The 71816-nt window shown below is 42.5% G+C and overlaps 3 protein-coding genes across 14 annotated transcripts in view; 2 read left to right on the forward strand and 1 right to left on the reverse strand.

The window, feature by feature from the left end:
- The first annotated feature begins 2984 nt into the window (after window positions 1-2984).
- atp2b1a (ATPase plasma membrane Ca2+ transporting 1a) lies at window positions 2985-48643 on the forward strand. Of its 11 annotated transcripts, none has more exons than XM_042078145.1 (23): window positions 3035-3130; window positions 7734-7765; window positions 10308-10878; window positions 18661-18858; window positions 19062-19319; window positions 19640-19765; window positions 21349-21507; window positions 24606-24644; window positions 28367-28522; window positions 28630-28844; window positions 29148-29390; window positions 30058-30299; window positions 30674-30911; window positions 38917-39096; window positions 39407-39494; window positions 39604-39710; window positions 39889-40080; window positions 41974-42187; window positions 42480-42691; window positions 42784-42891; window positions 44391-44579; window positions 45318-45404; window positions 47824-48643. In XM_042078145.1, the coding sequence occupies exons 3-23, from the start codon at window positions 10683-10685 to the stop codon at window positions 48226-48228; spliced, it is 3852 nt and encodes a 1283-aa protein (XP_041934079.1). In that variant the 5' UTR covers window positions 3035-3130; window positions 7734-7765; window positions 10308-10682; the 3' UTR covers window positions 48229-48643. The 11 variants fall into 11 exon arrangements, with proteins under 11 accessions (XP_041934077.1, XP_041934078.1, XP_041934079.1 ...); XM_042078147.1 differs by having other exon boundaries at window positions 3081-3130; window positions 10311-10878; XM_042078148.1 differs by lacking the exon at window positions 3035-3130 and adding an exon at window positions 3577-3686.
- Window positions 48644-60534: 11891 nt separating this feature from the next.
- mest lies at window positions 60535-69032 on the forward strand. Of its 2 annotated transcripts, none has more exons than XM_042078567.1 (12): window positions 60535-60737; window positions 61065-61296; window positions 61388-61467; window positions 61630-61707; window positions 62402-62538; window positions 63546-63604; window positions 64360-64400; window positions 65809-65879; window positions 66273-66374; window positions 66852-66928; window positions 68043-68106; window positions 68460-69032. In XM_042078567.1, the coding sequence occupies exons 1-12, from the start codon at window positions 60717-60719 to the stop codon at window positions 68575-68577; spliced, it is 1080 nt and encodes a 359-aa protein (XP_041934501.1). In that variant the 5' UTR covers window positions 60535-60716; the 3' UTR covers window positions 68578-69032. The 2 variants fall into 2 exon arrangements, with proteins under 2 accessions (XP_041934501.1, XP_041934502.1); XM_042078568.1 differs by having other exon boundaries at window positions 60536-60737; window positions 61101-61296.
- A 109-nt stretch (window positions 69033-69141) lies between these two features.
- Window positions 69142-71816, reverse strand: part of copg2 (COPI coat complex subunit gamma 2) — an 11194-nt gene continuing 8519 nt past the window's right edge. Inside the window, exons 18-23 of the mRNA XM_042078566.1 lie at window positions 71649-71717; window positions 71037-71348; window positions 70681-70778; window positions 70371-70509; window positions 69930-70028; window positions 69142-69714 (exon numbers count right to left, since the gene is read on the reverse strand). Coding sequence (XP_041934500.1) covers window positions 69584-69714; window positions 69930-70028; window positions 70371-70509; window positions 70681-70778; window positions 71037-71348; window positions 71649-71717 — 848 coding nt within the window. The 3' untranslated portion in view covers window positions 69142-69583. The remainder of the gene's footprint in view (window positions 69715-69929; window positions 70029-70370; window positions 70510-70680; window positions 70779-71036; window positions 71349-71648; window positions 71718-71816) is intronic.

Here is a 71816-nt window from a genome sequence, read left to right on the forward strand (position 1 = left end):
CCACACAAGTGTGTTTGTGTGGGAATGTTTTGTTGTCCTTAGTTGCCTTATTAGTAGCCAGTCTTACTACATGTTGTGGTTCAAGGCCAAAAGCTGCAAGAGAATGTCCTCTTATAATTTAAGACTGTTCAGTTGATCTGGTCAGAGTTCCACCATATGTTCGACCAGAGCTCTTTTAGACTTTTTCATCCAGAGCCTTTTCATTGTTTATTATCTGTCATTTCCCATCACCATTCAATCTCATTACAATGTTCAATCTCATCATTGTCTTTAAAGCACACCAGTGAATGAGGGAGTCAATGTGTCTCCACAACATTTAAAGACATTTGCAAATATCTCATAAACAAAGGAACTAATTGTTGTTGCTGCTTCCCAAAAGCTCAGTGGTATTTACCACTATTTTGAGCTGTGAAATGAGGGCCTATTGCCATGCATTACATGCAGCAACACTTGACATTTAGCTATTTTTCTGTTAAATGCAATAAGCTCAAGGGACTAAAGGTCAAATCACACAGAAAACAGTGTCTGCACAGGGAGACTTTAGGATTTGCATCCATATTGTGTCTATAAAACATGTTGGAGTTACGTAGCCAAACTACATTTGTTACATAATGTCAAAATATGCAATTAGTCGGCATCTGTCCATAATTCTGTTTTAGATTTCAGTATCTCTCCATGTCAGTAACAGACATGAGAAATTACTTTATGCAGAAACCCAGAGAAATGGTGGCTAGATTAGAGAGAATGATATATCACAGTGAATATTTGACTTGATTTGTCCCACCTAATGAACAATGCATGACTTTACTCCAGCCAATTCTTCCAAACAGCTCAATAAAAGACTCCGAGAGGGGATGCAGTGAATGAGTTCATATGCGAGAGATGCACATGGGTATAACCTGGCCTGGATTGAACCATAGGAAAGCTGTTGCATAGCAGCCGACTTTGTCGTTGCTACACCCAACAGTGGAAATGGCTCTTGAGAGAACAGAGCTAGGGCTTTGTGCATGCATGTGTGAGTATGTGTACTTATCAGTGTGTGTGTGTGTGTGTGTGTGTGTGTGTGGTATAGAATGGAGAAATGGAGGCCAACCGTGTGACCACCGAGGGCAGAGGACCCCAGTAAAAAAAAGAAAAAAATAGGATGTATGTTGTGCATTCTTACTTTGGAAGCCAGCAAGGAAACCTGTTTGTCAATCTGTTGTGGCAAAACAAAACCTACAAAATTAGTTGATGTCCAATTCAGCACACTGACTAAGGAGAGCTAACAGGCGCAACACATTTTTACTCTTATTAAAGACTCTTTACAGAGAAAAATATGTGTTTCATTAAGCCTTGTTTTCCTCTACCTTAACTTAACATTACCCAACCAGTGAACACAAATGCATGTAAGAAGGTTAAAGGTTTGTGTTCACAAGCCAAGAGGGGCCAACACACTGAAGTCATGGCTGTTTAAAGATGTCCATTGTGTCAATGATAAAACCCATTTTGTGAAGACGGCCAGTCAATTGCTCTCTGCAAGAAATGTTCTGTTTATCATCAACTTCTACCTCTCTAAGGATCTGCTCAATGAGGGCAGGTTAACCAGATATTAACCAGCAAGGGGGTTGAGAAGGTGTGGTTGCAAACAGTGGTTTACATTTCTGTGGTATATCACCACCTCATCAAACAGCTGAAGAGAGACCCATCCTGAAAATGGTTAGGAAGTGGATTACCACTAAAGTGTTGAACAACAAAGCCATTTAAGAAGCTGATCACTGCTTTTTAAGATGCCATGGTTCAAGTTCACCAACAAAATCTTGAATTGATTGATGAAACAGGACATGCCTTCACTAAGATTCGTACACACCACAGACTCCTTATATTCACCTTCAGTAGCCATATTTATTTAACATTGGCTTTTCTGCCATTTAAGATGATGTCTCTTTTGTATAACCTAAAAAAACATGACAACTGTAGCAATTTGACTTGCATTAAAACAGTAATATTCATATGCCTACACTTTGCTACAGAGTGTCTAGCCTAATGGAGACAGCACAATTATGAGAGAGCCTTGCTGAAGCTGTGTCCAGCAGCGCAATAAATGCATAGATCAATATAAGCCAGATGACAGAGCAGGGAAAACACAGATCAATGACGACCAGATGTCATCACACACACACACACACACACACAGAGAGAGGGAGAGAGGGAGAGAGAGAGAGTAGCCTATAACACTTTACAGAATGGCCATATTCTGGTGTGATATCGTATTTAAAATATGAAATATGAGATCTAGTTGCTTAAGCCGCATAATACAAATAAATCACATGCATACATTTCAAACCATTACAGTATTTTCAGGATAAAATGTTCTTCATGTAGCCTTCTTGTCACAGTAAATGCAAAAAAAAAACAGCCGCATGCTCTGTGCTGTTGGTGTTTGCTCCACATTGCAGATAGTGAAGTTTTTTTTCCATAGGCTAAGTGACGGAATATGTACATTGCTTTGAATAACATTGCTTCAAATAGGCTATTATTATCTTGCAAAAGCGTACCTCTGGCTGTTCCACTTGGTCTGCAGAGAGAAGAGCTCAGACCGAAGACCTGAATAGAGAGAATAAAAAACGCGACGTCATGGAAAGAGTGACGTCAGGTTTAATTAGCCGCCGGGGAAGACTTGTTCCGGACTGTGGGTGGAGTTTGACGGTAGCAAACCACGTTGAAACAACTACACATTAATCATTAATAAAATATGTATTAAAGTATTGTCATGCAAACTGAGGCTTCCCATTAACTTAACCGAGATTATTTTAAAAAATATAATCAATGCTTGACTCGCAGAGATAGAACAAGAAAATCTCCATACAGGCGATTGATTTGTGAGTTCAGCCAATCATGAGCCAAACTGAAGACAGACAGATGCTCCCCTCCAATCTTCGCAGATTTTCCCACCTACTACACAGCGTCCCTTGGGACATGTGATTCACGTCAGGGGGACGGACTCCAGCCTCGTAACGTGAATCACATGTCGTTTTGTAGGGGGCGGGATTTCTGTGCAGATTGGTGGAGGGAGTCTGTCTTTGCAGAGCGAGAGAGGTAGGGAGACGAACGAGAGTGAGGGGGTTTCAGGGCACCATTCGAGAGCGGAGTGAGTATTGTTCTTCAACATTTTTTGCCTGAATATTTTTTGCATTTGCCATGTTGAAACTCCAGTGTCTCTGTGCTTAACCACCACCTTGCGTAAAGCACCATCTCATTCTGATATCAAATTATTTTGTGTTCACCACATCGGACGTCAGCAACCCTACGTTAACGTTAGCCAACTTGGCTAACGTTAGTTAATTGCCGCTAGTTCGTATTTCTTTGGCAGCTAAGACGGGCAGGCAAGAAGGTGTGCCTTCCTTTCATATCCAGCTGTAGTGAATGGATTATCATTTCAAGGTAAAACCATCCACAGAATTGTGTTCACTCACTACGACGAGCTGCATTGGACATTAACATTAGAGTTTGGTGCACAATGGAAAGTTGCTGGTTGGCTTATGAATATTTTCAAATGTGTTCCACTGCACGCGTTTCAGTTCTGGAAGAGCTTCTTTAGCCTATCTGACTGGAGGTTGGCGTTGCTCGTGGAAGGGGAGAAGAAAGTCTGTGGAAGACATATCAACTAGTTAGCAAACGCTAAAACCTGCGTTATAGAACAAAATGTGAGTATACATGTCTTGTCAGGAGACTCCGAACACCGTAAGATCGAAGAAGTAATATAGCACCAAACGAAATGTAAAATAATGCCATTGAAAATTAAACATTAGCGATAACGTTAGCTCGAGACGCTAGGCAACCTCAACGTTACGTTTTTCTTGAGCCAGCATGCCATTAACGTTAACGTTAACCAACTGTCTGGAGATAGATATGACTGGACCTCTGTCCACACATTTCAAATATAATTTCACCTTAATCTTGAATTGTATGTATGATAGTAAACATAACCTGTGGTTGTCAAACTTAAACGATTGGCAATAGCTTAACGTCATTATTTTTCAATAGCAACAGTTCTGAATTAACGTTACATTAACGTTACCGTTAGCAAGAGTGACCGTAGAACAAGTTACGGTAAAATTACTAAGTTAACGTTAATCGACGCAGACAAGTGTGTAACGTTATCCTGTCAACTGATTGCTTCGTTGGGCGTTGTAAGAAAATGTTCTTGCTAAGATAATGTCAGTCAGCAATGAATGTAAGTGAGAAGTGGACGTTAACATGTTTATGTAATGACAGCTTCTTTACAAGCTCCTGACTGTCTTGAAACACCTCAATTCTGATTCATCACTTTTTGTACAGTCAACGTTATTGTTATTTTTAAAAGTTTAACCCCATCGGCATATCGTGACGTTATATCCAGGTGGTGGTAACGTTAACTTTTGTTAGCTTGTCAGTCAATCCATACTTAACGTTAACTTATCAGTTCAACCCAAGCCAACATTATCAATCAGGCTAGCTGCTAAACAAAAAACGTTTTGTTGCTTCCTGTTGTATCCATTTAATAATCCATAGTAATCAGTTCGTAACGTTATTACGTTATTTGTCCGCCGACTTGTTGGGTAAGTTAACTTGATGTCAATCTTGGATAACGGTCTTGTAAATGCGAATCAAACTAACGCTAGCGTTAGATAACTTAAGGTTAACGTTGGTGAGAACGTTATTGTGATTTCACGTCAACGTTACTCACCACTGCAGTATTTCAGGTCACTAATCTGACTATGGGGAAGACTTAACACTTGATCTGTTGGTGTCTATCTAATGAACTCTTCAGGACAATCCATTCACAGAAAGACACAATTTCTGCCCGCCGATTTAACGTTACTTACCATTATATGCACATAATGAAACCATAACGCTGTAACGATATGGCTGAATGGTATAATTTAATAAATGGGAACCAATTGTCATAGTTGGCTAAAAGACTGTCCAGTCACTAGTTCATCGATGTACATTTGACTGTTTTCTGAAGGCGTTGAACATGTAACGTTAGTCCAGCACATCCCTTAAGCACTAATCGGAGTAGTCAATAGCCAGAGTTTTCCCGAATAACGTTTCTGTGTCAGATAACCAAATAATCCGTATTTACCTGTAAGTAACTGTAAAAAAAGACATATTTTAATTTTTACCTAATTAACAGCGATGCGGTTCTTGACTCCATGAATTTATACAAAGTGTGCAATCAGTCCATTAAAGCTTGGTGCAGTCATTTTAGTGTCTGAGTGTCAGACAACTATCAGCTTCTACCGATAGTATACAGACAGAAGCATGCAGCCCCTTGTTGGAATAAGTTGTGACATTTTAGTGTCTGTGTATGGGTTATGAGGTTGCATTGTGCTTCACTAGGTAGATGCTTGAGAGAAAATGTAATGTATAAGTAAATTCAGACGTAGGTTTAATGATTTACTTTATCCATGAAATCAAGTAACCTTTGACTGTGAAATACATTTCTGAGGCCTTTGGACTACTGTTGGAACTCTACCAGTTTAGAGGAGGCTTTTTTTCTGCTTTGCTATACATTATGGAGAATAGTCTTGATGTGTGGTGTCCTGCAATTATGATTTTTGCTTTCCTAATGTTCAGATATCGAATGCTATTATTTATTTTGGTTGCTGGTTATTTATTTTCAGTATGCAATAGTGGGCTCTTACTGTGTAAGAGTGGAAGGCATAACATGCAGCCCAGTAAGTTCCTCAAAGGCATAATACGGAAAATTTGTAACTGAGCCTCCATGCAGTTGTACTGATTTATGTAAGAGGTAGCAGAGTTTTTGTCACATTAATCTGAGGTGACATTCAACCCCATATTGGCTATCATGGTAAGCTAAATATAGTCTGCTGTACTATCAAGTACATTGTAATATGGTCATTTACTGCATATAGAGTGTTTTTCCATCTCATTCAATTTATATTAAGGTTTAAGAAAAAGTTAGGTCTATTAAAACCTAAATCAGATGTTGCCTTCAGCTAGGCATTGTTTATGCTATTGTTTTTATTTATCTGAAGAGAAGTAGGCTAGATCACTTTAAAATAAAGTAACAGAAAGAAGATATTCTTTTGCAGACTGAAGCTGGACTATATACATAATGGACCAGCCTTTGCAAATTGTCATGGCACAGATTTGTGGGACTTATCTGCAGTTCTATTTGACTCAATTACATATCCACATACCACATATGGAGTTACATTTATAAGACTCTTACACACTGAGCTATGTCTAGTTTTGTATTATGATTCTCTTTGTTGTTGATAGTGCTAGATGCACTCCTTTTCTGAGACGAAATAGACACTAATGTCGCTTGGAACAGTGTGCGATGAATTGTAAATGATCATCGGTGGGAGGTCATGCATTAACTGCACAAAGAGAATAGAGGGGGCAAAAGACAAACTTGGCCTCCCATGACAAAAGATCCCCAAGGTCCTCATCTTCAAAGACCCCTCTTCAAAGATAAGGTTATTCTTTGGAATTTGACTTGGCACATGAAATCATTGGACTTACCAGTGGGACTCACACAAACACATCTCTATAGGATTAATTTCCATTTACTTTTCTCTCTTCATCCCCTGAAGTCAAGAGGTTATTTTTGCTTCTAATTTTGCGGAACTAGTATATGACTATGTAGCAAAGTGAAAAGCTATTCTCCTTTTTTAAGCCCTTGTCCCGGATTGAAGTACTCTAGAGAGGCAAGTGGTACGACGTGTGTGAGCCGACGTGTGGTGTTGAGAGTTGGCAGGCTAGCTAGGGTAGAAGTGCCCGGCCACCAGTGTGAAGTGAGGGTCTGAGAGCACTGAGCTGTGCATAGCAGTGTTTGGCTGCTTTGTATCCTTCACAATTACATGCCCTGACCCACTTCATCCGTACCCGGCAGAGGGGAGGGGGAGAGGAGAAGAGGAGGGGGCAGACTGGGGGCCGCTAAAAATATACCCAACCCCTGGCAGGCCGCTCCTGAGTGGAGGGATCCCTGGAATTGCTGTCCTTGACTATCCACAACAGGATTGGCACATACAGTAAAGGGGAGGGGGTTTTACCCAGCAAGATGACAGTGCCAATGCATACGAATAATGAAACTAAGTTGACGTTCAGGGCATAAAAAAACATCACTTGTATGGATAATGGAGTATTTTTTCAGCCAGTGATTTATGTTGTTTAGACTTGTCCCAAAGAACAGGCTCACTTTAATTTACTGGCTAAATTCTGTTGATATCATAGGTCTTTGTTTTGAGAGCCTGAACTAGAGTTCTATGCAGTTTTTCAACCTCTACACCAGGCCTGTTTCCTGTTGCTTGCTCCTGCATGGAAAGGGTTAAATCGCCTCCTGTCGTTAGTCAAGCAGACCATGCCAGCTGTTAGTCCAGAGATCCAATCACAATGATTTTCCACTGTTGTGACATGTGACCTGCGCTGCAACCCGAAACTGTCACTGCGCAGCAAATGTTGGCACTTCCCTCATCTTGGCATTGCGGCTGCTGTGCCGGGGAGTGGGGGGGTCTGGGATGCATGGACTGGCTAATGGAGTCGGCTGAGCCCCTTTTGTCTTGCAGCCAGCTAGCCAGCTAGCTTCCTTCAATGCTCCTTGCACACCACCTTTGCAATTTTGACTTTAAATCCCATGTATTTGTTCAATAGGAAAATAATATAAAGACCCCTTAAAATATTCCTGTTTATTTAAGGTTTTACTATCTTTTTTTGCCTGTTCTTTTTGTTGTTGTTTCCAGACCGAGGCCATAGAATGAGTCACAGTGGAAAGGTTTGTAAGGGTTTTATACACGAGTTTCACTTCTGTCTGTTTGTGTGTTGAAGTCAAGGACATGTCTTTGTAAGTGTAGGAACTGTGTATTCTATGGTGGTTGGAGAGACATTGTGAACGGTTAAATTGTAAGCCTGAAACATAATTTATATATTTATACAATTTATATATTTATACATTTGATTTGACTGGAGCTTGACAGTTCTAGGTTTCAAAACAAAATGAAATTAAGTTTTGTGTATTCTTCATTTACTGTCTGTGGGTAAAAGACACTACCCAGCTGGTGGTGTCATGTTAACATTTCCAGTGCAAGAACTGTGTCCTGTCTGCACTGGGTCAGTCCTGGAGGGAGCCATTATGCTGTCAAACACACACACACACACAAACGCACACACACAGAGTGACACACACACACACACATAGAGTGACACGCACATCTGTGTGACTTATCCACACAAAATCATCTGAAACAGTCGTCTCATTCATTCCCCTTTCCCTAACTGTACCCTTACACAAGTCCTCAGTGACACACTCCACTTTCCGTCTCCATATTCATGGTCAATCGACGTGACATGTCTTATATGAAGAATCCACTAGAGCCTGCGTCATTTGAAATGAATGGGTCTGTGCATGCTACATACAATGGACTTTGATGCAGCCATTTTCGTTATGAGGACTAATGCAAATGTGGCACTGGATCTCACAGTGTAAAAGGTTAAAATAGATGGCTGTCCTAAGGGCCTAAGGCAATGAATGAGTTGCCTTCCAGAGAAGTGGTCCTGTTGACCATGTTGATGAAAGCTGCAAGTTTAGTTTTTCCTCAATGGAAGTGGCTACACCAAAGGCGAGAGTGGTATGCATATTTGAAAAAAAAATTGATCAGGCTTCCAAAACTATTTTTACGCTCCAGCTACGCAAACAAAACACTTCAGTTGTGTGCCTGGTGTTGCCCAGCTGTTAGGGTCTCTGTCTTTTGCTATTGCTCTGAACAAGTTCAATTGAAGAGGATGTAACGTCAGCTTAACGTTAGCTAGCTGGCATCTTTGTACTAAAAATTGAGTGATTTCAAATGCATCATTTCAAACTGAGCTCAAGAAATGATCACCAATCATGCTTCCAAATGGAAGGCATCGCCTGAATGGTTGATGTTCCTGTAAAAAAGGGTTGGATGGAAACCCATTTAGTGACTTCTATAAGTTATAGAAAGATTATTTTCTACCAGAGATACTGAGATACTGCGATGTATGCCGGGCCTTGACTTCTAACTTAAAGGAGAAATCAATCGGTTTTACCTAGCTCGAGTTGCTACAGCCAGCAGCTACATTTACATGACCATAGAGTATAGCGCTGTAGCTGCGTTGCTGCATTAGCTGCTGGCTGTAGGAACTCGAGCTAGGTAAAACCGATAGTACTTGATGACCTTGAGAAGCGGAGATCTATGTGAAAACTCGCCGGATTTCTCCTTTAAGTTAGAAGTCAAGGCCTGGAATACATAGCAATATCCCAGTATCTCTGGTAGAACAGAATCTTTCTATATAGGTTAAGGTTGCGGACAAGAAACTAGAAGGGAGTAACCGATTACAAACCTAAACCAAGCCAAGTTCCAAACTGATGTGGTCTTGTGTAGTTTTTATTGATTTACCCTCATGAGCCTCATGAGCATGTTTATTAAAAAAAATAATACATGTGTGTTTTTCCCATCATTTCCCCTTCCCTTTTAAAATCCAGCCATGTTCGAGAGTGTGGATAGAATAGTGCACAATGTGCCTCTTAGGACCTGTTGTGGAGTGGACGGCTGCCCTTTCTCCACCTGTTAGCTGCTCTCTCTCGCTTGACAGTTCCAACGCCCACCCATTTGTATGGTAGTATAGTCCACCCTCTTTTCTCTAGAGTCTAGACCTGGAGAATCTTTCTGGTCCTTTTTTGCAGTTGTCTGGCTTGGTTTTGTTGTTAGCCCCCCCCCCCCCACCAGTCCATTACTGTAAGCGAGTCAGCATTTCATATGGTAGCTGTGCTAGCTTGAGAGAGCATGGAGACCTCAGTTCAGAGTGCCAGGCTGGCTCTGTGGCTCCTCTCAGGGCATGCCTCACATGCATAAGAGTCAAGATGGCAGAGTGGTTCCCACGCTACTCCTCAAATAAGCCTAGGCCCCCTCACTGCCCCAGCCCCCCTCACTCACAAACACTAGATAGGGGGTAGCATATCATATTGAACCCCCGCCAGTGACCTGGGGGTTCCTTTCATTCTATTTTAAGAAAGTAGTGTCAAGCTCTCTTGTTTTATTTGTTTTTGAAGACATAAACGTAGGTTTTCCTCTTTTTTTCTTTGGCTACGTTTTCTTTCAACAGGTATTTTCTCCCTTGCAAGTATTAGTGAGAACCAGAGCATGATGTATTATGTACTGTCACACTGAATAACCCTCTCACCTCTCTCTCTCTCTCTCTCTCTCTCTCTCTCTCTCTCTCTCTCTCTCTCTCTCTCTCTCTCTCTCTCTCTCTCTCTCTCTCTCTCTCTCTCTCTCTCTCTCTCTCTCTCTCTCTAGCAGGTCTCTGAGGGCTTTGTTCTCTGGATCTGTGACTCGCTGCTGGATAGGCATGAGCAACTAGGCATGCGGCGCTCCAAGGGAAATGGCTTCTGAACTGCCCACGTCTCGGTGCCCGCTGCATGGCCTCCTCCTGTGAACAGGGACTGCACAAACATTTATGGGATCTACTTACCTCCCCTCACTAAGGATTTAAAACTCCCCTCCCTTTTTTTCCCCTTGGCCCCCCTCCCCCATTTTTTTAATTTTCCTGTCCCTGCCCCTTCTTGTCCAGTCCTTTTGATCTCTGTACTGTCCCACGCGGAAGAAGGACACGGGGACGACTTTTCCCAGCCACGTACGCTTGAAGCGGGGCGGCCAGCCTAGGAAGGCCTGATGGCGAACAACTCGTACAGTGGGGTGAAGAGCCCCCGAGCGCAGGCTAACCACGATGGTGGGGACTTTGGAGTCACGCTCAAGGACCTGCGCTCGCTCATGGAACTGCGGGGGACTGAGGGTCTTACCAAAATCCAGGAAAACTACGGCGACGTTAACGGACTCTGCACCAGATTGAAATCATCACCTATAGAGGGTAGATATTCCTATGTCATGTTGTGTCCTGGCAGACCTTTGAAACATATCTGTACGAGGTACAGGGTTGTCTAAAGAGAGGTTATACCGAGAGTCTATGCTGGCATTTGCACTGTCCTGTAGGATCGCCAGAAGCAGAAGTGGTTAGCTGCTCGGGTCCATATCACTGCTTACATGACTAGCCACACTTCCAGAGCTGAGGATGCAGTTTAGAGTGGTTACTCACACTTGCTATCCACACACTTGCCATTAGGGGTGTAAAGATTAACCGATACGTATCGGTATCGGTTTTTAACGTGTAAGATAAATAAAACTGAAATATACCGGTCGCTATATCGATTTACTTGTTACGAATCGGTTCACAACCTTTTCTGCTCCCTCAGACTCTCATTTACGCAATTTGCAAGCAGTGCGTTCATCCCACTTCCTGTTTTGAAGCTACACGTGGCACGGATTTGTGGGTAATGCAGTTCGTTTTTGGCTACATTCATTGCTCAAAGTTGTCAAAGGACCTCATTACCCATACATCTACTGCAACTTAAGCACGTGACAACTCGCACTCGGTCGTTTGTTTGACAATTTTTACTCTTTTTGTTTTTCAATGTCCAGCGCGAAATTAAACACTTACTATAGCATAAGCATTCCTAAACAGCAATGATGGTCTGTAGAGTAGCCTTACGTTTGATGAAGGGATTTCCTTAATGTTAAAGAATAATTTGGCCCTTGCTGCTAAAACGATGCACAAATTATTATTATTTTGTTGATATTCACTCAGACTTTTTTATGTTGTATTTGGCTGCTGTGTTTGACTGAAATGTAGACTATTCTTTTTTCATTTCAATACAGTATATGATACAAACCTCAGTTTAGATAATCATATTCACACATTTTTTTTGCCTAATTGATAATATAAAATTAATGTGCACCTTGAGCAAATGATAAAAAATCTTTCAGAATGCTTTTCATTCTTGAACTGCACCAAATTGCATCGAATCGAATCGTACTAAATCGTTTTTTATGAACATGTATCTTTTCTTGTATCGAATCGTGCCCATGTATCTAGATGCGAATCGTATTGTCTTTTACATGAGATTCACACCCCTACTTTCCATCCAACATTCGGTTCTATGGATGCCTGTGTAGGGTAGGGGTGTGATGATACACTCAGCCCACGATATTGGGTTCACGAGAACGAGACTATATTTTAACGCTTTTTAAAAAAAAAAAAAAAAAAAACTTAAATGATGAAATGACTGGAACAATAGCCTATATGGACTGAAAGTCACAGAATGCAAAATGATTCAGGTGTACGGTATTTGAAGTTTTAACTAGTGACATTTCTTTCCAAGTACGAGTATTTACATTTGTTTACTTGCTGATGGGCCTACTGATATTTCTACAAAAATAATGTTTAGACTAGCATAAAAATGCAATGAATTGGAACACTTTTTTACTAAAATTAAATAATAATGAGTAAATAATAATAAAATAATGAGTATCAAATAAAATATGTAATAGCAACTAAAATTAAATAATAATGAGTATCAAATAAAATATGTAATAGCAGGCTATTTCAAACCATGTCTCTCTCTCTCTCGTTATCTCTCCCTAGTCAGTAAAATCAGACAAGTTGCCATAAGACTGTGAGTAGACCCTTGTGAAAGTGGTGTAGCTCCTTTAAGAATGTGGACTCCCTCCACAGAGTTTTGTTTACTTTTCCCTCCAACACGGATCCATAAATCTTGCTAACTTTATGTTTTTGAAGTCAGCTGAGCAAGACTGAAATAAGCATAGTGGCAGTACATGGAAGCAATAGTGCCAGTTATGTGCACTGTGTTATGCTGTGTTTTAGGGGAAACAGTGTAATTGAGTGATATTGTTTCCAGCAGATACATAAAAATGGTGCTACACAAAAAAAAAAGTGGCTGGGCAATCTTCTATGCTAATTTCGTCAGACTTGTCAGTCATGCTGGCTACAGCTAGCTACTCCAAGTGACTCCACGAAATCGATTTTTACCTTGACAACAAATATTGTGACATTTTAGTATCGTGAGATCTAGTGGATTGTTGATGAGTTGAGGTAGACTTTGTTTTTATGACTGTGGTGTTGACCTGGGGGTCGTTTCTAGAAAAGTTAGCAACGACGTTGCTCAACCACCATGGTACGACGCAACTTGCGACCAAACAACGACACTGTTACACCTGTTTCCAGAAAGCATCGTACCTGTGTCGCAATTCGCTACCTCCGACGTTCGAACACCATAGTTCCAACAACGTTGTTGATGATGCAGCGATACATATCATTGGTGGAAACAGTGGCAACGTGTAATACCCCACCCCCTAGAAATGTTCTGTCACGGCCTATGTCGGCATGTTTCTAATCTAAACCGAGTGATTAATGCTGGTATTGTCATTGCCATCAGCCAAAACCTAAACCTAAACCTATTGCAAGCATATAAAACAGTTAACTTAAGCAGACCAATATGAGTCATTATTTGTGTTAAATATCTAGGTGTTGGAAAAAATATATAGCCTGGACAAATATCTGGGTATCCCATAGCTTATCAACTGTCTCGTGGCTTAACGGCAGCGCGTTGGTGCACTGCGCGCTCGGCCGGAGTTCGCATCCTATCTCTTCTTTTCATCTCTGAGTAAGAGTAGGCCTACGAGACACAACAATAGGTTTTGACCATACATATTTATGTATATAGTTACTCTACATCGAGAGACCATAGGTACAATACATCAGTCAAAAACAATTGAATCTACGTGTCACACTAGTTCACCTGCAGGTAGCGAGAAACAAGAGGAAAATCGAACCTACAACGTTGGGATAATAAGTCATCTGCTTTAGCCACTACACCATTTGTCATTGCTGATGCAAGGTCTGTGAAGATTATAATACTAAATGCAAGGCAATACTTGAATTAACATAAATAGCAAGAATGAGCCAAGTAGGGGAGTCAGTGTCTTAATCAAAATTAAGCTACAGGATAGATCAATCATTGAGTCACGAGATAAACATCCACTTCGCAAATTTTGGTTAGGCGGTTGTGATTTTTGGTTAGGCGCTCCGGACACCAACAGGAACTACCAATGAACGACACAAGTGCGACTGCCTAGGGGCAGTAGTTCAAACGACCAAACTTTGCGTCCTTGTTTGCGATTGAGAGTTCGAACTACCCTTTCTAGAAACGCCAAATCCAAGAACGATGGAGCGTACTACCAAGGTTGCGACGCAAGTTAGCAAACGATGCTTTCTAGAAACGACCACCTGGTCGTTAGTGTGCACTCTGGCTGTGCTTTAGATGAATCCTTGTGTTAGTATGGGGGAGGGGGGGTCTTTTCCCCAGTGGCTGCAGTGCCTGAGGAGGGGTGCTGGGGTTGTTGGCAAGGTAAGGGAGGTGTGGTGGGGTTTGGAGTGATGCGTCAGTGACTGCCAGGGGGCCTTGGTGGAGAGGCTCCTAGCAGCTTTATTGCCTCCGCATAGACATTCAGGCATAATCACCGGCGTGACCTTGATTGAACTCGTTTGGGGAGGGGGGGTGGGGGCTTGATCTCAGATTAAAACAGCACCACGTCCACAGCAATTCCGCTGCTCTCTCCTTCTGTCCCCTGTGGTGAGGAATGTGAATAGACACATTGTCTGTAGCTATTTTTTTGTTTTTTCCCCCACTGCATTGTGAAGTATTAAGGAGGGGGGGGGGGGGGGTTGTAATAGTTGTAAACTATACATGAGCATAGTGTCAGATGTACAGTGTACAATGGCTGAACTCATCAGTCCAGGCAAAAGCCTGCAGGTTATTATTGGATATGAGTTTGTATGCTCTGATGCTATGCAAAATGCTTGCTGTGTTCTTTACACACTCGCTTTGTAGCCAGAACTGCACAGAGGAGACCGTGTGGTGCTCATACCTCAGGCATGGAAACAGCTCAGCTCCTGTGTCGGGTGTCAATTCCTGTCCCGTCCTGCCCTTACACGTCTTTTTATTGTCTGCTGGTAAGAGAGGCTCACTACGTTCCATGGATGTCTGCAATCCCAGTGCAAATGACTGCACAAATGGTGGGTGGGTTGGGGGGTAACACACCACCGCAAGTATGATTTCAGAAGACTGGCTCATGCCAAGGGGGCTGTGAGTTGGCTATGTTTGTGTCCTTGTGCTGGTTCCTCCACGAGAGACTCCCGCCAGAGTCACTCACCACTGTCATATCGGGGTGGCACACAGTGATAAGGCTGTAATGGAGTCCTGGCGGGTTCCCTCTGCTCGTAACAATAACCCCCTGGCCGGTGGCCTCGCAGTTATGACATGTTTTATAGTTCTAATCAGCTCATTCAGCTTTGGCATAGGAAATTAAGCAGTCATTCAAGATTACCACAGCTTTGACAATTGAAAAGGGATTTCTAATTAGTAAGTAGGCCCTTTCTCCATTCTAAACCAAATCCTTCCCTAATCTTTTCAATCACTTCCAGTGCAAAGAATTAGTAGCAGCGCTTGGGGTGTGACTGGTGGGGGGGGTCTGCTGCTGGTGCTACATATACTTGCTAGTCTTAGTCCCCCTCACTGTCTTCGGTGAAAGTATTAGGCATAGTGTGACAATTGCACAGACTCTCTCTGTCTTGCCCTGGTGCTCTCCCTGTCCAGTTTTTTCTGTCTCTCTCTCTCTCTCTCTCTCTCTCTTCCCCCCTGAATTTGAGAAGAAAGAGAACAACAGTGTACCTGTTGTTAACTAATCTCTCCCTGCACTCCATAGTAGCAGGCTCAGACAGCATAAGGCTGGGCTAGGAACTGCAGAATCCTCTGCGCTTCTCCCCCGCGCTCCCTGTGCTTCATTATGCCGACCTGTTCTCTGCAGTGGCCGTCTCAACCACCTCCTCTGCGTGTGTGTGTGTGTGTGTGTGTGTGTGTGTGTGTGTGTGTGTGTGTGTGTACCCAATCCGAATGTGGTGTAGTACTAGCAGAAGGACTCGGCATGTCTGGGGCTGGTGCACCTGGGATTGGTGCCAAACGTAGACTGACCGCTATGAGATGCAGAAAAGCTCCCGCATCCCCATTTTTTTTTTTTTTTGGAGTCCCATTGCTCTTAGGTGTCCAGTCAAGAGCTAGTGAATCATCTGGCTGCATGAATTTAGCCATTGTGTCCAGGGGGAGGCTGTTGGCCTAGTGAAGGTGGCTCGTTGTCTAAGTTGTTCCCAGCTGATGGCGAATGTTCAATCCGCAAATGCAAATAATTGAGTTGACCCTTTTTGATAAAAGGGTGAGCTACGTGGAAGGGAGACAGTGGTGTTGGGGGATGGGGTGTGTGAGAAATTAAATGGGTATTAGCTGTCAACATGTTTTCATTGGATGTGGTGAGAATCAAAGCAAACAGTGTGGGCCGTTGTGGCAGGAGAAAGCGGAGCCCTCCAATGGAGCTGTCATCCCTGAGTCATCGGCGCCTCATCTCACACAGGACACACACAGCCTCTAATCCGCTGTGTGACACACACACACACACACACACACACACTCACACACTGTCACACTAGTCTACGAGTGAGCGCACACACACACATGCTCACTCTTGCTTCATGCATAGTTATATATACACACACACACATAGTTGCACCAGTGTACACATGTGCTCTCACTTTCACTTTCGTGTGTGATTGCACACACGTTCAACACTGAAACTGCAAGGGTTTCAGAGGGAGAGACTAAAAACACTTCAGAAAAAAACACATGGTCACTGACCAAGCACAGAGGATCAGCTTTGCTCGTGAAAGGGGAGGGATAAAAAATCTGAGCGTCCTGTTAGGCTCGAGAACAAACAGTGCAGGCGACGCGAGGAGGAAGCCGCCACTCAGCACTTATCAGCTGGCGCGAGTCCGTCTGGATTAATGGGGCCTAATCAAATGTCACGCCTGTTGGCGCTCTCTGCCTGCTTGTTTTTCACTAACACAGTCTGGTGATAGTTTTTTATTATATTTCTGTTTTTTTTTCCCCCTGTTTTGTTTGCAAGTCACCCTGCAACACAAGTAGTGGTTAGTGGGCAGACAGTGTTGGTGCCTATTTAGCCTGTGGTTTGTTGTGCCATAGAGCGCTGTTTCTGGGCTGGACACGGTGGGGGATAGTTGGGGAGGAGGGTTTGGGGGGGGAACAGTCGGTGGTGTCAGGCGCACCCCGATCACAGCTCCCTTGGGCTATCCCTGGACTGGCCTTTGGACAGCTGAATGGCACTCTGCCCTGTCCCCTCTGCGGTCTGTCGCTGGTGCTGCTGACTGGATGTGATGTCTGTTACGTGTTGTGCTGAGGCATCACAGTGTGTGTGTGTGTGTGTGTGTGTGTGTGTGTGTGTGTGTGTGTGTGAAAATGTATGTTGGCAGGAGACCAGTTGCTCCTGCTGACCAAGCTTCAGTGCTTCTCACATCAGCCAGGCCAACTCAACAATGGACCTTTGAACCGAAGGCCAAACTGACTTGTCATATCCCCTCATGATGAGGTATAGTACAGTAGCATACCTCAGATGGTAGCTGACTGAAATGTAGTCAGACTTATGTAACCTATCAGTCTGATTAAAATTGATTAATTAATTATTTATTTTTAGAAAATGTATCCTTCATTTAATATTATTTGCTCTAAAAGGAGTGAGTCTATGATGAGAACTTATTAGCTTTCATTCATTGTTATTACTTGAAGACCTAGAGTCAGCTTTGAGTTGCAGTTCAAGCCGCCAGTGCTTGTGGGTTAGCTTATTTTCCATTCAGCCTATTTTTTTCATCATCTTTATTTAGGCCTTGTTTCTCTGTGGCCTGTTTGTTCCTCTTCTGTGGGGAATTATGCATAGCAACAGTACAGACTCTTTTGAATGGAGGCACCAGTCATTTGAATGAAGCTGTTGTGCACTGCATTGCACAGCCGTGACTGTGTTCATGAATAAAAATGTCTGTCTCTGTCTCTGTGTGTGTCTGTGTGCAGACAATACCCTTTAATGCCGCTTTCCCCCACCTCTCCTCTCCCCCATTGTTCCACACTGTCTTGTGTGTTCATAATTCACCTGGTCAGTAGTCACAGCAGAGGAAAGCCACATTGTTCCTGTGGCCTCACCGCTGCATTGACCAGTGACAGAGGAGAGGAAGGATATGCATTGTCCCTGCCTGCTTAGCGAGCCACCGGCCCTGGCCAGAACTGCTGATTCTGGTGGAGGCTTGTTGTTTTTGGGAACCCTTTTTTGCATAACGCACCAGTGACCTTTTTGGTTCTTTCCTCGCTCGACAGCACACTATATCTCGCTTGCCGCTTGCCATGGAGCAGGAGGGTATTTGTTGCCGCCTGATGTAGTTGTCATCTACTGAGACACCAAGAGAGCCAATTTAGTCTAACTAGAAGTAAGGGCCTGTTTATTGGCTTCTGTTGTGAAAGGCTTAACTACACTTTGTCTTTCATCCAGTGACTGCTGACTGTGCTACCCACTGCTCTCTAATAATGAAGTAATAGGAGTCCGCGTATTCATGCTCCCAGCTCTGACATAACCCTAGTACAGCAGAGATTGTATGAAGTAGTAGCGTGGGCCTGGTGATGTCTGTCAACATCTTTGGAGTTGTGTGGATTAGGTAGGGGCTTGAGCAGCCATAAGGTGGGATTGGACCTTTTCAAAAGGTCCTTTGGAATCAAAGGTCAATCAGCAGACTGTGTTAGGCTGGAATGTGTCTATGTTTGTTAGAGCTCTGTACCATCATTTGACATCATAGTAACATTTGTTTTCTCTCTGCTCCCCCAACCCCCTTTCCCTGCCCCCCACACAGGTTTAAGTGGGCAGCCTGCAGACGTTGAGAAAAGACAAACAACGTTTGGACAGAACTATATACCTCCAAAGAAGGCAAAAACATTTTTGCAATTAGTTTGGGAAGCATTACAAGATGTGACGTTGATTATCTTAGAAGTGGCAGCCATAGTTTCATTAGGCCTTTCATTTTATAGACCTCCTGAGGCCGAACATGTAGGTAAGCACTTGAAACTTCCCTGACACCCTTTCTGCTTCTCTGTACAGTTCTGTTTTGTTTTTTGCTTTTTTTGTTAATCATCAGGCACACTCACTCTATGATTACACATGAATGATTACGACATGTACTAAATGATTAAGTGTGTTAAAAGTGTGTAATGGATACAGAGGTTTTATATTTTGATCTTGACTGTGTGTGTGCAGACTGCGGTAGAGCAGCCGGTGGCGTGGAGGATGAAGGCGAGGCAGAAGCTGGTTGGATTGAGGGTGCTGCCATTCTGCTGTCGGTGGTCTGCGTGGTGCTAGTGACTGCCTTCAATGACTGGAGCAAAGAGAAGCAGTTCCGTGGCCTCCAGAGCCGCATTGAACAAGAACAGAAGTTCACCGTGGTACGGGGTGGACAGGTCATCCAGATCCCAGTGGCCGATATAGTGGTCGGGGATATAGCACAAATCAAATATGGTGAGAGCCACTATGTGTTCAGAGTATCTACTATCTTCAGAGATTTGCATTATTACCTTTTATTTTATTACCATGACTGAATAATGAATGAATTATACTCCCTTGTTGATGTGCACATGAACAGCTGGGATCATCACACATTTGCTTTTATTTTACTAAGAAGTTTCAGAGAGATATTGTTTCTTGTACTTTACATAGATTTTTCTGCTGGCCAAACCCTAGGATGTATTGCCACATTAGCATATTTTTGCATCTCTCAATGTGCTTTGTTTTAGTCAGGAGTGACTGTTGTAAACGTGTTGTAAATGCATGCTTTCCAGGTGACCTTCTCCCTGCTGATGGCGTCCTCATCCAAGGGAATGATCTGAAGATCGACGAGAGCTCGCTGACGGGCGAGTCCGACCACGTGAAGAAGACACAAGAGAAAGACCCCATGCTGCTGTCAGGTATCCTGTCACCATTCTACCACCCATCCCCAACTCCCCAACTCCCCAACTTCATTTGCTAAACAAAACAGTTAGCAGGCATTAGAGTGGCCTTGGCTGACTGACTACAGGAGTCCTAACTGGACACTCACCATCCTGCTTAGGATTATAAGGCTTCACAAAACCCCAAGCCTCTCTTCTGCAGTGATGATGATGTTGCTGCTGCAGCACCACAGATCCCAGAGCCAGGGGTTGCTGTTCTGTTTACTTTTCGCCCCTGCAACTGTGGTCCTTGTTGGCCACTAATCCCATTTTATGAAACAAGTTGATCCTGTGTGCTGAAATGGTCTCTCTCACCCCCCCAAACACACACACACACACACACACACACACACAAAATCTCCACTGAGTGCGGTTGTGAATTCACCTAATAGGCCTAATAGTTTGATGTTCTTGAAGTTATTAATTGTTCACCAGTTATTTCAGTTAACATTATATTTTCCATGTGTCACTGATGGTTAAAGTTTTCATAACTAAAAGGCACTCAGGGAGCCAGGGAGCTTCCATGGCCAAATGCAGCCATTAACAACGAATCGGAAAGTGGACTTACCTAGGCTAAATTTTGAGCTGCTTAGTGAGGAGTGTTCAATTTTGTTTTTCTTTGGAGCATATAGATCATTCTTCTTGATTATTAGTGCAAGAACAAATAATATGGTTCCAGGCGGAGATTGCGCACCTATAACTTTAGTTAGGATAATGTAATCATTGCATCCTCACAGATGGCCGAAAGACACCGCCATCTGAAAGAAACTGAGTGCATGTGCAAGTGAAATTCTTTAAAAGCAATCAGTAATTTGCATTAGTCAGCAGGTAATAATTGAACATTGAATGTATTTAAAGGGAAAAAAAAACATGTAGGGTATTGTGAGTTACCCTGCGGTAGCCTGAAACACTGAAAACAGCAAATGTCCATAAGCCTCTATCTGCTGTAGCCTATATTCAGGTGAATTATTAGGCTCAAACAGATTGTTGACATTATAGAACTACTGTAAAAGATTACGTTTGCACTTTCAGGAACACATTGAATCAAATTTAGATAGGTATCTGACATTAAAGATGAGTCGCTATCCAAAATGTACCTTGCGTGTATGGCTATGTCTGTTTTTGGCTGCATGCCTGAAGGCCGACGTGAGCATTTTTTTTTTTGTCTGCTCAAGGTGCTACTCAAAAAATGTCTTCAAGGTTGGCAGGTCTGCTCTCCCATTATCTATGATGATCCCAGCAAGGAGGTCAAATTAAATGTGTGTGTACAATCACGGCAATATAGAAGATTGTAGCTTTTTGAAGGTTGGGTGATTACTACCTGCACAAATGTAATAAATATGCAATGATGACAAATGGTCAATATAGAATCCTGGAGGATTGGGTATGGGTGCAGGTTAGAAACGATAGCCTATATATAATAAGTTGATAATGTTGTCAAATCTGAAAGGATGAAGCAGTATTACAAAGAGCAATGTGGTCTGAGGTGTGTGTGTGTGTGTGTGTGTGTGTGTGTGAGAGAGAGAGAGAGAAACTAACTCTGGCCTCTATATCCTCTACAGGAACCCATGTCATGGAGGGCTCTGGGAAAATGCTGGTCACTGCCGTGGGAGTCAACTCCCAAACTGGAATAATCTTCACTTTACTGGGTGCTTCAGAAGACGACGACGATGAAGAAGAGGAGAAGAAGAAGAAAGAGGAGAAGAAGAAGGACAAGAAAAGTAGGTCACCCAATGTTTTACTCCCCTTGGCCTCTCTGGCTGCCAGTTTGCTCATTTCCTCCTGAATGGAAGTTTTCTGCGGGCAGTTTCTTGTGACACATCTTGGTGTTTTCATTTGTGCCAAAGACTTTGAGTCAGAGTCAGGTGGGGCTAGGCAGGCAGAGATACCTGTACACACACACACACACACACACACAGTTGGGCACAGAGCAATGATAGGGGACCCTGTGTTAGGAAGTGAATAAGCCATGGAGGAAATTAATCTTTCATTAACCTTACTAGTGCAGTGCCCGTTCAAACATGCCATTCCTGAAGAAAACCCATAGCCCAATTACATGCCCACAGGTATGCCTGCTTTAAAACAGGATGATGGGGAAACATCATTCCAGCTAAGCATTCAATAATGAATACTGAATATCATAATATATTAGCCTATAATTAATGTGGCCTCTAATACATGTGTAAAAAATTTAGGCATGACTGCATGTGACTTTTCTACAGATCAGAATGACATAAGCCTAACAACTGTTTTGAGTTGAGGCTAAATGTGTATTAAGCTTACTGAATAACTTCCTAATGCTATTCGAAGCATCAGTTTATTGCACTTACTTTTATTTTGAGTGGTCACTACATACCCGTGTTTGATGGCGTGATAAGTGACGTCGCTCAGTCTGCAACTAACGTTAGCTATGTGGCATTAACCTATCGCTTGTTTCAATTTGGGACCTTGCAGTCGGAATTGTCGTTTGTTTAGTCAAAGTCTCAAGTCCAAAGTAGCCTGGGCTATTCGAAGTGTCAGCTAAGCCACGTACTTTTATTTTGAGTGGTCACTACATACCCGTGTTTGTTGGCGTGTTGTTGCAAAATCCGCGTAATAATTTTATGCAAGCAAACTGCATACAGGGAGTCTTTATTGTTGAGGTCAGACATGATAATCATCTTGCATCTTAACCCACAAGTGGTTCCCAAGTAATCCGTTTTTTAAATTGCGACTGACTATCATCAAAGTGAGACCTAGCTAGCAACTGTCAGTACACAATCCATGGGGTGGAGCTCCCCTGAAACTGGTCCCCTTGGAAACAGTGCAGTGCAGCGATAAACGTCCTACGTAAATAAGCATATTTTTGAAATATGCATTCAAAAATCTTCAAAATCGAGAGTGCACACCTTTGTGCCACGCGCGAGCCACATACGAAATCTTAGGTCAGTCTGACAAACGGTCAGCGAGATATGCGTGTTTAACCCAATGAATTGCCACTTCCAATTATGATGCGCAATAATTCCCTGGTAGCCCCCAGATGCGTGCACGAGACAAATGTTAAAAAACAACAACAGAAAACCGTCAACCGGTAAATGAAGAAGAAGTAGCACTACGTCTGGTGAGAGATGGAGAGGAAGATTGCACTTTACACAAGTTGGACTGAACCATTTGCCCTTTTCATTTATTTTATTTTCTTTATTATTTTCTTGAGTGCACTCACATTTTGTTTTGGGTTGGGTTTTATTGTGTTTAATTTATAGTATATAATAATATTGGATAATAAATATAAGACAAGATATTAGGTAATATAGTATAAGGTTAGGATAATATATTAATAGTATTTTAAAAAGGAAAATACAATTATACGTAGATATTAAATAGAACAAAAATATAAAGTAGTACATGGATATATAAATACAATAAATAGAATATTAGAATAGAACATATAAAATAGCATAATAGAATAGTAAACAGATATAACATAATACATCTCCTCTTTTAATATTGATATTGAAATAACTTAAACTGAATTGAATGACTTTGACCTGTGAAATAAACTATATATTTTTATTATAAACTTTATCCACAAGTGCGTGTGTTGTCTTTGGGGTGAGTACTAGAATCTGGTCTAGTAAAAACCTACACCAATCTCCACTGAACCTAGACTATAGACTGTCCCTGCACAAGTATAGGCCATTACCCTGTCGTGCAGGTTACACGTGCCACAGACACACACACACAGACACACAGACGCTTCTTGCTTTATAGATAGATGTGTATTTTTTTATTTTTTTTTTCCTTTTCACAGATTCAGCTCAGACATTAACTGAGTTGTTATGCAGCCTTGAGTTAAACTTGAATGGTGCATTGTTGAATCAAATATAAAGCAAAGTATGAAAGATTTGCCTCTTATTTTTTGACAAATGTCATGCTGAGTGTTAATAATGTCATAAAATGAAGGCCTCATAAAAATGGAGCTTTAATCAGAACGGACGCTTCTAAAAGTACAGCAAATGCGACTTAAAGATTCTGTGGGTAACATCTGAAGAAAACCATCACACTTGGTTACATTCAGTTTAAATGTCTTGCGATCACCCTCTTTAGTTGATGGCTCATGAAAATGTCTACAGAAATGTCAGGCAATGCCCTTGTGCCTGTCCTACGCATATAGCCTCCTATGCTGTCTCCTACTCTGGTTCCACTGTCTCGCTACTTTCTATCGATGTTTTTGATGATGCTGTTGCCCATTGCACATTTGCCCAGTGAATCATAGCAGTGGTTACATATACAGTGATTCTTGCAGTGGCTCATTAGGTAGCAGCGCGGTAATGGCTCTTTATCGGCTCACTAGTAACTTGTGGCAGGAGGTCAAATTAACACCTGCAGACATTTCAGCAGGTTCCCACTCTGCACTCATTCAAGCAAGACAGCAAAAGCAGGGGGTGGATTTGTATTAGAAGTGGATGTGATCCCTCTGCGTATGTGTGTGTGTGTGTGTGTGTGTGTGTGTGTGTGTGTGTGTTTGTGTGTTGTGTATGTGTGTCATCCTTCTGCGTATGTGCGTGTGTGAGATCCCTCTGCGTATGTGTGTGTGTGTAGATCGGAGCAAGCAGTAGCGATAGATTTGCATGTCCGAGCTGCCGAAGAGCCCACATTTGTTTGTTTGCATGCTCATAACAATTCCGGGGATCGTCTCTCACTCTTATTAAATCAAAGGGAACATTTACATAATTGGAAATGTGTTTAGACGCTCGCTGCCTGGCGCTCTCTTGCATAATGGTGGCTAATGGCTAAGTTACTGAGTGGACTCTCTCCCCCTTTACCTCCTTCTCTACAGACAAAAAGCAGGATGGCTCGGTTGAAAACCGAAAGAAAGGTAAGTGGCCCTGTTGACACGCTGGCTAAACGAGCTCTTGATTAGCCCTGCTTGCCCTCTCATGTGGCGCATCCTGTACTTAAAGCCATCTCTTTAACCCGTTAGCACTATTGGATTTTCATTAAAGCTGGCCAGGTGAAGTGCTATAGGCTCTAATAGGCTGTGCGTGTGTGTGCGGAGAGTATAAGAGGGGTAGTGTGGGAACATGCACGCATGTAGGCTACTTCATTGTGGGTGTGTCTGTGTTTGCCAGCTGGATAATTTGTTTCATGCATGTGTTAGTGTGTCATTAGCGCTGTGTGGTACGAGTGCTAGCGTCCGTGTGCTTTCCCCCATGCTGTGCAGGGATAGGCAGGTGCTGCTGAATCCAGTTATGGCGATTAGCACCCAGCAGATTTTAAAGCTCTCCGAGCATCCTGAGGGAGAGAGCAGCTGCCCACCCAGGTCTAGTGCCAGCTCCCAACGCAATGCCCAAGTCACACAGGCACACTTCTGTAGCCTACTACTCTGTGTGTTTGTGTGTCTGAACAAAAAACTCACTTCACCAAAAGTGTTCCCCAGTCCCCCTTGGCGGCAAATTGCGCCAAGAAGAGAGTTTAATTCTTCTCAGTAGTTGAAGCCATTTGTGCCACCCCACCCCACCCCCTCTAAAACACGCACACAAAATCAGTACACACTCTTCAGACATGGTTTGGCTTGACCCCTATGCTGTTTTTGCTACTACAGTGTGAGATCAGTCTTGTCATGTGACTTTGTGTTGTATATGGGGGATTTGGCTGTGTGTGTGTGTGTGTGTGTGTGTGTGTGTGTGTGTGTGTGTGTGTGTGTTTTGGAAGGCTGGCTGGCAGTAATGATTTTTCCACATTGACGGATGGTGTGGGCATCAGTTTTTTGGCCTCAGCAAAGAGGGCTTTGTGTCTCCAAGGTTACTTGGTTTGATGCATATGTGTGTGTATGTGTGTTTGGACAGACTGAGTTGAGCTGGAAGAGAGACGAACATAGCTTTGGAGGAATTTAAATGGTGTCTGCCTGGCCAGTGTAGAAAGCCACAGCCCGAACCGCCAGCAGAGTGTAGACTGGAGTAATTAAATTTCCACCTCACTTAATTACATTTTTCGCTCAGTGAAATATACTTAATTAGTTTAACATTCCTCGAGTCCTGGGGAAAATGGGTCTTCGTTCTCTCCGTTTGTGAGGGGGAAGATGGTGACGGGGGCTGAAAAGATTTGCCAGCGGTTGTGTCCTCATGGCCTGTTCTGACCCTACACACATTAGCCGCAAACCCACTGCCGAGTCGGGGCGAGATGAGGCTAATTCAAGTTTACAGGCATTAATGCTGTTTGCCTCCCCATTATTAGGCTGATAACCTGTCAATATTGTCCTAAATCCCACCCACAATGCTGCCTCTATGGCAATGTCATGCCCAAATGAAGCGAGGAGGTTCAAGCATCATACCGGCTGCTATCAAAATATGAAAGTTTTACACTAATAAGCAAATAAAGCATTCTTATCAGCATAGACTCCTACTCCTTTATACTGTTTAAGTTAAATGTGGATCTGATAAAAACAACTAGTTCACTAAAATGTATTTAGTGACTGTAACATTAGCACAATGTTTTGTACCATAAGTACCATGGCTAGCTCATTTTGTGATTGTAATCTTAAAATGCCCTAGTAGTAGTAGAATAGACAATTCATAGCTCTTATGTAGTGCCCACCTAATTTTGGTTGCTCTCAGTAACACTGTATTAACCCAAATATTAAGCAGAGCTTAAGCTTTCCTGGGCTGACCATTTTATTGGGTAATTGCAATGCTAGCAATGTAGTCTTTGGCATAAGTTTAATGACTACTTATCTTGTTCTGTCACTGAATCACCCTTACCTGACTTGGTTAATCCAGCCTTCTACCTTGACATTGCCTCAAGTACCACTAGGCGAGGTTGGCCGAAGGGTGAGGCGAGAGTCCCGGGACTCAAAAGTCAAGACTTTTCTTTGTTAGGTTAACATTGAATCACAATTACATAATTCCAAGTAGCCTGTATTAACGTTTTTCATGTGACGTATTCTAGGTTCTATAGCTTTGTTTACATCCACCTGGTAGGCAAGGGACAAGTTGAACCCATTGAACATTGTTGTCTGCAGCTGCCTCTCAGTAGGCTACATCTCTGTATTTCAGCAATGTCAACATTTCAGGCATCAATAAAGGTGATGATGAAACGTTATCCCATTGTTCAATATTTGATAGCCTGTCACAGGAACGTTATTTCGCTAAAATCGCCCTGATTTGGTGCATTGATCTATATCGATAACGTTATGGGAGAACCTGCATGTAGCCTAATGGTAGCCTAACTTTTTTTCTCTGTTCAAAACTCTGTTTACACGAAGACGATAGACTTTCTTAGAAGCTGTGACATTTGGCCAGAAAGGAACATGTCTTCCCTCTGAAAGTTGACACAAAATCAAACAATATTTGATCATTTAACTTCAACTGAACAGCGACAGGTTTTGGTTGGCAGACTCGGCAGACGTTAAAACGGTAGCCTACAGTTATAGCCAGCGTCAGTCAGCATCATGTAACATTAATGCTGTTAAAGTCATGAATCCTGTAACATATTATAACATATAACAGCGATGGCTTATTTGAAGACGGTCTGCATGGATATATAACCACCCAGAAAAACTCAGAATGTGAGTGATAAAATTCATTAATTGTATGAAACTTTTTATTAGTTATCCATTGCAGCATCGGCTATATTGGGCTGTTATGCTAGCTCAGCCTTTAAATATGCTGTTATTTTGGTCATGTGGACTTGATTAAACGGGTAAAGAGAATTCATAAACTGCTTATTTCTTACATGACTGAAGCAGTAACGTTAGCCTAGGTTCAACAGTGGTGTTTGAGGTTGCTGTGTTAAGTTGTTGTGTGTGTGTGATTGCTAAACAATTCATAGGATCAAATCAGTTTATTTTGACATACGGGAGTACCTGTAGGCTGTAGCACATAAGCCCATTCTGTTTTCATTTGTTAGCATTTGTTATGATTAAACACTCATGATAACTTGAAATAGAAGGACAGAAGATAGGTGATTGATGTCCACAAGCACGAATTTCACTAGACAAATTAGAACAAACTGTTCCAGTAAAAATATTCTTGCCATGTTTAAAATGCTGCACTTTTTCCCTTCATAGCCTATCTCTGGCAATTCATTTTTGGATGACTGTAGATAGTTGTATTTTAGCCTACGTCTTCGTAGACAGTAGCCTATAGGCTACACCATTAGGCCATCTTGAGAATAAAAGACTTCACAGCTGCTAACGATCATCCTCCACAACCATGAGGATAGGTAGGCTAAACGGTCGTTCGTCGCCTTTTTGCTTCTTATTGTGAAACCAACTGTTAGGCCCTACACAAGTGTTCGGCATCCCGGTCAATATTTGATATTAAAATTTTGATATTCAATTTTGAAGCTATTTGTAACTGTGTAGCCTATGCAACCTGACTGTTGTAGGCTTGCCTACCACTCTGCAGTGCCTTGCCTACCATTCTTGCCTACCACTTTAGTTGTAAATAAACGGTGATGTAACATTAGAACGGAGGTGCAAAACCTTAATAAACAGTCCGATAAGCTATTAAATGCTACAGCTTCACAGAGATAGGAGATGAGAGAAGGTGGGTGTGTGTGTGTACCTTTGGGTAATAGCCTAGATACTGTCTGTTTCAGCCAAAGCCCAGGATGGAGCAGCCATGGAAATGCAGCCACTCAACAGTGATGAAGGAGCTGATGCTGAGGAGAAGAAGAAAAGCAATCTGCCAAAGAAGGAGAAATCTGTTCTCCAGGGGAAGTTGACCAAACTAGCTGTCCAGATCGGCAAAGCTGGTAAAACCCATTGATTTTGGACACTCCCATCCTTTTCATTAATGTGTAAAATAATAGCAGTTGTATGGTGATGAATTAGAGTTTGTGGATGTATTTGTTCTATCCAGGCCTTTTGATGTCGGCCATCACAGTTGTCATCCTGGTGGTTCTCTTCGCCATCGACACGTTCTGGGTGCAGGGCTTGCCGTGGGTTAAGGAGTGCACTCCCATCTACATCCAGTTCTTCGTCAAGTTCTTCATCATTGGCGTCACCGTGCTGGTAGTGGCTGTTCCTGAAGGCCTACCCCTGGCAGTCACCATCTCGCTGGCTTACTCAGTTAAAGTAAGAGCCTCTTCCTGTCACCTCACTAGTGGCTTACCACAGAACGCTGGTGTCCGTGACCAATCCCCACCAAAGTGCATTAAACCAACACTCACTGATCCTTCTTTGCGGGGCCACACTGACTAATCAAATGAGGAGCTGACTGCCTTTTGCTGGCGTTAGTAATCAGCTCACCGCAAACGTGGACCTGTACTGGTTTAACTTGCAATAAGTAAATCAACTTTGTGGTTTTTACAAAGTGCAACATAATGATGTGTGTGTGTGTGTGTGTGTGTGTGTGTCTGTCTGTTTTTGTGTTTCTAGAAAATGATGAAGGACAACAACTTGGTCCGGCACCTCGACGCCTGTGAAACCATGGGCAACGCCACTGCCATCTGCTCCGACAAGACAGGTACGCTGACTATGAACAGGATGACTGTGGTGCAGGCGTACCTGGCTGATAAACACCACAGCAGGATACCCGTGGCGGATACCATCCCAGCGACCATCTTGGACCTGCTCATTGTGGGCATCAGTGTCAACTCTGCCTACACTACCAAAATCATGGTGAGGATCTCTGTGCTGACGTTGTAGAAGCTGGTGGTTCACTATCTGAATATACTGATCTTAGCTAGATAGCGTCTATGAGAGAAATCCAACACCATAGCAAAAATGCAGCGCTGAAGCCCTTTGTGGTTTCAGTTCTGCATGTTAAAGCTTGGACTTGTCTGGACTTGTTTGCGCCTAAATATTAAAATATTTTTTTACACTGTAAACAAAACAGAGAATTGCACAGAGCAAGTCGCTCAACATTCTCAGTAGCTGAGGTTGATTGTTGATTTTCATTTACATAGCACGATAAATTGGGATCGACACAATATTTTGTCAATAATTATTTTCTGCATTGGGATGTGTGTAAAGTTGCTTTGTAGTCATTTTCTATATCGAACAGAGAGGTGTGCAACTTACATTGGTTGCATTTTCCTTATCCTCCATATCTTTGAGCTCAACTGGAAGTGAAAATTTCAGTCCATGCTGTCGATCCTCGCTCATCCTTGCCTTAATGTGCTGTCTGGCCTGGCTGGAGCCTCTGTTTATCTTCCTCCACCACAAGAGTTGGTGCATTAGTTCAGGACACACTGGGTCTGAGATTCTAAAAGAGCATGGAGAACAGGGAGCCGATGATTCAGTGATTCCGTGTGTGTGTGTGTGTGTCCTCTCTCCCCTCTTCTAGCCACCGGAGAAAGAGGGTGGCCTGCCTCGTCAGGTGGGCAACAAAACAGAATGTTCCTTGCTGGGCTTTGTGTTGGACTTGAAAAAGGACTACCAAGCAATACGGAACGAGATCCCTGAGGAGAAACTCTACAAAGTCTACACCTTCAACTCTGTCAGAAAATCCATGAGCACCGTGCTGAAGAATGCTGACGGAAGCTTCCGGATGTTCAGCAAAGGCGCCTCAGAGATTCTCCTCAAGAAGTAAGCAGCAATTTACCCCCCAACCCCTTTTCTTTTTCACGTTTCACTCGGCTACTTACTCTTTGCTACTGTGAATTTCACTCTATGAATATCAGCTAAAAGTCATAAGTTGCCTGTGTTTATTTACGCTAAGGAGCTTTGCAGCAAGGCTTTGCACTAAAGCCTTTCCCTCCAAGCTTGGCAAAGACCGCAGTGAGAGCAGCAATTTCCCCCAGAAATGTGCCGGTCTAATGCACTCATCTAACAAGGAGCTTGCTGCAGGGTTTCTGCCGTATTACCTCAGGGGAAATGACCACACTCTCACACACACACACACACAGACACACACTCTCATTTTCTCTCTAACTCTCTTACCCCGACCCTCTCTCATGCAGGTGTTGTAAGATCCTGACCGCCTCGGGTGAGGCACGGGTGTTCCGGCCTAGGGACCGGGATGACATGGTCAAGAAGGTGATTGAGCCTATGGCCTCAGAGGGCCTTAGGACCATCTGTATGGCCTACCGCGATTTCCCCGCCACAGACGGAGAGCCGGACTGGGACAATGAAACAGACATCCTCACCAGCCTCACCTGCATCTGCGTAGTGGGCATCGAGGACCCGGTCAGGCCAGAGGTAATGGCTCTGGAAATGGCCATGGTTTTTAACCCTCTATACCCCATAGCGGCCGTCGACGGCTGTTCTATATTCTTCTGTAATGGCCGCGGCCGGCCGCAATTCTTAAAGAGACATCTGCTACAGTATAACCTTCATACATGAAATAATACAGCGTTAGTGGATACATAAACATCAGACTTTTATTTTGACACACTTAAATGGCTAGGTCGCTATTGACATTTCTCCGGTATTTTTGAGTTTAGCCTGTTGACTGACTGGCTGAGGACTTACGGTGTCTCTGGAGTTATGGCTTCTAACAAGCGTCCGCGTCTTTTCTCATTAGATGAAATAGTATTGATGTGCATCCACCATGTTTTGATGTCAGTGACAATCATATTAATGTAAGAAAATGACAAAATAAAATCATGAAAGTGTAATATATTTAACGTTAGCAATTAAAGCAATTATATCTTAACACATAACATTAACATTACTCCTTTCTGGCATGTACAGTAAAGCTAACATTATCGTTATCCCACTTACAGATAGTTATTGCAAACTACTACTTATGTATCTGTTCTCTCTCAATGAGTTTTTATGTTGACTATAATAACCAAAGCGGGAACCACCGTTGTGTTTTCTGCTTATGGATGTCAGGAAAATGTATTTGTATACAAGTAGGCCAATGTCTCGTCATCTTTGTGATTTACAAAAAATAGCCTGCTAATTTGCTACCTTCACTCATGCCTTCACTGAGGTAACGTTAGTCTGAGACTCGTAATGTTAGCACAGGATAGGTTGAAGGTTAGTGAACGAGTGCAACAGGTTCATTGTCATCAACTGATCAAGTTTAGATAAATGATGTGCATGTAATAACAAAACGTAAATCCATGTCAGGTTTAACAGTCCATGTTCTTGGTGACATGCTTAGTCAAATGAGTCACGGTTTAATGCACTATGCTTGCTGGCCTACGTTAGTTCATATCCTCATCATTTTTTAGCTGTAAGGCTCAACTGTCTAGCTAAATCCCAAATAAGTGCAAGATATGCCAGTCTATTTCAATGAAATCAGTACTGATATAGTATCTTGTTTCCCAGCTTCTAATACAGAAATATGTGAACCATATTTATAACTTTTTGTTAGTGAAAGACTTTGAGACTGTAAGTGAGTAGGCCTATGGCCATCTATGGGAAACTTCATAATGGATCATATCATTTGAAAGAGCCATTTCTAATCTTTAAACTGAAAGAAACTTACAATTGACACCTTTCATTAGATTTTTAGTTATTCTTGGTTCTTAGGTTTCTGAAATAATGTTTTTGAAATATTTGAAAACCCTCCACTGGGGTATAGAGGGTTAATGGGCTTACACCAGGAATGGAAATGAAATATTTTGTCCATCTGCCACTGTGGCTGGTGGATTCCAAAATCTACCAGCCACTGAATTGTTTCACCAGCCACTAGAGATACGGTATGAACATTTTGGTCATGATATCAAATTATCACGGTTATCAGTATTAGTGCGATATGAGTAAAATGTGCTGAATTTTTCTCTAAACCTACTATCAGTGTTGGACAGAACTCATAATTGGCCCGTCCTCCATGCACAGTAGCAACATACTAAAGGTCACAGAACAGCATTCATATGCCATAGTGTCATAAAAGTGGTGTGGCTCCTTTAAGACACAATCCATTGGTATAAGTTTTGGGGCTATCCAACTTGATCTAACTATATTGTGTAGCCTTCATCTGATTTTAATATTTACAGATATCTAGGCTATATTTAACATTTTATTTTCTATTTATCTATCTACAGACCAATTTACGCACAGCTCAGTTTTAAGAAATTGAAATGCATGCTTAGCATTTTGTGAAAATAAATAATTATGAGCCATGAGCTGTATATCTTCTGATTTTACAGATATCTAGGCGATTTAAGCACAGCTCAGTTTTAAGAAACGCTTAAAGCCCGAAGTTGGAGACCACGTTGATATTTTTTTAAAAGCTGAGAAAATGCTCTTTCATGTGATCTCTGTGTGATGAGTACTTAGCAAGTAGTTCAACAGAGAAGAATGGGTGAATTTGGGCGCACTTTGTGTGCCTATGGTATAGGGCTGCAGCTATCGATTCTTTTTGTAATCTATTAATCTAGCACTTTATCGATCGATTAATCGGATAAATTTTTTTTTTTTTTTTTCATTTTTAAACAACCAAAACACAATGCATAACGAAAATGACATGGCTGTAAAATGATCAAGCAATTGGCACAGAGGTATTTATTCTAACTCCAACATTAGGCTACAAAACTAAGCCCATTTATTGCAATTTACCCATTTAGTGTTTTTAAGTGCCAGTGCCATCAATTAAATAATGTTCAAAATGCCCTCTGTAAAATTGCAGCCTCTTGTGCATGACTTAGCTGGGCGAACAAAGCTGTCCATACCATGTTGTGAAGTGCTGGGAGGGAGAAGAGGGAAAGCAATTTAATGTATTATTATGTAGCCTACAACAAGTTTCATGCTGTAATCTAGACCTGACATCAACATAAATATCTGTTTTATGTAGATTTCTACACCTGCAGCATTTACCATTAGGCTACTAACAAATCATTTTACCATTAGGCTACTAAAAAATAGCCTACCATTAGGCTACTAACAAATAATTTTACCATTAGGCTACTAAAAAATAATTTCTGGGGTGAGCCTATTTGCTATGGTAACCTAGCAACCTGTGTGTGTGTGTGCACGCGTGCGGTGCGTGAGGAAAGATGAGGGTGCATGCATGTGTGTGAGGGGTTCTTTTTTAGGCATACTGTCTTGCAATTGAACGTGAATAAGTTTACTTAGCTTGTTTAGCTTTGATGTTTTTAACTATCACGACATCGCTACAAATACAGTATGTGATTAAAATCAGCCAACATCAATGTAGGCTATACACGGGTTTCCCGTTTACCAACAAAACTAGATGTGCGCGCAGCCGTGAGGCAGAAGACGCTTGGTGGCTGTCCACAACGTTATAAACTTAACCTAAATAGTCGGCTGTTGTAAGCTACAATCGGATTTTTTTGTATACCCCTGTTGTCTCAATGATAATAACATCTCATTTCAGACTATATTTCAAAGTTTGACGTTCATTTGGATTATTAATATAACATCGTATTTTGTCATTGTTGCCGAAGACATGCATTCCGTTAGGGATATTGAACATATTTAACATTCTCTAACCATCGTAATTTTGAATTGGTGCAGTTTTCAGCGCAAAAACTCATTGTATTCTTTTGCTCGTTTGCATTGCTCTATGCTGTTCTATGGTGCTTTCTGCCTCTTGGTTGCGCATGCATGTTTTCGTGACGTTCCATAGAAATCCATGTATAGGCTACGTAGATAGATGATGGATAGGCTAGATAGATTGATTAATAGCCTAGCCTGCTTTATGCTTGGTGAAACAGCATGAAGTGGATATTTAGGTTCAGATGCTTGTTCTTTTCCTTTTTGAGTATGTAATGATCCCAAAACTTTACTTGTAAACTTTAGACATTCTCTGCCATTTATGGATATCTTGACTAAGCCATTGCGCCAGCTAAATTTAGAATGTATCACCAAAGATTGAAGAGCCCGTCTACGGAGAGCCTTGCCACTCATTGTACCGAATTTTGGATGCAGTTCCACCAGAGTTCCACTGGGGGCGATCGCCATGAGTGCAGAATGAATGGGAGTCAATGGAGCTAGACGGCTAAATTTGTCTCTTTCACCCGATTGTCGTTGACAAATCTCAGATTTGATTGTAGTTTGTATAACTTCAACATGGGTTATAGGTCAAAAGTTGAATGAACGAGTACTTATGTCCTTTTGATTTCTTACAGGTTGGGTCGTTGTTGCACATAACACGCTAGCATTGTGCTAATGAATGACGTCATTGACACATTTGAAAGGCTTTTTAGAACAATTAAGTGACTTTAAAAAATATAATACTCAACCAAGTGTGTTTTCTTTGCCTTCCCTTTCGAATACAATACTATATAAAAAAATTATATCCCGAGAAAAGTGGATTTTGAGGGGTACAGCTCCATAGACCTCCATGCATTCTGCACTCGTGCATTCTTAGTCAGAGGTAGCATTCAATAAAGTTCAGTAGTGTATGTCTAATTGAGTGCCTGTCATTTTAAGACGTTCGTGTGGGAATCCTTGCAATTAACATTAACACAGTTAAAAGGCTGCTGATGTGTGGATGCAATTCATAACGTAGTTAGTTCAAATAACTGTTCATACTTCTCCTTTGGACAAGCACTTTTGAGTCTTGGAAAACACTTTTCCATTTACATCGGGATTTTGCAAACATTCAGTCAATAAAATGAGCCTGAGTAACGAATACAAGCAGCTGCAAGTAAGCATGCTAAACTTGACATCCAAACCAGAATTCTAACGTTAGCTTTGAAATACTGCTTGATTGCATACTGTAACTTAACTTAGTTTAGTCTCCTGCATGTACTATGTTGTGATAATACCTTAGCAGAGTTTACCTTAACTTTAATGCTGTAGTTTTGAACAAATTTGCGCAGCATGGTCACGACGATTCTCAGCGGATTTAATAGCAATTTAGCCCACTGTGTTCTATGCAGTGCTTCTATGTGGCAACAACAATCCTTAAACAATCGTGAATAATTTGTTATTAAATCACATGCAGAGGAGCAGCGGGCTCGTTACGAGAGAGAGCGGGCGGGGCGAGGAAAGGCTGTGTGAGTAAAAAGTGCAGCTCAATGAAATTATCTTATCTTTAATTTAAATAGTAGGACTACAACATAGAACATCAATGTGTGGTGGCCGGTTTTGATTTCGTGGTGCCCAGCCACAGATTAGTCAACGTATGGAAAACACTGAAGGTGTAAAATTAAAAATATTTAGCAGCACATGTTATGCTTGACGAATCGACACTCATATTTTGCGTCGACGTATTTTTTGCGTCGACGTCATCGATTCGAGTAACTCGATGAATCGTTTCAGCCCTACTATGGTAGAGCCAAAAAGTGAAGCGCTGCGGGGGAGACTGCGGCTCACTGGTAGTTATTGTAGATAACTTTAAATCAGCGCGATTTACCCCTATAGGCTACTGATGACATTACACGATCCCTACGACACTTAATTATTTTTAACTATCAACCCATATCTGTATATTTGTGGTATATCTAATTACCCACCACAGTGGCTGGTAAGTTAACCAAATTCACCCGCCAGTGCACAAATTCAGGTCAGTTACACCAGGGGTGAGCAAACTGCGTGCCGGATTTGGCCCGCCAAGCACTTTAATCCGGCCCGACGAGCATTTCATTTGGTTATCGGGCTGCTCGCTATTTTAGCTTTACTGCAAACTTCTTTTCACTCTTCTTAGAGAATGTTTACAATGTCAATGTCAAAACATCATGTAACATAGAGATGACTGGCCTACTCTTTGTTATGTCCTTTGCAGCAGATCTAACTTGAATGTTATGCTACTCCATTTAATTGTGAACACGCCTGAGCGCTCACGAGAGGGAGAGAGAGCGGCAATTTCCAGCTGGCTTGTCATTGTTGACAATTGATAACTCCTCCTTATAAGAAACTTTTAAAAGGAAATCATGAAGGCAACAGTAGTTCCCACTATTGACCATTTATAAACTGTGAGAGGGTACAGCACTAGCCACCGGAGCGGAGCTGGCAGAAGATCATTGAGAACTAAACGTGAATTGTTCTTAAAGCGACAGTGCACAATTTATACATTTGTTAAACGTCATCAAATTAGCAGTATTTGCGGCCGGCCACTGGCCAATTTGTGTCCAATGTGGCCCTTGAGCCAAAAAGTTTGCCCACCCCTGAGTTACACCATTACTGTAGGGTTTTGCCTCAGGGTGGGAAATGTGTCTGCTGTGTGACAGTATGGGTGTCACCCATAATGCTTTGCAATAACATCATATAGTATGGTGTAGTATAGGTCATGACCCATTAATCTTGGTCTGGCGGGGCAGAAGTGAACTCTGTGACAAGCCTCTTATCAGCCATGGCAGCACTGAAGCACCAGAGATGTCTGGCATCAGATTAAATATGAAGGGGCCCTTTCGTGGGGAGAAGTGATACACTGTGTGAGCATAGTGAGCTAGTGAGCATATTTGCTTAAAGCAGCGGTCCCCAACCACCGGACCGGGCCGCGGGACATTCCTAACCGGGCCGTAGCCTACGACAAGAGTTTAAAAAAAAAATGCATGCAAACTAAATAAACTCAATTTAATTCGCAATAATGTCACATTCGCAATAATATCCACTGACGATGGTGAGCCAGATACCTCAAAGAAAAAGAAGGGGTCATTCAATACGAAATATGACGAGTCATATTTAAAATATGGTTTCGCAGAGACCGGTGACTCGCATGCACCAAGTCCTTTATGTGTGGTATTTAGCGATAAGTTGTCAAACGAAACAATGAAACCATCAAAGCTAATTCGACATCTAGAGTCCAAGCATCCTACACTTAAAGACAAACCCCTTGAGTTATTTGAGCGTAAGAAACGCGAGCAAGAAGGACAAAAAACTAGTGCGTAAAGCAACCACATCGGTGAACGTGGCTGCGCTAAAAGCCTCATAGTGGCTAGTCGGATTGCTAAATCAAAGAAGCCCTTTACTATTGGGGAAGAGTTAATTCTGCCTGCTGGTAAAGGCATGTGCAATGAACTCCTTAAGGGGGGGGGGGGGACTAAAAAAAATAGCTTAGGTAACGCTTTCTGCAAGCACTGTCCATAGGCGAATTGATGATATGTCAGAGGATATTGAGGCACAGTTGTTAGAGAGGGTGAATGGGTCACCGTGGTACGCTATCCAAGTTGGTTGGTTGCAGGTCACTGGCCAGAGTGTTTGAGTTGCGAGAGCCGCTGCAGAGATTTCTTACAGAAAAAAAAGTCACCGTTAGCTGCATATTTTAGTGATTAGGGCTGGGTGTCAAAACTCGCTTACCTGTGTGACATATTCGGGTTGCTTAATGACCTCAACCTGTCACTGCAGGGGAGAATGACGACTGTCTTTAAACTGGCAGATAAAGTCGCTGCATTTAAAGCCAAGCTTGATTTGTGGGTACGACGAGTGGATCGGGGTGTATTTGATATGTTCCAAACAGTAGTGGGGGTTTTGGGAGAGACTGAGGCAGGGCCCTTTCTCTCGCAGCTGGTGCGCGATCACCTTGTTGCGCTTTCAAATGAGTTTGAGCATTACTTCCCATCCTCCAAAGATCCACGGCAAACCAATGAGTGTGTCCGCAACCCATTTGTCAATATCCTGAATAGTCCTAACTTGTCAGCGCAGGAGGAAGAGCAGTTGATCGAAATTGCAAATAACGGTGGTCTTAAGAGTGTGTAGGCTATGAGGAAACCTCCAGCCCTGGCGGGTTTTTGAACGAAAACCAAAGCAGAATATCCCGAGATAGCCGTAAAAGCGCTGAAAACGTTGCTACCATTTCCCACCACGTATCTATGCGAGGCCGGGTTTTCGGCAATGACTGCAACGAAGACCAAATTGCGCAATCGACTGGACATTTCAAACACACTGAGGGTGTCACTGTCTTCCATCACCCCCAGATGGAACCTTCTTGTTGCAGGGAAACAAGCACAGGGCTCCCACTGATTATATTCGTAATGCACTTTTAGTTCCCATATTTTGTTAAGCATGTTCACACATGATAGATGTAGCTTTAAGTTGTTCAATTTTCATAGTTCATATTGTTCAATTTTCACTTCTTCAAGTTCACGTTTTTCACATTTTTAAGAGTTCATTACCTTCACTGTTCATACATAACTGGAGCTAGTTCTTTTCAAGTAATGCATGCACAACACGGAACATGTGTGTAACTGTCACACACAAACCATTTTACAGTCAACAGCACTCATCAATGTTTTGTGCAACCGACCCCAGTAGTATTACATCCTGCTTTTAGTTGCCAAATATTTACGTAGACCTATTTGCATGCTGAAGAGGATGCCAACGCCCCAATTGCTTTGCCACTCAGGTCCCTGATGCTATAAGGAAGTGCCAGCGTGCCGGAATCACCGTGCGTATGGTCACAGGGGACAACATCAACACAGCCCGCGCCATAGCAACCAAGTGTGGTATCCTGCAGCCAGGCGACGACTTCATCTGCTTAGAGGGAAAAGAGTTCAACCGCCGCATCCGAAATGAGAAGGGAGAGGTGAGAGAAATTGGCAAAAAATTGGTTTGATTACTAAAGTGTGATTTAGTTATAACTAATACCATGGTTGTAGTTAAAGGGCTTTTTTTTGCAAACACCGCGCTCTCCCGTTCGTTTTCTTGTGGGTGACACTGACGAAGGCCATAAGGCTGAAACGTTTGTTCACTTACCCCTGTTGCTAGTAAAATAAATCAGCGAGGGGAAAAAAAAAAAAAATTTGGAGTGCGACCAATTTTTGATTTTCTTTAGTTAAAAGGCTAAATGTGAACATTGTGTGAGACTTGTTTTGAGATCTAGTTGTCCTTTCCAGATTGAACAAGAACGCATTGATAAGATCTGGCCCAAGTTACGAGTGCTGGCCCGGTCCTCCCCCACAGATAAGCACACGCTAGTGAAAGGTACGGCCATTTTGTTCACTCTTACCACCTGCCCACCATGGGTGGATTTGGTGAGCTGTTGAGAGAACACTGTAACGGCACTGTTTAACACAGTGATTTTGTTTTGCAGGTATAATCGACAGCACCGTCACAGAGCAAAGACAAGTAGTGGCGGTGACGGGAGATGGCACCAACGACGGCCCCGCCTTGAAGAAAGCCGACGTCGGGTTTGCTATGGTAACGAGCCTGTCAGTTGCAAATCCCTGCTGGTCTCCCCCCAGTACAAGGACTATTTAGAAGAGGGCATGCTCTGTTTTGCTGCTGGGGACATACAAATAAATGATGGACATGTTTGCATGACAGGTCTGATCATCTGTGTGTGCATGTGTGTGTGTGCGTGCTTTTGTTCTGACAGGGCATCGCTGGCACAGACGTGGCCAAAGAAGCGTCGGACATCATCCTGACAGATGACAACTTCAGCAGCATCGTGAGGGCGGTGATGTGGGGGCGTAATGTCTATGACAGCATCTCCAAGTTCCTGCAGTTCCAGCTCACCGTCAATGTGGTAGCTGTGATCGTGGCCTTCACTGGAGCCTGCATCACACAGGTACAGCCCCAGAGCCCATGGCCATTATGAAAATACATGTACATAAACACACACCTATTACCGGGAGCGGTTCTGAATGAAGTCCTTGTATCCTAAATTGGTGGAAGTAAGGAATGTTCTGTAACTTTATATATAAATAATTAGGTCAACATGCTGGTACATAATCACAAACTCTTGCTCACAGTCATCAAGTGAACAGCTTGTTTTAGCTTGATGAGAACCAAGTAGCTCAGAGCGACATTAAATTAAACTTGGATTGTACAGTTAGTGAATGGACATCTATGTTCTTTTCTGTGGCGTTTGGTTCAACCTGTACATGGTCTTTCACCTCCAAAGGTCAGACAGTTCAGTTATCGCAGACCTGACTCATCCATGCAGTCGCGTTCTCTCAGAAGAAGAGAGGGAGGAAAGGGGGGTGAAAAAGCCCACCCTAGTCACTTGCGCCTGTCCCTTGCTCAAGGTGGCAGCTGCTAATTACTGCTCAGCCAGGCTAAAAGCAATTGGAAATGGTGGCTGTGAAATGGTGACAAGTAGGCGGTTGGCTGGCGACCTGCGCACTGACACAGAGCTCCAGCGTGGTGTGATAATGCAGGGGCCGGGTGGGAAGGGGAGCCAAGGTCAGAAGCGTCTTTTCCATTCCTTTGCTAGACAAATAATTCGCTCACTTGTGTGACCTGACTTTTTTACGGTGTGAAAAATGGCAGGTATTTGAAGTATAGGTTCAATTTTCGTCCAACATAACTTTAGTACTTTAGAACTTTACAGTTGACCTCTTAAAACGTATTTAGGCGAGGAAATACGTCAGATATGCATCAGACTTACAGTAGTAACAGCCTAATAACAAAACAAACTGATATAGTTCAGTCAGTAAAGTTTTTGTCCACATATTCTATAAATGAAGAGTTCAGATGCAAAACCCTCTAAATGCCACCTACGTCAAAAATGAGATAAAGATGGAGAGTGGATGCTCTCCACACATAGTATACGTTAATCAAATAATTTTACTTCAAAACCCACTAAATACCACCATCTTCCTGGTATGAAATATCGATTTATAGGCAAAAACCTATAGGAGCCAGATTATAAATGCTCATTTAAAAGAAAAGTGGTCAGACGGATTTGGAGGGTTTTGCATCTGAACTCTTCAAATATGCTACAAAAAGGACAGTATATGATGATGCAACTCACTTAACCAGTCTTACTTAAATTATGTTAACAACTTGAAATGGTAATAAAACCTATTTTATACAAATATTCAACCTGATAATAAAGGTAAAAAACTACATTTATTTCTGTGGCCACTTCAACAACACCTATATACCATTGGATGGATATGTGTAACGAGGGGAGAGAGCAGTCACTCCACTCTGTCTCAAACACAAACTCGGGTCACCAGGGTAACAAACCTGCAGCTTGACTGCAACGCCAAACTGCCAGGCTCGTTGATTTGGCAGTCAGAGCGCATACATATAGTGATGGCACTCTATCACACTGCTCCCCAGTTTGGGAAGCGTGCCCTATGCCGGGATTCACGCCACTGGCATCCCGCACACATCCACCAGCTGTACTTTTCCCATCCCTGGGGGTCCCACATATTAAACCTTGAAATATGTAAACAAAAGTAATATTTCAAGAAGGTTTCATTTTTATACCTTGTGAAACAAAGTGCTTACCGTGACATTCATATAACCTTGACTGTAAAATTCATTCTGTTGCATCCGTGCATGTACCTGAAGACCTCCGTTTGCAACAGAAACACTCTGGTCCTAACCACAGAGCTTGTTTTTAGATGTAGATTAATGCTGTCAGTCATCCAGCTAAATCTAATGCTACTCTCCGTAAGTTGAATGAATGTACATTTTGTGTGTAATATTGTCGGGGTTCCCTGTGCAGGACTCTCCCCTGAAAGCGGTACAGATGCTGTGGGTGAACCTGATCATGGATACCTTCGCCTCCCTGGCGCTAGCCACCGAGCCCCCCACCGAGTCCCTCTTACTCAGGAAGCCTTATGGACGCAACAAGCCTCTTATCTCGAAGACCATGATGAAGAACATATTTGGCCATGCCGTTTACCAGCTCACCATCATCTTCTCACTGCTCTTTGTTGGTAAGATCAATCAACCCTGCTCATTCCCAAATCACAAAAACCATATCATAGTGACACACTACTTATTATGGGAGATCCCAACCGTGGAATTTTAGTTCTATTTCCTTCACTCCAGACCACCAGGTCGGTGCTGTATCTGTGCATCCTCACTTTAACTGAGAATCAGATACCAATCTCTTCTAATCTTGTGACATATGACATGACCCTGCCAATATAAGACTTCCCTTCATTAGACTTTTCCTTTACCTGTGTCGACAGATAGAGTTGTTTTAATGACGCTTGTGTTTCTCAGGTGAGAAGATATTTGACATCGACAGCGGCAGAAACGCCCCTCTCCATGCCGGACCCTCCGAACACTATACCATCGTCTTTAACACCTTCGTCATGATGCAGCTCTTCAACGAGATCAACGCCCGTAAGATCCATGGCGAGAGGAACGTGTTTGATGGGATCTTCAACAACCTCATCTTCTGCAGCATAGTCTTTGGCACCTTCCTCATCCAGGTGGGGGACCACTCTGATTCTTAATCTGAACTTGGTGACCACAGCATGCTTTTTCCTCTCCCTTTATTAACAAGCGTTTTTCCTCTTGGCAGATTGTCATTGTGCAATTTGGAGGGAAGCCCTTTAGCTGTGTTGGTCTCACTATTGACCAATGGCTCTGGTGCGTCTTCCTTGGCTTTGGCTGTCTCCTCTGGGGTCAGGTAAGCCTCCAGACTAGTTCTTCATCATCACTGCTGGCCACACAATGCTCACCTGCAAGGAGTCATGTTTTGACTGTGGTAGTGGGGCTCCCCCTAGTGGTTAAGTAAGGACAAATGGCTTAAATGCTCCAGACATAAAAATAAACACGGCTGGCAACCATCAGCAAGTCTTTAGATGTTCTAAGCATCTGTAGTATTATAAACATTGCATTAGATGTGTGTTGGTTTACAGCTCCATCACTGTAGGGTTATTATTAGTTGCTGAGCAGTGCATTGGCTGTGCCCAAGTCAACACCATGTTCTCCTGGTGAGCAGACTGAATATGATCTCCTGGTCCTTTGTTTACTAGTCATGTGGGACTGATACAACCTGATAACCTGATTTTAATCCTCAATATGTAAGGGATAATGTATAGAACGCCGGTCATTATTGGGAAAATAAGTCCCGACAGGGTGAACCGGCGTTCTATACATTATCCCGCTTATTACACGGCTACTTGCCAAAACGAAATAATAAACTCCCCACGATATGACTTTAGCCTACATAGCCTAGCCTATTTGTTACCGTTCATCGTGGCATTTGCTGAGAAACAAATAGTTCGCAACACACGCTGAACTTGAATCAAACATTCTTTAGAACACAGCTGTTCAACCGTCTGCTTTCACTTTGAATGAAGTTCCAGTCCTTGCGTAGTGATATGAAGGACGTATCAGAAGCACAAAACCCGTTGCCATTGACAGCGGTAATTATATGTTTGCAGCGGTAATTACATGAAAATATTTTACCGTAGAACTTTGGGAAATCCCATTCAAGCCAATGGAGTGTTCTACTTGCCTTGTGAAGAGCCATGTAATAATGCACAATATTTGAGGGGTCAGAAATGGAGTCCACAGTTGTGCAATAAAACCAAATCGGTTGGTTAAAGCCTAGTACAATTTTACTAGTTTAAACTCATTCCAGTTATGTCAGCATAGCTTTTCAAAATTAACATGCATACAGCAGGAGAGGGTAGCGTGGCAGAGATGCTTTGCCAAAGCAGCGGGACAAGGTATAATTACTCGTATAAGTCTAAAGATATTTCAAATGCATTGTAACGCTGTGGCAAGATAAGGTAGTACTATGGTGGGCTGCCACAGTCCAGGTAATTAATGGGGAAAAGATTCTCAAAATACATAACACCTGTTGGTGTATTCATGTAATGCTATCGTCTTGCAGTTGATCTGTGATTGACTAGGAATAATATTGTCATACTGTACATGTAAGTATACTGTCTGCACTACTGATAGTTACTGATAGTTTAAGATTACTGACATCAACCAATTCTGCTAAGTAATGTCAAATCGAAGATCTTGCGCTGGTACTTGCAATAAAAGCACCTGTATTCTGTCAGTTCGTGTAGCATTGTTTACCTCTGTTTTAGTCCATACATTGCTATAGTCCTGAGTGTTCTGTTGCAAAGGCACTACCTCACTCAGTTGGTTGTATCTGCGCTCTGGTAGGTCATCTCTTCAGTTCCCACGAGCTGGCTGAAGTTCCTGAGGCCGGCGGGCCACGGCACGCAGAAGGATGAGATCCCTGCCGAGGAACTGGAAGACATGGAGGAAATGGAGGAGATCGACCACGCGGAGCGTGAGCTGCGCCGTGGCCAGATCCTCTGGTTCCGTGGCCTCAACCGCATTCAGACCCAGGTACTGCCTCTTGCGCCCAGACAATTTTCTCTCCTCTCAGCTTTCCCAAGCCCTCTTCCACCACCATTTCCCTCTCAATTAGCCAAGTAGTTTCTCTACGAACTACAAGCTAAACAGTATCCTCCCCATCTGTTTATTCCCACATCTGTTTCCCTCCAATTCCTACTGACTCCTCAGCAATTCTGAGCCAGTCTGTACCTTTCATCCGTAACATGTTCCATGTCGCTGAGGCGGAGAAGCCATACCCTGCCATCTTGGCCCAGATATGTAATGGATGTTTAAAAGCAGCCAGCAGTTATCCATAGGACTATAGGGCTAAGGGCTAGATTGAGCTAAGGGCTACTTTCCTGGTCAGACTCCTTTTTGAGCAGTGCCTTTTTTCCTCTCTTTCATCTCTTGGCTGCTGTTATCTCGTACTTATTTTACTCTGTTGGAAATGGCTTTAAACTGGGTGCCTTTTTTTCTTCTCTTCTGTGTTCTCTTATGTGCTTTTTCCCCTTCTTGTTTCTGCATCTCTCTTCTCTGATTTCTATTTTTTCTTCTTTTTTTCTCTCTTTGCTCCTTCAATTGTTTTCTTTCTTCTCTCTCTCTCTCTCTCTCTCTCTCTCTCTCTCTCTCTCTCTCTCTCTCTCTCTCTCTCTCTCTCTCTCTCTCTCTCTCTCTCTCTCTCTCTCTCTCTCTCTCTCTCCTGTGCGTTCTGTGGGCTCTGCCCCTGTCACGCTCTCTGATTCCTTACAGATGGATGTAGTCAATGCGTTCCAGAGTGGCACTTCCTTTCAGGGGGCCCTCAGGCGCCAGCCCTCCAGCACCAGCCAACAGCACGATGTAACCAATGTTTCTAGCCCTTCACATGTAGCCTTTTCTACTGCCACTGCTGCCAGCACCGCTTCTGCCGCTGTGGGGTGTGAGTGCGTGTTTCCTTAGTGCATGAGATTAACAATGTCGCCCCTCGGCGACATTCGCTAACGTTCTACATATTTCTCCCTAATGCCCCCCCCCCCCCTTTATATCCCCCACCATGCTGTCCCCTCTCAAAACCAAACAAATGCGCAAACATGCTCCACATTGCTGCTAGTGTGCGACGGCTGTTATCTCTCTGACTGTATATGTAAATATAAATGTGCGTTGCTGTTGTCTACTGTGCCATTCGGACGCCGCTGCGCCCCTGACGTCTGTCCACCGTTTTGCTCTCTAGCTTGTGGCTGGGTCTCTCTCTCCCCCCCCCCCCTCTCAGGGCTAGATTGACTGTGCACATGTGCATATCTGTCTCTCTCCCTCCAGCAGAGTGACTCTATGTCTAGTCTGTCTGCAGCTGTTGTGCCTCGGCCCTCCCCCCTGTTGCCGCTCTTTAGTCCCTGTTTTTATAAATGTATTTGAGTATATGCCCATGGTCACCTCCCAAAGGCTATGACCAATATATATATATATATAAGATAGGAGAGGAGAGTGAAATGAAACCGGCTCTCCTCTGGCAATGTCTCTTGAATGTGGTCAGGGAGAATCTGATGTGTAGGAAACTGGGTGTGTGTAAGGCCATGTTGGCTGATGTGTCTGACGGTCACCAGATTTAGAATAGAGAGTGTGACCCATTGGAGACTCTTAATAGGTTTCTCCTGGGGTTGATTTCCTGAAGGCTGTGTGTGTGTGTCCAGTGAGACGACACACTCCTGAGGAGTAGATTGTTGTAGTATATTTAGTTTTTATAGCATTTTAGGTGGTTCGGGAATGTCTGTCTGGAAAAATCCATTACGAGGAAGACTGCAGAAATATTACATTAATATGTTTATTGAAGTCATCACTACTTATCTTGTTTTCCTGTACAAAGGGCTGCCACTTCTGCTTCAACCATTCTCTTACAGGTTTGGAGATGGAAGTAGTCATGTTAATACATTAATTTCTCCCCCAGCTCATGGAATATGTAATGCTAACATTATTTTCTTCTAGGTACCCTGCTACCCTGCACACATTGATTCTGACTTCTACTCTTGACTCTAATATAATATAACCATATTTTATTATATAGCCCAAGTGTGTCCTGTGTGTCTGGTCAACTGCAAAAAGTCAATCATTCACAACCCACAAAAAGCCTTGACCACTGACTACGCCATATTCCTCCTTAGATTCCTCCTTAATGCAATGTGTCATGGGCTATACTCAAAGGTTTACTACTGTTGAAGGAAAAGGTAGCACCGCTCTGCATGGGTCTCTCTCTCTCTCTCTCTCTCTCTCTCTCTCTCTCTCTCTCTCTCTCTCTCTCTCTCTCTCTCTCTCTCTCTCTCTCTCTCTTTCTCTCTTTCGCACTCTCTGTCTCGAGTCTCGTTTGTCAGTTGTTTTTTTCTCTGTTTGTGCTGTACAGCTTTAGATCTGCTTGGCTGCTCTCTGGAAAGTTGTCTCTCTTGCGTTTATTTTTTTCCCCCTCTTCTCCACAACCATAATCAAATGAGCTGATCTCAGTCCCTCACTCTCTCCTACTCCTCCTTAAGCATGCCAGACAAATAACTTCTGTCCTCTTCCTGACTTTACTTATTGGTAGATTTCACTCTTTCTGTCTCTGTCTTTCTCTCTGTCCTTTCTTCAAGCTCTTTCAATTGATTTGGCCAAGACTCTCGAGTCTCACAAGAAACCACTTCATTGAATGTGTTAAGACTTATTTATTTTTAAAACTATTTGATTTGATTTGGAACAGTCACGGTAAGACGCAATCTCCCTTTCCCTGTCCCTCTGTTTTCTCTCTCTTCTTTTCTCATTGCTATTACTTTCTGCCTTTGAATCAGGGTCTTTTGTCTCTCAAAAAGAATAAGGAATAGCATATGATAAAACAAAGGAATCCAAATCAGTAAAGTTGTTTCAACTCACCAGCCTTGGGAGTGTGTATGGGTGCGTGTGTGTATGTGTGTGCTTGTCCTTGCATATTGCATGAGGAGGCCCTATCTGACACTTCATACACCTCTTGGGAGGTTGTAAGGGTTGATCAATTACTCAGATTGTCCCATTACTCAGATTGTCCCCATCAATAATCAATAATATTAATAAAAGTGGTGGAACTAATATTAATAGTACACATAATATTGTGCTCGGCCATTTGCCTGAAGTTTTAACCTGGATTTGTAATATCAAATTGTGTGGACACGTGTGTGATTTTATGTGTGTGTGTGTGTGTGTGTGTGTGCGTTCATAAGTACAGTACTGAGCACAAATGTATTGATTACTGATTGTCTGCATTCATTGCCCTCCCCTCCTGCAGATCCGAGTGGTGAATGCATTCCGTAGCTCCCTATGTCCTTATGATGGGCTGGAGAAGCCCGAGTCGCGTACCTCCATCCACAACTTCATGACACACCCAGAGTTCCGTATCGAAGACTCCGAGCCGCACATCCCCCTCATCGACGACACGGACGCCGAGGATGACGCCCCCACAAAGCGCAACAACAACAACGCCAGCGGCACCACTGCCTCACCCAGCCCCTCGCCGACCCCCACCCCGACCCCAACACCCCTGGCCACCACCCCACCTCCGCCCTCGCCCAACCAGAACAATAACGCCGTGGAAAGCGGCCTGCACTTTTTCCTGGACGCCAACAGCGGCAAGCCCCGGGCCTCGCCGTCGGCCCCCGCCAGCCCTCTGCACAGCCTGGAGACCTCCCTCTGATCCAGCGCCTCGCTCCCGATCCCACCCACACTGCCCTCTCCACCAACATGCCCCGAGAGGCAGGACTAACTGAGGCGGGTGGAAAGGAAGGCTTGACGGATGGAGGAAAGGGGAGGCAGAGAGAGGGAGAGGGCGAGAGAGAGAGAGAGAGAGAGAGGTCAAAGTGGAAGGAGCCCCTGGCGGAGCATCCTACTTGGAAAGCTCAGCCCATGCTGGATAGAAACCTAAGCACGCATTTAGCCGAATGTAGGGCCTCTTGTTTGGATCTTTTTTTTTTTTTTTTTCTTTCTTATTTTTATTTTGGTAGTCATTCTTAACACCTCTTCAAGAATTTAAGGGTCTAAACTCTCTGGCTCGCTCTCTCATTCTATCTGCCTCCACTCCCCTCTCCTCAATAAATCTGTTTTAACTGCTATTGTTTTTGTTTTTGTTTAGTCTTTTGTTTTGGTTTTATGGGAAGGGTGGTTCTAAACTCAGAGTGAAAGTGACCTGATTATTTTTTTTTTATTATTATTATTATTATTATTCATATTATTAATATTATTTTTGAAGGGGTGGGGGGTGGCAGTCGTCCTGGTGGCTTAAGGACGAGCTGTAACAAATGACGAAAAATCCTTTATCATTTTCTTTAGCTGGATGGTGTACATTTTTCTCTGGTCCTTTTGCTCATTCAACAAACACTTTAATCTTCTGCTCTGTTGGCTGTTCATATTTTGAAATATTTATGTTTTTTGTTTGTTTTTTAAGCAGGTCTGTTTACAAAGTTTGTAGATACTTTTTCTTTTTTCTTTCCGTTGGTTGGTTGATAGAGCTTTTCCTGCTGTGATGCAGGAAAAGTAAAGAGTTTAAAATGCATTTAAAAAAAAAGAGGAAATATTTCAGATACTGCTGTATTTTCAGGAAAAAGGGGTGTTTCTATGGAAACTAAACTATTTTTGCCTGCAAGTTTTATTCGTTATATATTTGTAGATAAATAGAAACCTTTTAGCCAAATAGACAACACTAAGGCTTGTACAGCATGGAGCAGAGGTGAGCAGGTCCAGGGAAGGTTGTGGTGATGTGGTAGCGTGAGGTTAGCATAAGGAATTTTTTTGGACCAGGGCCTCTGACTTTACATTTCTATAGTAATCCATCGCTTTCAAAAGAAGATGTTTTGACATTAGCTTTGTGTTCCATGTTGTTGGGACCCCCTGCCCAGTTTCTGGTTCCATTTTTTTTTTCCTCCTTTTCCTCCAATAGTGTGAAGAGGATTCAAAGGGAACGTCACTGACACAGCCACAACAGGAGTCTCCTCATGTTTTTAAAAGAGCTTTTTACAACACAGGACTCTTGCATAAGATGGCTGTCATCGGGGGAAACTGTTCCTCTATATTGTGTTTTCCCCCTCTTGAAACTCAACTAAAAATGGTCCACATTTTATTTGGTGATGCATCCATCCCTGCCAATGTACCATATTAAGGTTTGTTTACTCAGGCTTAGGAAAGGTTTGAATTTGAAAACAATATATAAAAAAGGATGAAATGATACAAAGAGAATTTTAAGTTTTAACTTAAGGAGTTTATGTCTTTAGCTAGTTCAACTGTCGTCATGGTCAATGAGAAAAAAGTTAGCGTGGATTATTTTTTTCGAATATTGTTTCATCGTTTTATTATTTTTATATTTAAGGTTTCTTTTCAATGAAAACTTTAAAGCTCCCTGAAGCGTTCTGGTTTGCTGACATGGAAAAAGGTAAAAAACAAAAAAAAAGTTTTCTTCTCCCCCTCATCTGATCTGGAAAGACTCCGACCAGTCATCCAAATGTTGCTGCAGTTGATTTGTAGACTATTGTTTTTTGACACCTGATATACTGGAAAAATGGCAGAATAATCTACACCTTTTTTTCCAAGCAAGGAGAAATCTTAGGCATACACTGGTAGCTCTGCACAGGGTACTTTATTGAACTACACCTCCCTTGGGAAATAAAAGCAACCTTTTGATACAGATGAAATACCACATAGATGAAATGTATCTTTGTATTTTTATGGACAAACTCATGACAATTTTCAACCTACTGAACCAGAACAGTGTGTGTGTGTGGGGAGGGATGGGAGATATTTGATGAAAAATTAGTCACAATTGGGTCGGGGGGTTAACTACAAACATGGGGTTGTGATTTGGTTCTGTTCTGTTCTGAATCTATTCTACTCAGGGTGGAGGATGGTATGAAAGGAAATGGGCTTTCTAAATAAAGGCTCATGGTTGTAATGCTAACACACAGTTAAGTTATGTTTTGTTCCATATTGTGAAGTAGCTGGTAAACTACAGGGGTGGCATTAGAGGTAAGTCACCAGGCTACATGGTTGGACTGTTAGTCCCTTGTTCAGCTGGCTCTTGAAGGGAAAGGTGTGGGGGGTGGAATGAGGTAAGGGATATATTTTTAGCAGTTGGGGCAATCTCACAGTTCTTTGGGGGGGAATACGTTTTTTTTTGTTTCCTTGTTTTATTGGATAAACAAAAAGCAGCTTGAGATTTGCAAATAAAAAGGAAATGGAACGAAACAGGAATCCATACGTTTTATTCTGTAGCTTTCCTCCTGTCATGGGAATGAATGTTTATCCATCTGTTTTATGGATTTATTATTTTTTTATCTTAACATTTGGAAAGAAAATAAAAAAGTACTACATGTCTGTTTATCTTAAGCAATGTAAATGATTATCGTGATTTGATTTACATTTGAAACTTGTTGAGTAATGTGTATGGTTTTTAAGAATAAAAGAAAATAATATTTAGCCTATTTGCAGGACCATGGCCTTCCTTCATACAAAAGTAAAGTCGTTTCAAGAGAAATGGGATACAACTCCATTGATCTACATGCATTAAGTGCTGCGTTTAACTTTTTTTTACAGATTTTCTCCTGTCATTGTCACCTTTGCACTTGCAGTATATTTTACAAGCTAGCTGTCATGATTTACATTGACTAGACTCGATTAGCAAAACGAAAACGTAAAGGCTGTCTAGACTTCTTTAAGGCGCGCTGTTGTCAACTGTCTACAGACATACACAGGAGGTGTTGCATCCCTTGTGCTGTAGGGGATCTCCCACAGTGACCAACTAACAACCAAGCCTATTTAACATTACATAACATAATACAAGCCACAGCCGTTCGATTTTCTTAATAGGTTTAGCAGTTACCCATGGGAAACAGTTATTTTTAAAGTCTGGGTAGGCACAAGTTATGCATTGATTGAGTCATAGTTGAATATGTTGACAGTCAAACAAATGATAATAATAATAATAATAATAATAATAATAATAAAGCTTTATTTGTATAGCACCTTTCATACACAGAATGCAGCTCAAAGTGCTTTACATTTGAAGCATGTAACACAATAATAGTCAGTCAGTCATTATCAATCACTTTTCTTTGCTGTTTATGATATACTCAGCAACATATCAAAAATATAGAAAATGACGTCATAAGACTGGCAGCCTTCACCCTCTTACCCCCACAAGCACGCCATATGGCAACTGTGGCAAGGAAAAACTCCCATATTCCAGGAAGAAACCTTGAGCAGAACCTGACTTAATAGGGGGAGCCCATCTGCTTCTGGCTGGCTGCGCCCTCCAATAGTAGCAGATGTAGAATAATCTGAAAATGTAGTCTACAGGATAAGATGAGTTAACTAAAAGCTTTCCTGTACAGGTATGTTTTCAGATCTTTTTTAAAAATATTTACTGAACTCGCCTGCTTGATGTACAGAGGCAGGGTGTTCCATAGTTTGGGGGCATAATGGATAAACGCAGCTTCTCCACTTTGTTTGTGGAGCACTTTGGGTACGATTAAAAGATTAGAATTGGATGATCTAAGTTTCCTTTGTGGTTGATAAGATATTAAAAGCTCAGAGATATATGAAGGTGCTATGCCATTCAGAGCTTTGTAAGTAATTAACATAACCTTAAAATCAATTCTATAGGAAATAGGGAGCCAGTGCAGTTCAGCCAACACAGGGGTGATGTGTTCTCTCTTCTTAGTCTTAGTTAAAAGTCTAGCCGCAGAGTTCTGTATGAGTGCCAATTTCTTTAGATGTTTTTTGGGAAGACCAGTGAAAAGTGCATTGCAGTAGTCTAACCTGCTAGTGATAAAGGCGTGAATTAGTTTTTCTGCATCTTGTTGAGTTAAAAAGGGCCGCACTTTGGCAATGTTTCTCAAGTGGAAATAGGCTGTCTGAGTAACTTTACTGATATGGGGCTTAAAACTTAACTCTGCATCTAAGATGACACCGAGGCTTGTTACTTTTGGTTTGACCTGGTGTGCCAAGTTCCCCAGATTACTAAGAATAATATCTCGCTTTAGTTTTGGTCCAACCAGAAGTACCTCTGTTTTGTCATCATTTAGTTTCAAAAAGTTTTTGCTCATCCACTGATTAATGGAGGTTAGGCATGCAGTGAGGGAGCAAAGGCCATCTGGGTTAGTTGGCTCCACAGAAAGATACAATTGGGTATCATCTGCGTAGCTGTGGAAGTTTACATTATGCTGACTTGTGACGTTTCCCAATGGAAGCATATATAGAGAAAATAGCAGGGGACCAAGGCAGCTCCCCTGGGCCACACCAAAAGGCAAGTCATGTTTTTCAGATACATGATCTCCTAGACTGATATAAAAATCTCTGCCAGTAATGTAGGTTTGAAACCAGTTTAGAGCATTATCAGAGAGACCCACCCACTTCGCAAGGCGGTGAATTAGGATGCTATGATCAATGGTGTCAAATGCCGCACTCAAATCCAGAAGAATAAGGATTGAGACTTTGTTTGAGTCGGTAGCTAGTCTGAGATCATTGACTATTTTTACTAGAGCCGTTTCTGTGCTGTGATTTGATCTAAAACCTGATTGGAATTTTTCAAGGATACTGTTTTCGTTGAGGAAGGTATTTAACTGATTACAAACAACTTTTTCAAGTACTTTGCTCAAAAACGATAGATTTGATATAGGCCTGTAGTTGCTCAGATTGGTATGGTCAAGATTTGACTTTTTAAGTAAAGGTTTCACAACAGCGGTTTTAAAAGCAGTTGGAAATATACCTGTTTCTAATGAGGTATTTATTACCTTGAGAAAAAAGGGAGCTAAGCCATCATATACTTTTTTGAGGAATGTAGTAGGGATTGGATCTAAAACACATGTTGAGGAGCCGGTTTGAGTTATAATTTTACCAAGCTCAGATTGAGTAATAGTGCTAAAGGACCTTAATTTTGGGGGGCTGTTTTTGGGTGTACTGTCAAACATATTACTTGTGTTACCAATAGCCTCCCTTATAGAAATGACTTTGTTTTTGAAGAAGTCTGCAAATTCTTCGCATCTTAGAGAGGATGCCTGACTGAGTGTATCAAAAGGTGTTTGATGCAATAGCCTATCAATGGTAGAGAACAACACCCTAGAGTTTCCACTGTTTTCAGCAATTACCTTAGAGAAGTGGTTCCTCCTCTCATTCCGAATAGCTCTATTATAATTTGCAATTTTTTCTTTTAGAATGGCACGGTGAACCTGTAACTTAGTTTTTCTCCATGTTCTCTCAGCTTTCCTACATGATCTTTTTAGATCATGGATATTTTCGTTCATCCAAGGTGTCAGTTTGCTACAGGGCCTTTTTTTAGTCTTTAAGGGTGCCACTCTGTCAAGCAGAGCGCCTAATTCACGATTAAGAGCCTCTACCATTTGATCAATGGGATGATGTAAAATATCTAAATTTATGGAGTCTATAAGAGCTATGAACTGCTGTTCTGCTCTAATGTCCAAGAGTCGCGATTTGATTGCAATTTCGGGATGAATTTTTGGAGTATGTAGTACAATATTAAAAGATACACAATGATGATCAGACATATTTATATCATTTACTGATAAGTCTGTGACTTCTATCCCTCTGGAAATGACTAGATCGAGGGTGTTGCCAAGGTTGTGGGTGGGTCCTGTAACATGCTGCTTTAGCTCTAAACTGTCCAACACATTAAGGAACTTACTGGCTTTAGCATCAGTTGTCTTATTGACATGAATATTGAAGTCGCCATTTACAATTATCCGATCATAGCTAGTGATGATGAGCGACATAAGTTCAGAAAACTGGTCGAGAAAGCCAGTCCATAGTTTAGGAGGGCGGTATAAGGTTAATAGAAGTACAGCTGGGTCAGCCTTCAGAGTGAGGGCAATATACTCAAAGGAAGCGAATTCGCCAAAGTTGACTCGTGTGCAACTATATTTGTTTGAGAGAATGGAGGCAATTCCACCACCTCGTTTGCCTTGTCTAATTGAGTGGAAGAAATTATAATTTGGGGGACAAGTCTCAACAAGAACAGCTTCGCTGTCTGAAGTCAGCCAGGTTTCAACAAGAAACAGAAAATCCAATTTTTTTTCACTAATAAAATCATTGATTGCAAAGGTTTTGGTAGTAAGTGCACCTATATTTAGTAAACCCATGTTAGCTGAAAATGCCTCTGGCTTTTGAGGAATATGCTGAGGTATGGAAAGAATATTTGTTAGGTTTCTAGTTTTAAATTTGTCTTTTCTTTTTACTATATGTTGGGTAGAAATCAACGTTGGAATAGAACTATAAGCATAAGTCGTGCTATTGCATGACACAGCTTGATCTATGGTAGTAGTATTGTATGTTACCCTGCAGAAAACATTCTCAGACTCATCCACATGTATAATGCCATTCGAATCAATACCTGGGGGGCGTGAATCTGTAATATTTTCTACAGAATGTCAATGTCTCAGTGTGGACGCTATGTTGTCAGAGAGTAGCCTGGCTCCATGTTGGTTTGGGTGGAGACCAAATGATGGATTATTAATCCACTGTCCACTAAACTGTCTTCAACGGAATGGTCATAACTCATGCTATGGTGGAAGCACTCACTGACTGACCTGTACGCTTTGCAATTTAGCTCAGTGGGTGGGTATGAGACAGGAAACTGTAGGGCCTACTGCCAAAGATTGCTACTGCCATACTTAGTCCATGAGCCACAGGCTCAAAAAGGGGCGTGTCACTACCTGTCACTAAATTCTCACTATATTTTTCTGAAAGCTACATATCTCTGGAGTATAAAATGGTATGATGGCAAGTTGGATCTTGTAGCTTTGTGGCTGTACAGGCCTTCAAAGTTGACCTCTGATTTGAAAAAAAGGAAATTCTGCCTATTGGCTTTTTTTTGTTAAACCACTCAGAGCCCAGAAAATAATCCAAACCTCATTATTACTGATGCATATGTGGTGTTTGATGTTGGCATACATATTTTGAATTATTATGTGATTTTGCCCTTCATTTTGGTTGATAAAATTCAAGATTTATGTGTAATAATGAGCAAATCTACGTCTTCAGAGACACAACGTGTTGCAGCACTAATTGAAATGCCCACTACTTCATTAATCAATGTATTTATACCTTCCTACCTCCCAGCAGAGACTTGAAATACAAATGATTACATAGGTCTGCATTGCTATGCTATTTACTATTTGTAAATGTACTATTCGGAAACACCCCAAAATTCAGTAAATTAGTATTGTAATGAAGCTACCCATAAGAGATATTCCAAGAGATCAAAACATCATGATTACCAATCACTACCTTTACATTCAAGTAATACCACACAAAAAAAATTTCACATCACCACATGTACCCATCTTAACATAAATATTATAATTTTATAATGTCCAGGGCACATGAAATGCATACAGTAATTTCCTGTGTATTAGCCGTATTGTGTATAAGCCACAGGACAGTGTTTTATGCAAGTTAAAAGAAACAAAACCATATTAACTGCCCCCATGTATTAACCTCATAGCTGAAGAAATTTTGCAAAATAGCAGCAGCTAATAGTTGGGAAATTATGGTAAATGCATCACAGGTGCTAAAATGATCTACATTATACATTTCAGTTGTACTTTTGACTAGTAAGAATGTGGGAATGAGATGTAGATGAACTGGTTGGTGAAAATATTCATACTTTACACATTGTTATCATTAGGTACAATTATTATTATTATTATTATCATACTTAACATTGTCTTTCATCTGATGTTAAAATCATTTCCATTGAAAAGAAATAATAACTATTTTCCAAGACTTGATCTACAAGTACATACATTTACAACAGTTTTAAACATTCTACACAGTTAGATCTGATGAGACAGAAACTGAAATTGGATCAATCCATTTTCAGAGGAACATGAGTTCATTTGCATATCTACAGCAGGCAAAGCAACAGGTTAGGGATGATCTGATTCAGGCTCATACTACAGGCAAAGATCATGACATAGAGGCTGGAGTCAGATACACCTAAGCACAAATTCCATGATACATTGACAAAGCAAAAATGAAAGACATTTACGAGCATGATTCAAAAAAGAAAACACAGGCATATGGCAAGACCATCATGTTAAAGACTGGACATGAGAGAAGTTTTTTCTCACCCTCTTGGACCTTAACCATGGTCATTGGCGACACCTGAGGGGACCCCAAGGAAAACCTCTAAAGCAGCACTTGCAAAGCATTTGCAGAAACTTGCATCACTATCAGATAATCTTCCAGATGAATATAATACAGCAACAATCATTGATGGAATGTCTCTGGTCCAGAAGGTCAATAACAATGTCTCAACTTATGCAGACATTGCTGCTGCTATTCATAGCATGATCCGTAAAGAGGCAAAGCAGAGGCAGATACTTTTTTAGATTAAATTAGATTAGATTTAACTTTATTGTCATTGTGCAGAGAACAAGTACAGAGACAACAAAATGCAGTTTGCGTCTAACCAGAAGTGCAAAAAAGCAGAAAAGCGCAATGTGATATACTCAGTATAGGCAGGTGGTGCATAGACAGGACAAGAAATATAGTGCAGTGTAGACAGTAGTATACAGTTGTTTTGCAAAAGGTGGTTTAGAGTAGCATAAATTAAATATAAATATGTGCAGTGTATTAGCTGTTACCTTATAAGAGCAGAATAAATATGGCTATGTACTGTAATAGGAACAATGTATGAACAACATGTACAGGTATGTGCAATGTAGTGGCGGTACCATTATAGTAGTAGTAAGAACAATATATGCAGTGTATTAACAGAATATATTACAGAAAAACTGAATAAATCTGGATATTTAGTATAAACCATATAGACAGATATGTACAGTATGTACAACTATGTGCAGTGTGGTAACAGTACCATTGTAGTACAGAAACAGTAACATTACAATAGTATTAATAATAAGTGTATGTGCAGGATGAAAAGCAGTAGAATATGGCTATGTAAGTATTACAGTATGTACATTTGTAAATAAATAGATGGATGGGATAGATGGGTTTCTCTGCTTTCAGCTTTCTCTGAACCTGCTGGTTCGGATGCGGAGAGACCTGTAACGCCTCCCGGAGGGGAGTAGGGTGAACAATCTGTGGTTGGGGTGAGAACAGTCTTTGATGATGCTGTGCGCCTTACGCAAGCATCGCTTGCCCTGGATGGCCTCGATGGAGGGGAGTGAGGAACCGGAGATGTGTTGGGCAGTTTTCACCACCCTCTGCAGTGCTTTCCGGTCGTGGGCAGTTGCCATACCAAACTGTGACACAGTTGGTGAGGATGCTCTCGATGTTGCAGCGGTAGACGTTCACCAGGATCTGAGGAGACAGATGGACCTCAGAAAGAAGAGACGCTGGTGAGCCTTTTTGATCAGGGTAGAGGTGTTGAGGGTCCAAGAGAGGTCCTCAGAGATGTGGACACCCAGAAACTTGAAGCTGGTGACATGCCCCACCTCAGTCCTGTTGATGAGAATGGGTGTGTGTGTGCTAGCTTTAGACTTCCTGAAGTCCACAATGAGCTCTTTGGTCTTCTTGGTGTTGAGAGCCAGGTTGTTATCAGTGCACCACGATGTTAGGTGCTGGACCTCCTCCCTGTAGGCCGTCCCATCGTTTTTGCTGATGAGCCCAATCACCGTAGTGTCATCTGCAAACTTGACAATGGTGTTAGAGCCATGTACACATTGTACAGGTGTGCAGTCGTAGGTGAAGAGGGAGTAGAGGAGAGGGCTCAGCACACATCCCTGTGGTACACTGGTGTTTGATGGTTGAGGAGGTGCGATTATCTAACCTAACATACTGAGGTCTGTTGGTTAGGAAGTCCAGAATCCATAAGTTTGGTTTTTCTTTTATCACATGCACATATATTGGTAGATGTTTTTTCTTTACCCTGACATGTTTCGACGTATACTTCCGTCTTCATCAGAAGGTCACACGGTGGAGTAGTGTGACGCGTTTTTATCAGCTGATGTTACGGAGGTGTGATCCACCTGTCAGTTTTTTGACAGGTGGACCACACCTCCTGCATGCCAGAGTCATTAAGCAGGAGAACAACCGATACCACCGCTGGATAAAGAAGGCGATTGAAATAGGAAAGCGGAGCCCAAAGACGATGAACAGAGACGAGGGAGCATATATGCTCTCCCATACCTGGAGTGCCGTCCTGGGGGGCGGCTGACTGACAGCAGGAGGTGTGGTACACCTGTCAAAAAACTGTCAGGTGGATCACACCTCGTAACAACATCAGCTGATAAAAACGTGTCACACTACTCCACCGTTTGACCTTCTGATGAATATGGAAGTATACGTTGAAACATGTCAAGGTAAAGAAAAAACATCTACCAATATATGTGTATGTGATAAAAGAAAAACCAAACTTATTTATCTCAAGTGTACACAATGAATGCAATACAAGTAGTCCAGAATCCAGTTACAGAGGGAGGTATTGATGCCCAGTTCACTGAGTTTGGTGATCAGTTTGGAGGGGATGATGGTGTTGAACACTGAGCTGAAGTCAATGAACAGCATTCTTACATAGGTGGTGCTATTGTCAAGGTGGGACAGGGCAGAGTGAAATGCCATAGAGATGGCATACTCTGTGCTCCTGTTCTGACGATGAATTCAATGAATAGATTAAAGATCCTTTGTACTCGTTTCAGCTACAATTTAAAAAACATTTGTACTGCAGACCTCATCATTTAACATTAATTTCAACTCACAATTGAAAGTAAGGAAGGTAGAATAGTAATGATCAATAAGGTCTGCATTCAGGTATTGCCAGGGAGGGATTACTGCATGGGCCTACCGGGCCCAGGCCCAGGGGCCCAAGGGGTCAGGGGGCCCTGAAGCCCAAGCCTTTGCATGGAGTCATTGCCTCAATATCAACAAATCAGGATGCATAGGCTATGAATCTGATTGAATTTAGTATTGGCCATCCCCAAAATGCACCAGAATACAGGAAATCACATCAAACAAATTAAAAATGTTCTGGGGGAGGACCCCCAAACCCCCCTTCCCACATATATGACAAGTGGGGGGCCCTTAATACATCTGGGCCCAGGGGCCCAAAAGTTCATCCGCCCATGGAATTGCCATAACATGTTGCTCTGAAAACTCAAATTAGCTTTTTTTTGCACATAAATCTTGAATTTTATCAACCAAAATGAAGAGCAAAATCACATAATGAGTCAAAATATGTATGCCAACATCAAACACCACATATGCATCAGTAATAATAAGATTTGGATTATTTTCTGGGCTCTTTTGAGTGTTTTTTTTTTTTTTTTTCAAATCAGAGGTCAACTTTGAAGGCCTGCACAGCCACAAAGCTACAAGATCTAACTTGTTATCATACCATTTTATACTCCAGAGATATGTAGCTTTCAGAAAAATATAGTGAGAATTATATACCACCCCCCCACCACCCCCCAAGTGGTAGTGACGACCCCCTGTGACTCATGGACTAACTGCCGACTTTTAGGAAAGTTGTGAAAGCGGAAGTTAATCTTCCATTCCAGCAGGTGGCGCATGTAAACACTTCCAGATTGGAATATTGTTAAGGAGGTTATCTGTTAAATTGATTGGAAATGTTCTAGTTTTATTAGCCCCATAATCGCCTACGTGTGTTTATTTTTCTCAAGTGCAGCAGAATGTGTAGTTTGTGAAAGTAACGGGGGTTTTCATAGCATTACATCAGTTCATTCATTCCACTAAAAACATTAGGCTACATTATCATAGTACAGTGCTAACGTTGCCACGAGTATTAGTAAACTTGTTTGTCATTACAGGGAACATGTTATTTGGTTAATGTGTTGTAGCCAAGGCTAGCCTAATTTATTTCAAAATATTTCATTTGTTTTCATCGGAACATGTAATTACCCAAACTGTAAATAATAACGCTACAAAACAAAACACAAAATGTATACCACCACCACCGCACATATCTCTCATCAGCTTCTCTCCCACCTTGCCAGACAAGTGCGCGTTAAAAGCAGGGTTTGATGAGCGCCCTCCTCGTGCAAGTGCAACTGCAAAACACGCCCCTTGAAACGTCATGTGGTTTCTTTCCCCATGGACGTGCTTTAGTCTCATATGTTCTGGGCGGACAGTAGGTCCGTAAACTCAGACAAACTCTGGCGGACACGGCGTTAATTAAGTAACCGGGAAGATTATAGAAGGATGACACGCCGCGACTCAACCGTACGTGTGTTGCATTTTGCCCCTTAAACCCAATAGAGGGCCACGACGCTGTCAAATAGACATATATTAGCTTGCTAGCTGGCTAGCGCTGAATGGCTTGACATAAACATTTCCTTGTGTGTCCTTTACCTTTTGGCTTTTTACCCTGTTGAGGTCAGATATAGTTAACACGGAAGACATTGAAAACTAGACCGAGTAGCCTCTGCCCCATAACCGCACCCCTGACACTGTCACCTTTGCACTTGCAGTAGATCTTGCAAGCTAGTTTTGTCATGATTTACCTTGACTAGACTCGATTAGCAAAACAAAACAGGCTGTCTAGACTAGACTTCTTTAAGACGCGCTGTTGTCAACTGTCTGCAGAGTGACGAAGGCGAGGAAGACTGCGAATCCTCTCGCTGCACCATGAAGGAGTGGTGGTTACATGTGGGCTTGATTTGCGTGCCGCTGGTGGCGGTGTACTTGCACGTCCCACCGCCACAATTGTCTCCAGCATTGCAGACCTGGCGTTCGACCGGAGACCTCTTTGCTTTCAGAGGCAGTCATATATTTTATAGAGGTAAGGACTTTGGGTCATTTTGCTTAAGACAAATACTTCTCCCTTGTGATGATATTTCGCAAGAACTGGTGTTTGCTTTTGTCCATAACAGAGTCTTTTGGAGCTCGTGGAAGCTCAGATGTTGTCATACTATTACATGGGTTTCCCACTTCAAGTTATGATTGGTATAAGGTAAGTGTTATATTGTATTGTGTTGTATTGCAGCTATGCACAAGTTAGAATTGAGGAAGCTCCGGTTGTCTTCTTCAGATCTCTAACTTGAGGATTTGGCCTATAATGATAATGATAATGATAATTGTTTTTATTTTATTACGTGATTCGTTGCGTTTGTAGATTTGGGAAGCTTTGAATCAGCGTTTCAACAGGGTGATAGCACTAGACTTCTTGGGTTTTGGCTTCAGTGATAAACCTGTGAGTATACATTTCCTCTCTTCTACTTAGGACATGTGCGTGTAAATGGTGTTTGCATTTTCATAAAGGGGATACATATAGAAAAAGTTAACATAAAGAGGTGCTGTTGTTTATAAATACAGATATAGTATGATATAGTCATACTATTTAAGGGGTACATGGGCAATTCCACGCAAAACTGTCACGTCCATAACGCCAACACAATGCCATGGTATGGTATGATGTGAATGATGATTACTTCAAATTTGAGCATTCACTCTTGGTTGTAGAACTTACATGAAAAACTTTTCACGTAATCATTCGCATCATACAAATACCATGGCGTTTAGTTGCCGTTATGGACATGACAGTTTTGCGTGGTATTGCCCAGATGTTAAAAAATTGCCAGCAGCGAGCAATAGGAGTGTGGTTGTGTAACAACGAAGATGGCCCACACTGTCATTTCAAGCGGTGAAGTCAAGGAAAGCAGGGCACAGAATCATTGACTATTGCCTCTTTAAAAAATGGCCCATCTCCTTAAACACCACAGTGTCCAGCCATTGCGTGTAAAAGAGACAGACATATTCATAGTTAGCTCAAAACTCTGTTAAAGTAGATTTTGGATGGATGGATAATCATAGGTAATGTTACCTTTCAAAAATGGAGCCAGTACCACAGTCAATCTTCTTCACACTGGCACTGTCTTTTGTAACAGAGGCCCCACAGATACTCCATCTTTGAACAAGCAACCATCGTGGAGGCACTGGTCACTCACCTTGGCCTGGCTGACCACAAAATCAACATTCTGTCCCATGACTATGGAGACACTGTAGCACTGGAATTACTCTACAGGTGAGGGCACAGCTTCAGTGCAGATTGAAGCGAGGCAGATCAGTTCAAATGTTGCTTAAGCACTCCAGAGTACATCTCCAGCGTTTATTCACACAAGCTGAAGCCAACCTGCTTGCTATTTGACAAGTAAAATATACCAGTCTGTTGATAATGAATACCAGTTCATTAGCTCTGTCTAAACTATGCAAAGAAATGTCAAACTCTGTTAACTCATTGAATGCCAAGCTGTTTTCGGAAGCTTTGTCCTAGAGTGCCAGATTTTTGTACAGCCACAGCATATTCTGTGTTATAGCTATGAACACATACAATGGCTCGTTTGAAAGGTGAGACTTTAAGCTCTCAGTGGGTGCAAACCGTGTATTTCTACACGCTTCTGTTCCTGAGAAATCGCAAGCTAAACAGTGGCTAGTTTTCATCAAAATCGCTGTTTTTTTTTCTAGAAATGGAGATATAACGTCTTTCATGAAATATGAAGTGTTGCCTGTAAAGTTTCCGGGAAGTGACCTGGCGAGACTGCCACCTAGTGATAGACCCACGAAAATGGCCTGGTTTTGAGCTGACGTGCATGCGTCACTGATTCGACCCAAAGCGGCAACCGAGTTATGATAAAATGTCCAGATTGTGCGTTTTCATGAGTTTTCGATCGTCATATATTTCATTTCCATTCATCACAGAGTTCCCAAAATTACATATAAGGTGTGTTAGAGTGTCTAATTTCGTAATTAAAAAAAAAAAGCTAAAAACGTAATATTACGTTTTTGGCACTCAACGCATTTGGCACTCAATGAGTTAATCCACCTGCTCAGCCACATGTAAACCCCATAACTATTCTCCCCAGACTGATGTAGCATGGTGGTGTGTGTGGCCCCCTGAGACTAGTAGTTTAATAACTGGATAGCATGAAAATGGACAGAATACTGGAACCTTGTCTGAGTTGATATGTAAGTTGCTCCTTTCCTCTCTGTCCCTGTCCCTCTCCCCAACCCAATCTGTGTCTCTGTGTGAAGGAGTGAACACAATCGAACAGGACACCTGGCAATTAAAAGTTTATGCCTCTCCAATGGAGGTAAGAGTGTTATGACATGTATAGAAAGTAACAACTCTACTTAAATTAACAGACTAATACGGTCTGTAATATATTGTGATAGAGTTTGTGTCTTGTAGCAATGCTGCCAGTAGTTTGTACCACTTCATATTATCTGGTACAAGCTCTTTTCACTGTCACACCACTGATGTTGTGGTTATGTTGCATATGCACACTGTGTGGAGGGCTCTAAGAACTGACTGGCATGATGCTTCTGGGTTCGACTGCTTCAACTGCTGTCTTCTGCTTTGACTGCTGCCAATAGAGCTGCAGCCAGCCAGAAGCAGATGGGCTCCCCCTATTAAGTCGAGTTCTACTCAAGGTTTCTTCCGGGAATATGGGAGTTTTTCCTTGCCACTGTTGCCATATGGCATGCATGTAGGGGGTTAAGGGTTACGGCTGCCAGTCTTCTGGTCGTCGTGTTCCTTAAACGTCTGTATATAGATTCATATAAAACACAACAAATGCTAAGAACATACTAAGACTAACCGAGTCCACATCAATGGGGAGCATTTGTTAGCCTAAGCATTTGTTAGCAAAGCCTATGTATATAAACTACCGCAACAACTTGCTGCGTTAGCCTCAAAATGTATTATTGTTATTATTATTTTCTTCTATATTATTGTGTTAAATGTTCCAAATGTAAACCACTTTGAGCTGCATTCTGTGTATGAAAGGTGCTATATAAATAAAGCTTATTATTATTATTATTATTATTATCATTATTATTATTGTAGGGATATTCCCAGAGACGCACCACCCCAGATTTCTGCAGAAGGTGAGTGAGAGGGGTCTGTCCTGTGTTTGTCAGGGGTTTCTCAGGGTTTGAATCTGACAGTGGTTACTTGCTGACTACTCCCAGTCTCCCTCTCAATCTTTTCCTGTCAATATTCACTGTCTTTTCCCAGTGAAAGGCAAAAGGCTTAAATTAAACTCCAAACAAAACCAACCATAACAACACAATTTGAATTATCTCTGTGAAAACTAGGGCCATAACTATGGCACAGTTTGGACAGGTTTATGTCAAGTTCTGTCCTGATCCTATGCATTTTCAAATTAGGCAACATTCGATTGTGGATGCTGTAAGGACAAAGTCTCACCATTTAAAATTTCAAAATGTGTGCCTTTGAAAGGGGATGGGGAAAGAAGCAGCCTTTATTCTTGTCCAATTGGTCTCACCATTTACAACAACACTATTTAATACGGGGCACTATAAATGACCACTCCACTGAGAAGCCACGAGTGCAGAAGCATGTCTTTTTGCTTTGAATCAGCCAACTTGCCTCTCTTCTACCTTTTTTTCTTTTCCCCTGAAGGGTTTGCACGGAGAGTGATTTAATCCTCTATGTTCACCTCTCTCTGAGTACAAGATTCAGTGTGTTGTTGTCATGTTGACTATAGTGACTGAGAAAACATAGGACTGCTGGTACAGTACATTGTTTGGATCAGCATTTGTTAGTGTCATTTATTTTCCCTGTTCCAGTCGCTGTTCCAGGATTTTATAAGTAAGATAAATAATGTTTTTCAATAACAATAAACCACAGTCATGTCCTCAAATGACCTCTTATACCACAGAGAAAACAATGGTGCAAGCAAGGCTGCCTTCATTTACTGGCATGTGCCAACTAAGCCACGAGTTGAAATACTTGACAGATGCCCATCGTGTTTATGGTTTGACGTCAGGACACGTACTCAGACACACTGCACGTCGTCAGGGTACACTTTGGCCTCTAGTCCATGGAACTGGACGCATCTGTGCATCAAGGGACACCCCCAGAAGTTATGACTACAGGCAGAAGCTCTGACCACTGGCCATTGTTTATCATGCAGATGCAGGCTTGCAGAGTTTAGTACTATGAGCAGACAGACGAGCCACTGCTACTCCTGTCAGTTAAAATATTGCCAATGAAGGGATTTTTTAAAGACTTTGGTATATTTGATGGTGCTTTGTTTCCACTGTTTACTGATTATGTCATATTGTTTGTTATACACCGAAGAGAATGGTGTATGGATGAGTGTAGTCTGTATCACGTTACTCACATACATGCTAGACACTTCAATTAGCTCTTATTCACAATCACCCAGAGAATCCGAGCCTAATTTTGCATCATCTCTTTTCAGTGATTGCACCTCAAGTGAAGCCAGTGGCCACACACTTTCACTCAAACGTCCATTTCTGTCCACAGGTGCTGAAGGACGGTGGCATTATAACCCCAGTGCTCACTCGTCTCATGAACTACATGCTCTTCTCTCGAGGGTGAGCGGCTCCCACCTCCACCTCCATGCGCAGGCCCAGTTATCAGATCTGAACAGGCGAGGCCCGTGGAAAACATTGCCATGTTGGGCTACCTAAGCGCCTGGGTTGTTTGTTATGTCTTTGTTATCTGCGGAACAAAGAATGTCGTGACTGACTCCAGATAAGTGGACATAAATGAGGTCAAGCTCATTGAACAGGGCCCTGATCACGCCTGTGAGACTGCATGCTGCGACATGTTGACATCCAGCCCAAGTTATACTTACAATCGTCTGCTTTCTAGACTGTTATTATTTTTAAGAGGCGTTTGGGTGGTGAAGGCTCTTTTCACTGTTACTATAAGCTCTATGCAGCCACAGCAGTGAACTGATTGAGTGTCCACCTTTCTGATTCCAGCATAGGAGAGGTATTTGGGCCCTTCACCCAGCCCACCGATGCAGAGTACTGGGACATGTGGACAGGCATCCGCTTCAAGGATGGGAATCTCGTCATGGACAGGTAGGCATTTGGAAGTGGAGGTTGTTTGCATATAAAGTCATCAGCATCATGATGTTTTACATTTAGGTCTTGTACATGACAAATGTGTGTCTAAGAATAGGGAAGGCATTTAGTGATAGTGAGAAAAAATTGCCTTAAATGTGATCTGGCTAATTGAGTTAAAAATTTCAAAACGTGTGCCTTTGAAAGGGGATTGGGAAAGAAGCAGCCTTTATTCTTGTCCAATTGTTTGAGGTTTGATAATGACAGGCAGTCTTGGTTTGTGGTGGTTTTGCCTGAATCCACATGAGCAGATTCAGTGGTCCCCAAAAGCTAATTTTCGCAGTGTGGGTGGCAACAGATTCTGTAGACTCAACACTGATCCCAGATCCCAACGCCAGCGCTCTGGGACTTTGTCCCTCTTATTTACTGCTCATCAACACATGGTGTTGCTGTTATTGTCTCTGGAGATTTGACCATTGGCTTCTCTCTCCCCAGTATCCTGCAGTTCATTAACCAGAGACTCAAACACCGAGACCGATGGGTGGGGGCTCTCACGTCAACACACGTCCCTGGTAAGACTGCGGAACGTATCTGCAGGGCTAGGCTGAACTTTGGGGTACCCTCACGTCTAGAGTGATGTCTCTAATCCAGGTGACCTGATTATTAAAGTTGGTTGTTTGGATTGTGGAAATGGAAGACCAGAACCAATCTCTAAGAGGCATGAGATACATGAGATTTGTTTTGGTGAATTACAGGGCATTGTGACAGTCAGGGATGGATTACTGCACGGGCCTACCGGGCCCAGGCCCAGGGGGTCAGGGGGCCCTGAAGCCCAAGCCTTTGCATGGAATCATTGCCTCAATATCAACAAATCAGGATGTAGGCTATGAATCTGATTGAATTTAGTATTGGCCATCCCCAAAATGCACCAGAATACAGGAAATCACATCAAACAAATTAAAAATGTTCTGGGGGAGGACCCCCAAACCCCCCTTCCACATATACGACAATAAGTGGGGGCCCCGTAATACATCAGGGCCCAGGGGCCCGAAAGTTCATAATCCGCCCATGGTGACAGTATATTACAGACTGCAGATGTACATTTCTGCTTGACCATGTAGCTCTCTCAATGCGTTTGCATTGTCCTTATCCTCTTCATCCCTTATGATTGTGTTCATTTGGCTCAATACTCTCAGTTACTAGAGATGCAGTACAGGAGACCTGTGTCTTTCACAGACACCCACAGTCTATTGAATCACTCACAAGAGCAGTCACTTGTGAGCTTTAGCAAACCCGAGTGAACGACATACTCAGGGTGGCGCGTTTCCTCAAACTGTTCGAGTGTGGAGTGATTCATTGAAAGTAAGCTGCTTAGCAGCAGGTAATCTCCCTTGAGCCTATTACCCCATCTGCGGCCTGGTGACTTAACCACTGGGGCACTTTTTGCGGGTCTTTTTCGTTTATGGATACACACCCGTTGTGCAGAGTTATGAATTCTACACAAGAATGAAGGACTTGTGACACACATGGAGGTATAACGGCATTTAGCGTCATACAGTAGGCTAATTTTGGTAATAACAAAGATTGACCTAATGCTTCAAGTGTATTTAAAGTATTTCAACAAAGAACTTTCTAGAAACCTCCTCTGCAGCGCTTATGTATGTCAATCCAACTTCTGTCCTCCAGTTCACATGATCTACGGTCCACTGGATCCAGTCAATCCCCACCCCCAGTTCATCCGGCACTACCAGTGAGTTCATCCTCGCAGCCTAATCCTCCTCCTCCCCCTCCAGCCTCCTCAGCACTGAAGCTTGCACTTTTTCCTCCAGTGAACCCCGTAGACAGACAGGGCTTAAACAAAAGATATTCTCTGCTAACGTTGGGATTATGTGTTGACGAGGACATGCTCTTTAAAAGGACTATACGTCTGAGTGTTTGTACCATTAAATATACTACTAATGAAAAGAAATGATAGACTGTGAGAATCTTTTCTAGAGTTGCTGTATTGAAATTCACAGTACTGACCTGCATAAATAACTTAATGTAATGTGTTATGTCTTTCATAACTTTTATCTGAGCACAGCCTTCTCTTTCTCTGTTTAGCAAAATGGTTCAGAGATCCACAGTGTCCGTCCTGGACGAGCACATCAGCCACTACCCACAACTAGAGGACCCCACAGGGTTCATGAACGCATATCTCAACTTCATCAACTCCTTTTGAGGGTCGGGATTATTTAGCCACAAGTGGATTTGACTCCGACAGACTCCTGTCCTGTGCAAATCCTCAGTGCTTTGCTGGAAATGCAGACCACTGCACAACACTACTGCGGCTGTAGTGACGTGACTCCACCAACAATAAAGCCACATGCTGCTCTCAGTGGCTAATAGACATCTCACCAGCTGGGTGATATCACAGTGGGCAATTATGTAAATGTTTTCACAGTAGGCCAGCAGACTTATTTTTAAACAGTGAAATGAATGTGAAAGCCTTCTAACCGAACACGAGTAACTAATGGGCCAAAAATGCATGTGGTGTTATCATAATTCTAATGAATAAGGATGAGCAGCTCAGGCAGACTCACTTTTGTTCCCTAACAGCGTGTATGCCCACTGTGATGTGGCTAATGTACAAATGTTTTGATGATGCCTTTTATTAAAACATATTTTTTAAAAATGTGATGTTTATCTGACTCTCTCCCCTACCTTTTCATAGAACATAGGAACATTATCCTGGAGTGTTCTATCGCCTACTTCGCACTTTACATTTACATTCCGACACAGATTATGTAATCCCTTGTTCATCATTTATTTGTGTTAATATACGAAAATGAAGCGGCATCACAGCCCACAATGAAGACCACATTCTGCTGGAGAGAGAACACGAATCCAAGATAAACGGCAAGACAAACAAAGGAGATAGAAAGGCAATACATCGATCATTTGTGAGGCATTGAAAATAACTCTGTGGGCCATACACAAGTAAGTTGTTTTCCTTCTGTTTGAGTCGGACTTTTGATTAGAACTTGACACTTTTTTCATCTTGTTGGCTCTCCTGTAGTAGATAGCACTGAAATAGTTGGCTGTGATGGAGAGGGGGCGAGGAGGGGGGTAGTGATGGAGGATAAGAGTCCTTAAAAGCACGACTGACTAACTCGCTCTCTGGGTGGAGGAGGAAAAAACGAAGCGATCCTCGTCCTCGGCCCAGTCGTGACGTCCTGTCTGGCCGTCTAGCCCACAGAGGCCAGGATGACGTCTACGACGGTCTCCTCGCTGCTCCTGACCGTCACCTGCATGGTCACGCCATCTGCCAGGGCCAGACGAGCGCGCACTAGCACGTCATGACTGCCACGATACACACCTGCCAATGGAAAAGCACACACACACACACGCACGCACACACACACACACGCGCACGCACATCAGAAGTCAGAACAGACGGACATCTAAAATATGCACTCCAAAGAGCGGGGTTCAACAAAATACATTTTACAAATAGTGGAATACTGCTTTTACAAACGTTCACTAGATATGGATCGGGGGGGAAAATGGGAAGATGCCAGTGTATTTTCTCACCACCGAGGAACAGCACGTGTGAGTTCTTATTCTCTGGGACTTTGTCAGAGCGTTCACATGGCTGCATACCCAGGAAGCTAATGATATTGTTGACTGCCTCTGTGGAGAAAGACACATACAGACACAGAGTGAGTTGAGGTGTATTGGTCACCTTGTTGATTACTATTTTGGATACTACAAGTCCACACACCCTACAATTGCCATGTAGCAGATTACAAGGACAATCATGTTTTCACAGTCCACTAGATCAACCAGGCAGAGTCAAGTTGAGAGAGGAGGCATCCTTGAAAACATATCACAAACTATAACAAATACAATAAAACTATCATAGTCCTCTACTGGTAGTTGATCTTGATAATTATATTGAGGGACCCATAGTCAAAAGCACACCCTATTTGTATTGTTAAATGACAGTGCATTGACTAGCGATGTATTATTTACCTTCCAATGTTCGTACGGAGGCCAGCGCAAACGTCTCCTCTTTCTCAAATTCATCGCCCACCTCCTCCCAGGCGGCGCCGAAGTTGGGTTTTAAGACCTTCTGGATGTGGTCTGCCACCGTTACCTCCAGATCCTCCAACTAGCAGGGAGGAGAACAAGGGGGGGGAAAAAAGGAAAGAGGAAAATGGAGTGAATGGGGGAAAAAAAAGAGGAGGACTAGGTTAGCTTCAACCGGTTTTGGTTTAAACACATCATTGCGTGTCCACTCTGATGGCTGAGACGGTGTCAGTGCTGCTGATATTGCACGTACCACATACTCGTCGTCGTAACCGTCGTCATCTGGCTCTCCTGTGTTGGGGTCACAGTCACGCACCAGGTACTTCAAAGTGCAGCTGAACGTACAAGAAACTGGAGAGAGAGAGAGAGAGAAGCAGGATACTCAATTCCCATGACACATCCTTTGAATATGACATTTCAAGCAGTAGTCCTCAAACAACCCATCTAACCATATTTACACACTCTTTCGCTCTTCTTAAAACTAGGGGACACTGTGAGGCTGTCAATCTCTCACACACGCACGCACACACACACACACACACACACACACACACACACACACACACACACACACACACGCACGCACGCAGGAGTCTGTGTGAGTCTGACCTGCGGTGGGGTCGTCCTCGGGCAGGCGCACCAGCGTGTAGCAGGAGCCCGGCTGGCTGTAGGGCAGGTTGGTGGCGGGCACGTACTGCAGCACCTCGTAGGCCTCCGACGGCTCCATCTGCACCATCACGCGCTGCAGCAGCTGGTCGTTGAGCGTGTTGGTGCAGTCGAACTGGAAGACCATGTGGCCGGTGAACGTGTGCTTGATGCAGCGCACCACGTACTCCGTCTCGGCCTCCGTCAGCTGCACGGGCTCCGACGACTTGAAGAGCGGCCCCAGGCCCTGGAACTCGGGGATACCCGACAGTTGCTCTGTAGTCGGGGGGGGGGGGGAGAATGGAGGGCGAATGCAAGAAAGGAGGACATGAGAAAGTGAGAGAAGACAAAGGATGGAGGTAGCATACCAAAATATGTAGTGTATTAAAATATATATGTATATATCTATTAAATAAGCACACATGTATTATGGAATCATGAAAAATGAGGAAGCCAAAACAACTCCATGGGGTTTTCAACAGCTGATTTTGTTGTTGTTCTAATCTAAAAAGCAATAGCTTACTCAGAACTGTTGCTTTTAACTAAAGCTTATCAAGTTGTGGGGAGGGAGCCAACCTTGGTAGATGTCCTGCCGCGACGGGGCCAGCTTCTCGGGAAGCTTGCTGGTGGCAACTGGTGCGATTTCTGGAAAACATACCTCGACAGGTCATTTTGAAGCACGCAGAGCATATCTGGGCAAATTTTCACTTAATTACAACTTGGGCAACAACAAACCATTTCCAG

This window comes from Alosa sapidissima, chromosome 22, assembly GCF_018492685.1.
Source record: "Alosa sapidissima isolate fAloSap1 chromosome 22, fAloSap1.pri, whole genome shotgun sequence".
Classification (NCBI taxonomy): Eukaryota; Metazoa; Chordata; class Actinopteri; order Clupeiformes; family Clupeidae; genus Alosa; species Alosa sapidissima.

Coding starts and splice junctions, on each gene's coding strand:
- atp2b1a (XM_042078143.1), top strand. CDS start 10,683: ATGGCGAACAACTCGTACAGTGGGGTGAAGAGCCCCCGAGCGCAGGCT. Junction 19,766..21,348: donor AGACCCCATGCTGCTGTCAG/GTATCCTGTCAC, acceptor TATCCTCTACAG/GAACCCATGTCATGGAGGGC. Junction 30,912..38,916: donor AGGACCCGGTCAGGCCAGAG/GTAATGGCTCTG, acceptor TTTGCCACTCAG/GTCCCTGATGCTATAAGGAA.
- mest (XM_042078567.1), top strand. CDS start 60,717: ATGACACGCCGCGACTCAACC. Junction 61,468..61,629: donor CAAGTTATGATTGGTATAAG/GTAAGTGTTATA, acceptor TTGCGTTTGTAG/ATTTGGGAAGCTTTGAATCA. Junction 61,708..62,401: donor TTGGCTTCAGTGATAAACCT/GTGAGTATACAT, acceptor CTTTTGTAACAG/AGGCCCCACAGATACTCCAT.